This window comes from Puccinia triticina, chromosome 1A (genome assembly GCF_026914185.1).
Source record: "Puccinia triticina chromosome 1A, complete sequence".
In the NCBI taxonomy this organism is placed as follows: Eukaryota; Fungi; Basidiomycota; class Pucciniomycetes; order Pucciniales; family Pucciniaceae; genus Puccinia; species Puccinia triticina.
Genome location: NC_070558.1, coordinates 5,080,642 through 5,146,608, shown reverse-complemented (window position 1 = coordinate 5,146,608; position 65,967 = coordinate 5,080,642). Strand labels below are relative to the sequence as shown.

Sequence of the window (65,967 nt, the reverse complement as noted above, 5' to 3'; positions counted from 1 at the left end):
TGGTGAGCCAGCATACCGGATTTCCAAGAAACTTGATGAAGTATCCCGAGATCGATTTGCAAGACGGAATGATATTGGCGTAATCAGCATCCGCCCATCCTACCAGGTGAGACATATGTTCCGACGATGGTTTGGTTCTCCAAATGTGCAGCCCAAGACTTTGAGTACCCTGAAGATAACGTAGTAAATGCTTTACCAGATACCAGTGTGTTCGAGTTGGCTTAGACGTGTACCGAGCAAGTTGATTTACCGTGAATTGAATATCTGGCCGTGTATGAAGGGCAATATGATTCAAGCTTCCAACTACTCGTTGCATAATTGTGACATCAAACGGTTCATCTTCTTTGTCAAGTAGTTCATGAATGTTTGTTGGAGCCGGTGTTTTAACACTTTTTGAGTTTTTCATTCCAAAATCTTCAAGGATCTGAGAAATCATATTCGAATGATGCAATATTAGTTCACCGTTGTCTAGCCACTTGAGAGTATATCCGAGGTGCTGAGTAGGCCGATGTTCGATCTTCAACTTGTACGTCTTCTGTAAATTGTCCAAAAACGTCTTCACCAACAAATCCGATTCACCCACTAGCAAACCATCATCGACATGCATGTGTAAAAACAAAGTCTTATTTTTGTTTGTAAACACAGCATCATCAGCATTTAATGGAAACATGCCAATTGATTGAAGGGTCTTTACCAAATGTGCCTTCCAGCATTGAGGCGCCTGTTTGGTTCCATACAGAGACTTTTGCAGTTTCCACACCCAGTTTTCCTTCCCCGGTTCTTCAAATCCCTTAACCTGACAAACATACACGGGAGCATCAATCTCACCGTATAAGAACGCTGTTTCAACATCGAATTGACATACGCTCATTTGTTTGTTGATTGCCAACGAGAGGAGAATTTTGAGTGATTCATTTCGTCCAACCAACGTGTAGGTGTCCCAGTAGTGTTTTTGATATTCCTGATGGTTGCCGAAAGTTACCCACTGGGCTTTATGCTTGTACACTTCGTTGTACTCATTGCGCTTGCGTGACAGCAACCACATCCCGCCGATAATTTTTTCATTGGCTGGCGGAGGAGTAAGAATCCCGGTGTTGTGAAAAGATAATGAACCAAACTCCTTGCACATAGCATCTTCCCATACCGGTTGCTCCTTCTTGTCAGTCAACGCCTTTTCAACTGAGACTTGATCCACTAACGCAATAAAGTGAACTCGCTCATCATCTTCTTGTTCATCATCAGCATCAGATTCATCGTTAGCAACCCTACTCCTTGAACCCGAGGGGATGATGTTATCAGTAGAGATTTTACTGCTGATATCTTTAGGTGCTTTATCGTTCGGGTTTTTAACAACATAATCCCAGTTAGGTCTGCGGTTCCGAGGAGGCACACTGAATAGATCTTTGAGAGTAGGATTTTTCTCTGCTGGATGAGCGACTTGAGAGGACGGAGGTGGACCTGTTGTCGTGGAAGTAGCCTGAGCAGTTGATTTGAGATTACTGTCTTTCGAAGTTGATGCCTTGGCAGGGAACGAGCCTGGAAATTGAGGTGTGTTGTTCACGGATGAAGCTGGATTATGTGAGATACTCCTTGATTCAGCAGCCGGTGTTGTAGGTATTGCTCTTTGAGGAAGCGCGACCAATTTCCGTTGAGAACGAGGTTCATTGACTGTGTTCTGTGAATCATCCTCTTCACTCGATCGAGAACTTGATTCAGCTGGCAATTTAGGTAGATTGACCCACTCGGATGTATTGTATGAATCTAGAATCGCACTAGGTAATTTGCTTGACTTCTTCTTGGATGAATATAAATCGGAGACTTTCGCCGGCGCAGCTTGAGTGTAATCACGACTTAAAACAATGCGACCCGATGATCAATCGAGAAAACGCATGGCATCTGAGAATGGTTCAAAACCAAGGCATGTCATTCGTACTCCAGCAGGTTGAATTTTGGAGTCTGCCTTCCGATGTACAAAGGTAATAGCGCCAAATGGAATCAGATCCGTAAGTTGTCTTTGCGGTTCAAGAGTCGAATTCGAGTCCATCAGTATTTCAGAGGGAGATGACCAGTTCAGTGTCTTATGAGGAGCATTATTTATCAAGACAGTTGAGTACAATGCTGCCTTGTGCCAATAACAGAGAGGTACATTCAATTGAGCAAGGAGGCAGCGCATTTTAACGAGTAGCAACTGATTGAATCGTTCCGCTACACCATTAGTCTGAGGGGAATACGGTGCCCCACGCTCCAGAGTCATTCCCAGTGATTGAACTTGATTAATGAAAGACTTCGAACTGAACTCGGATCCGTGATCACTGTGCAAGTATGCCGGATACCTGTTAAGCTTGTTGTGAATCTCTTCAAAGTATCCCAGGAGTTTCCCTTCAACTTCGGTTTTAGACTTGACAATGAAGATCCGTACATATCGACTGAAATCATCGACAACGCCGAGTATGTATTTGTGACCATATTTAGCAGGAGTATTGATTTCCATCGTGTCGAAATGCAGCTTCTGAAAGGGCATAGAAGCAGATGGAATGTGATTAACGTGAGGGGATCGCTTTAATTTTACCGCACGACATACATCACAGTGTTTTTGCGCATTGAGAATATCGGAAGTGGGTTTAATGCCGAGTTTGTCAAGAGTGATTTTCAGATATTGATCGGAGGGATGTCCCAATAGCACGCGCCAGTCATGACGGATACTTGACGAATTTGAGCGGGATTGAATCGCATTAACCGACATGTCATCACTTTGACCAATATAGAGCCGACCACGACGTCTGAAGGATTTCACTATTGAGTTGCCTCGCTTCAACAGAAACAAGCCCTCCTTATGGACCACTCGAAGGCCATGATCCTCCGCTTGAGCACACGATAGTACATTGACACTTGCGCCGGGTACGAATAAGACAGGGGATAAGCGCATATCTCCGAGCTTGAGCGTTCCAGAATGGGTAGCGAATAGCGGTGAGGAGAACGTTGCAATCTTCTTGTGTGGAATTTGCTTGACGTCGGACAGCATGCTTAAGTTGCACACTGCTGATCCGGTTGCGACCGTATCAAAGATAAGTTCTGTGTCTTTAACCACACCTGATGTCATGATTGTCTCGGGATCGATGTCTATGTGGAACCACGAGTCACCAGCATCATATTCGGTCGAACAAGAAGTTGATGCATGTTGTTGCTGATCATCCATGACGCGTACAGAGGGGTTTGATGACAGCTGAGTTGAACCAAGAGTTCTCTCAATGTTGGCCAATCTCTGTTCTAGCGAAGGGGTTTGATTTGAGTGCGTGTGAAAGGTCGGAGCCACTCCTCGGAATCCTCCACGTCCACGGGAAGCTCCACGTCCGCCTCGTGATGATCCGGAATTCAAAGACCGTCCCTTTCCTTTAGACCCTGCCGTCAAAACACTATCCTTTTCACCTCCACGGCGTATATGTTCTATACCAATCTGGTCCGTGACAGTTTGCAAGTCGAATGGTTTGACATCATACAGTGTTTGAACGAGAGAAGAAAGCTTTTCGTCTTGATTAATACTGCGAAGAAAAAATGCTGCTGAGAGTCCGGATGAGATTTCCATAAGCTCTTTGTTTGAGGCCGTGAGCACGAGGAGTTCAGTATTTAAATTCTTGAAAGCAGAGATGTGGGCTTGTAGGGACGATGATGGGTCGTATTCCAAGGAGAGAAGTTCAAAGAGTTTCTCGCAAATCACTACAATAGAGCAATAGAGTCTTTTCCGCAAGCTCGAGCAAGGGCATTCCAGGCATCCAAGAAGGTTTTGTGTGTGCGTATTTCAGGATGAAGTTCGTCACACACCGTGCTTAACAGGAGTGAGATCGCTGCTGAATTCTTCTTCTTGTATTTCTTTGAGTGTGGTTTCTGGTAGAAACTCTCTTCGAACAACTCATCATCGCCTCGTCCGTATAGGTATTGTTCCAAGTGATAACACCAAGCCGCAAAGTTCTTTCGGTTGAGTTTTTTTATGCGTATTTTGCTTGGAGCAATCGACTCATCGGAATCGGACGACATTGTTCTCGTTTAGTCTGTGCTTGTTTTCTATCTCTGGCGGTTCTGCAAATTATTAGACTCTCGCTACCATGTAGTTCAGAGAGATCTTTTATAATTGCGAACACTTTAAAACCAGTAGTAGTAAAACTTAACAACAAAACAAGAGTTAATAAATGAAGAAAACAATTTTAATGTAGTGAGTTGTTGAATGTTTTACCTAATAAGTTTTTGTTTTTGTGATTGATCAGACTAATGAGAAGGCGACGATATTGAGAGACAAACACTAAAAATAGGAAAAACATTGAGTTGACAATCTGAGTGATAAGAGAAATAGCGTTTGACCAAGTACCTCTCCTCCTCCTGAGCAAGTATCCTCTGACGGTTATGTGATTCCCTCACGGACTTGACCGGTGTACACTATTGAGTGAGAAATGCTGATGAGTGATAGTTTTCGATATCTAGACAGTGTCGACGTTACCTTGATCACTGCCGGTGTTGAGTCTTGCTTGAAGAGTTTGATCTTGATGGTTCCGAGTTGGTTTGCTGAGAAAGCTGACTCGGGAATATTCTGGAAGTTGATTTGAACTCGCGGCTGAGCATGTGACATGTGATGGATATTTCACCCAACAAACGTCCCCAGGCCTAGTGCCTTGTCCCTCCGAACGGTGAAGGTCTCCCAACCCTTACACTTGAAGTGGTGGAAAATTGAGGGCATTGGTATTGAAGGATTGTAATTGGGCCTCAACTTCATTTAGGTGCCTCTTGGGTACCCTATTTTTCATGAAGTCAGCCAAGACATACTTGACACACCCAAGGAGGATTACGTGTAGTATCTCCATTGGCGTGTCATTACAGCCATCAAATGCTGCTAGTTCCAAATATGAATTGAATATTCTTGGTTGAAAATTTATTGCAAGTTCAGAAATTCTTATTCTTTCATGTACCTTCTGTGACTGGAGCTCGATTAATCTATGGGTTATTTGGTCTTTCAATCCATACTCTGCTGTTTTATTAATAAATTGATTCTTGGGTTTTGTATCATATATGTCCCAAAGTTCATGAGATCGACTCCTTGTTTCATGCCACTTTTGAGCAGGGGGTAAATCTGGGATTCCAAAGAATGATCTGAGAAATTCTAAGGTGCACCTCTGGTCTCTTGATTGGACACTGAGATGACACATCTGGCACGGATTATTGGCTTTCCCTGGATTGGGTGTGCTTGTTATTTCAGCTGCCATGGGTGAATCAACCAGGAATGCAAGAGGGATAACCATAAACATCACTTCCTCTTTAATACCCGAATCAAAGGCAAAGCCACCATCATTTGCCAATAAACTTTGTTGAAACAATAGAATGTCAGATTCTAGTATACTACATAGTCAATATGCTAATTCAACTTACTTTATCTCATTCACAATTGGCTCTCCAATCTCCAATGCAGATGCAACATTGGATGTTGCAATAAAATGACAGTTGTATTCCATGTTGGTCATTTCAGGTGGTAGACCTCCCAATGTGAAGTAGTATGATACATGTTTATTCCAACGTTTTGACTGGTTGCCTGACGTATCATCGGAATAGAGAGTGATAGGGACATGTCGGATGATCTTCTTGCCAGCCTGTTCTCTCCAGGGATTGGGAACAGGGATGGGTTCAGATTCTGGGGCCCCAAATTCTGTCAAGAATAAGTAATCCATCATGGTCAATTATGTTGATTTTAAAATATGTGGAACTAAATTTTATATTGAGAAGGCCTACCCCATATCTGATTGTCACACTTTTCCATCATTAAGGTTCCATCTTGATGGTATATTTCTTCATATGTCTTGTTGAAGAGTCTAACAGGAATCTCCATTAAATCTTGGGCATTATACTGAATATTTGAGCGTGTGTACAAAGCCATTTGACCCGATTCATCTGGATTGGTAAATTTTGCTTGAATACAACTGCCATATAATGTGTTCTCTTTCTGGTAAAAGAATATTGGAACCACAATGTACCTATCTGGTGATCCCTTCACTGTGATGGGTTCAAAGATATAGTAGTGTTTCCCTTCCATGGCAGCCATTTGGACACGGTGCTTTTGGGTAAGATGTTCACGCCATTTTGCACTTTGGTATAGACCTCTGATGTTCTTACCACCGGTATCATGTGGTGTGGAACTACTCAAAGGGGAGAATAGAGCTTGAAAGGGAAATGGATAGCAACACTAGTACTAATGTAAGCTATGCAAGGGTGCTGATGAGGCTGCCTTCCTGACTAATGCTGAGGGGATGAGGGTAACACTAAGAAAAAGAAGAAAAGGTGTGGCTGATTTCCACTTGATCTTAGGAGCTAGTACTATGAGCTGACTACTGTCTACTGAGGGTGAGAGGGTTGGAGCAATGGTTGAAGGGGGAAAGAAATTGGCAATGATTCAATGGCAATGGGTTGATGAGAATGGGCACTATAATTTCTGTATCTAAAATTCTCTATATATTCTCCATTAGGTACAAGTGTGGAGGGGAAGGACAGTTCTTATATGAAGGAAGGATGAGCACAGACAATGAAGAGTTCTGGCTATGGGAATGGAGGTTATACAAATGGGGAAAGGTTCTGGCTATGGGAATAAAAGCTTGTACAAATGGGGAAGGTGATGTGAACATAGTAACAACTTGTAATGATGAGCACTACTGAAAGGGATAAGCACAGATCCAATGATGTAATGTGTACAATAGGCATAGTACATAATGAGCAATGTATGTAAAGGGTTTAGCATGTGAGAAAATAGCTGTGAAAAGAATGTGATTTAATGATTCAACTAAGTTACTAATGGAATGAGTATTGTAACTAATGAAGACTGTAAGGTTTCTGTAAGTCTTATATCCTTTATAACTATTGAACCATAGAAGATAAGGGGGTACTATGTATGAGTGACTATAGGTGAAATTTGGCGTAAAATCTGAATATGCAATGATAATGAGTTATTTGTGAAGGGTTATGGGGAAATGGGTAATGTAATGATGAATATATGTAAAGGAATGCAATAAAATACTACTTATAGTTTGGAATGGAGCACCACAGTGGGTAGAATTTTAACTGTGGGTGGACTATTGGATTACCCAATTCCTGGAAAGTGGGATATGGAATTCAGCACACATTCAATTTGGTCACTGGTGAGAGTCATGATCAATGATTAAGAGTAATACTGGACGACTTCCCGTCAAGTCTGAGAACCTCCCAGATCTCAATTTACACACCCAAATTCTTGATTTTTGACAAAAAGAGAAGTGTTTTCCCAACCCTACAATTTATTGATTTCATGTGCACTGGTTGATTTTTTGATAGGTGTTTTAATTTAGGATTTAGAGGGGCATCTAGAGCTCTCTAAATGACGACGGGAAGTCATCCACTTACATGTTGAATCATATCTATCAGACTGAGGTAGTAAAATGTATTATCAAATAAAGACACATGCTTATGGATTTTAATATCTAAACCTTTTCTAATAAATTCCCGTTTTCTCTTTATGCTATCCCAATGTGGAAGTTCTATGCCCAACAAAGTGAGAATGACACGGAGCTGGTGATACATGGTCCGTGACAAACAATGTCCCAGCATGAGAGCAGAAACTAAATACTGGGGTTAAGTATTGGCATATCATCCAAAAAATCAGCCTCTGACCCCAAATAAACTATTCAGATGAAAGAGACAGCTAACCTCCAGCTTGGATCTGAAAGAAAACCAAGATGAATTATTGACTGCTTCCACAAATTGATGATTTGGCAGATCAGCATCACCAGGGAATAAAACTTCCTCATCCATCAATCCTGCAGCCAATGCGGTGTGAAGCCACTGAGCCATACCCTGTGGGCCACCCATAACATCACCAGTATAATCTGACCCAAAGCCAAATCCTTCAGGGTTGTTCACATCCACATCCACTGTTTGAGTTATGCCAGGACCACCAGTTGGCCAGTCTGTTTGGTGGGGAGAATCATCAGGATTTATTTGCACCTGGGGCTCTGAGGGATCATGGTTCCAATTGTGAGGTAGTGAGGAGGCCTGTGTTTGTGAATATTGGGATGATTGTGCTACCTGGTTTTGAAAAGCTTGTAGTTCATTCCACTTGTTTATATGTGTGCGGGTTTGAAGATGCAAAGGAATATTGTCCTCCTTTGCCCATTTGGATTTACACATAATGCATCTGTATCTGTATGTGCCATCAGCATACAAAAGGGGCTCAAAACCTGAAGCAGTTATAATAAACCCAACAAAAATCATGAAAAATCAGATCACAATGTGCAGACCACATCATTCATAATTGAACCCAAACCAAATAAACATATTCTTACCAGCATGAATGTTTGGGTCACCCGCTGGCGGTCCTTGGGGGGCTTGCAGGAATGGAAACATGGAAATGCAGAACTATGTGATTCAACAATATCTGGATCTTCAGAACATCCAGGTCAAGGTTTAAGAGTTATAAGAATTTGGACACCCAAAAAACTTATAGATGAGCAGAAATGTGTTTTTTTCCTTGTTTAATTTGAGGAATAAAATTTTGGGGGACTGCTTGATTTTTAGAAGGGAGAAGGGGGAAGATAGCTTGAATGAAACCAATCTAAAGATAAAACTACCGGCAAGGTGGCTGCAAATGTTTTTGCTTGTGATTTGTACAGGCCAGAAGGCATAAAAGGTCTCAAAAATATGTTACCATCTGGCTGTTGTTCAAAAGGCAGGAACAAGGACTCCCTTTTCAACCCGGTTCAAGTGGTGGGGAATCAGGATGTGTTGGCCCCCCCACTTTGCCACACAGTCTGCAGCACATTCCAGCACTTTCCTTTTTTATCCGACTTGATCGGAAACTTCATTGTCTGCCCTCTCCATCCGCTGTTTCCTGCCTCTTCAATCAGTCAAATCACCACCCCCTCCCTGATCAATTGTGCTGCCTTGTATCAACATGTAAGTTTTATCTCCAATGGATCATGTATTCTTGACAATCTACCTTTATGTTTATTCGTGCTGAAAACATCCCAAGCTCCTCCCAATCAGCTGAAACATTACCATCAGCTGGCCCGAGTTTGGAAACTTTGATATAACTCAAGGCAAGTAACATCCTATAAAGCTCCGTAATTTACCCCTGTTTCACTGATAGACCTTGCTTGCACACAACAACCCAAATAGATGTCGCAGCCTCATAGTGGTGAACAAGTTGGATGGGAGCAACTCGAGAGCAATTATGATCCCTTGGGGACCAATCAGGCATCACCTCCTTCCCCGCATGCAGGTCAAAACATCCAAAACAACCCCGCCCGCCTCGCAGGTGTCAATCCAAACGTTGGTCCGAATTGTGGAAACAACCCCGCTGTCTATCATGGCATTGGTCACCCCATCGGAGATAACCATGCCGGGCTTCCAGGTGAGAGTACAAACTTTGGTTGCAACCTTGGAAACAACACCTTGGGCTACAGCTTATCCGGATCCAGCCAAGTTGGAGATCCAGTCTCACTTGCACCAGCGGCTGGCCAATTGACCAGTGAGTTCATCAACCCCAACCAATCACTCAAAAACCCAGTCAATCCACCTTGTCCAAGCCACATTGGGCCAGTCCGTACTCCTTCTCTCTCACGGATTGCTCCCTCGCCCTCCCCTTATCCGATGTCGCCTTTGCCTGGAGGCAACCATCAGTTGTGGTCTCCAAGCCCAACCCGCTCTGATCCCCGCAATAGCAGCCAATCATCTCAATCGAGTACAACCGAGTCTCAGGTTCCCTCGCATGAAGACCTTCAAGTGATGCAGGATGCTCTGCAAGCAATTGAGGGCACTTTCTCTCTCAGCAACAAGCTGATTCGATGGTCTCAGCCCCTGTTTCAGGTGAATGCTACGCTCATGAGCCCCGTTCAGATAGACTGATTCCTTCTTTCCTTTTCCATATGACCCCAGAAGCCCGAAACATTGCCGTTCTCCTCTTGCCTCTCCACAATGGCTCCACTGCCCGTCAGCCCTCGCCGATTGCGCCAATCACCATATCTGACCCATCTCCGGTCGTGACATTCAACAATACCATGAAGAATTTCGTCCGTGAAACTGCACGCGAGGTCCTACTTGAAGAAAATATTCAATCTTATGGCAGCCGGGCAGCTACGCGGTTGCGTGTAGCTGACACACCCGTTAAAAGGGTCAGGGTAAGGATTTCTATCTATATACAAGTGCTTTTGGGCTTTTGACACCAAAACTGACAGGAAAATGGTTCCTCAGTCCACCATTGATAAACGGAGCGGATCTGAAGAGTTCCGCGCGGTCCATTTGCCGCCCAACTACGACCAAGGCAATGCACTTGACAAACTTGTTGCTGATACTGTCAAATTTGAGAAGGCCTCTCTCGCAATTCTACTCAAGACAGGTTTGACCGGGGAGGGACCACTGGCAAAGGTCCCCAACCTTTATGCACTGATTGCAAATGTATACTCAAGCTTCCATCCACTTTTCAAAAAGCTTGATGACCAACAAATCCACTCGCAAATCAGCAAAGGCGCCAAGATCCGTTTGTGTTACATGCGCTTCATGGCCAACTACAATCAAATCAAACAGAGCAACAAACAAATATCATTCTGGGACGATATGGACAAGGATCTTACAAGACTTAGGAAGAAGTCAACCGCATACGGTGTTGCTTATTCCCAACTCATATTCAACCTTGACAAACAGACATGGGATGGTGAGAAGGCAGTTCACGACATTCCGCCCAAGAAACAACAACCCCCGTCCGAAGAAGAGATTGAACAGCAAGTGGCAATCATCAATGCCCAGCGCAGCAAGCAGGTTAACATTGACTAGTCTGATGCCCTCCCCGATTGTCTCTCTTCCTTGCTCCCCCCCATCTCTCCACTTCTTTCACATACCAAACTATCTATACTGAGTGCCCCTTTGCTGAGTGCCCCTTTGAGTGGCACTGTTAGCCATTCTCTCTCTTCTCTTTCTACCGTTCTCTCCTCACAAACACTCTCTCTGATTCTAAACATCAAATACACGTATTAGCAAGCTATGAAATCTTATTTTATTACTGTTTGTTTGAACCTGAGGAATATATACATGAAATATTGAGATTCCAGTACGTGGGGGCAGCCCAATATGAGTCGGTTGGGATGGTTACGCAATACATGCGCGCCGGGTCGAGCAGCATTTGAGCCGGTCTATACTTCAAACGGGCCAGGCCGCGCAGCATTTGAGCCGGGTCTGATGGGTCCCCACTTAAATATTCTTTGAACAAAGGGCCCCTGTTTGAATATTATTAGAACCTCTTTTGAGTATTGTTCCAAGTCCGCACTCAAAGAACATCCAAAGTCTCATGTTCTTCAAATCTGCTTTGAATTATATTCAAATCTATCTCAAGGGGCCTTTTGGGGAAAACTTGAAGGAGGATTTTCCTCCGGAGAAACTCCAAATGGTGTTCGAAGGACTCCCAGGTCTCACTTTGAAGCTCCTTTGATTTTCAGTACAACCAGGGTCTGTGACGTCCCTGCCCGCTGGCGGGGAATTCGAAGATTTTCCGAGGTTGATTTGGATATCTTTCAAAATTTTGCGTCCGCCGTGTATTCAATATTTCTTTACCAAAGGCCTCCAGCACAGTTATGGAAAAAAGTTACGGTAAAGCACTCCCTGGGGAGTGGGAACATATCTCCCCTGGTGTGTGGATCTCAACTGAATCTTGCAAGCCCCCGGAAAAGTTGAGATCCTTGGGAGATCCAGAATTTCAAGGTCTGAGATTCAATCCAGATCCCAAAGACCCGTTTGGCTGGCAAAAAATCTCATAAAAATCTGATATCCAGGCTCTGGCACTCCAGCAAGCTGAGATTCACCTATTTTGGTGAATCTCACATGAGATTCTGGATCTCACCTGCCTTGGAATCAAAATAAAAGACACAAGTCCTTTCTTTTTGGTCACCTTGTCACATCACCACCTCTACCTGCACAAATACAACCCTCTCCAAGGATGCCACCACAACACACACACCCGTTTGATTACCAGTTCAACTGGTCATCAAGGCACCCTCTGGAAGACTGGAATATGTATACCCCTCTGGAAAACCGGTGAAACTGGTCATCCAGAGGTGTTGATGACCGGTTCAACCAGTCATCCAGAGGTATACATTTCCTCTGGATGAGATGACCGGTTGGACCGGCTGCCAAGAGTATGTGTATGTACCCCTCTGACTGGTTCAACTGGTCAGAACAATCATCCAGAGGAGGATACATCCTCTTGATGACCAGTTGAACAGTTCATCAAGAGATTGTATGCTCCTCCGGATAATCAGTCAAACAAGAGATGGATACATTCTCTCAATGATTGGTTTGCGCAGTCATCAAGAGGTAAACATCCTTTTCATGACCACTGGTGTGGAACTCCTAAAAGATCAGGAAAGAGCTATGAGGGGAAATAGTCAACTACACTATTAACAATGTAGAATAGGCTACAGGTGCTGGTGAGGCTTCCCTCTTGACTAATGCTGATGGAGAGAGGGTTACACTAAGAAAAAGAAAAAGGTGTGGCTGATGATTCTCTTTGACTTAGATGACTTTAACACTTTATGAGCTTGAGGTGTATCAATCCTACTGAGTGAGAGAGGAGAAGTGAGATGGGGAAAAGGCAGAAGCCTTTTGAGACACTAGGAGATGGGTCAAGGCTCTGAGGTAAAGGTAATAAGATGTATGCTGGGGGATATATTTCAGTGGGGGTGAAATGTAATCTAAGGTGAGGTGTAAAAGGTGCTACAAGGTGTATGTGGGGGAAGGTGCATAAATAGTGTAGTGGGTGAAAGTGCATGATGGGGATACAACATCTAGAGGGGTGTTTATATATGTGAGAAGTACTACAGGGGGGTAATACATGATGAGCACATACTAACAATATCTGAAGATGAGCAGTAATGATGAAGCTGCAATGACCAAGGAGTGTAAATGAAATGTAACTATGTAAAGGATGAAATAATGATGAGCAGAAGTAAGAATGTACATAATGAAGATGAGCATTTGGTAATAACTACAAGAGCTATGAAGGAATGTACTGCTGATTCATATGAAGGGAAGAATGTATAATGAAGTTATGTAAGATCTGCAGTCCTATGTAGCTATTATACTAATGAATGATGTATGTAATAAGGCTAAGGATATGTATGAAGAAAATACCTGCCAAAACTATGAATGCTAATAACTTCTGATCCATTTGAAAATGCTAGGTGAAATGAGTGGGTGACTAGGGGTAAAATGGGGTGTAGAATCTGAATATGAAATAATAATGAGGGGTTTTGGAAGGTTTTATGAGATATGGAAGTGGTGGTATGAACAGGAACAGGATTAGAGCCGGTTATTTTTCCGCTCTTAGGTACATACTCTTGTTTTCTTTCTCTAAGTCTCTGAGCTTGTCAGATAGACATTTATCTAACAAGGAATATTATTTTAATACGGACTTACTTCGCGCACTGCAGAAAACTCTTCGCGCACTGTGGGGGTCGTTGTCTCGACGTCCAGCCCCCAGTGCGCGCTTCTGCCACAGCTCTTCGCGCACTGCATTTTCCGCCAAAAAAACGGCTTGCATTTCTTGAGATATTTTTTGATGAATCAGTAGAATGGCTTTTTATGATCCCCCTAAAAAATAATCAAGTCATTTAGGGGTCTCCTTGAGCCTAGAGAAAATTGAAATGAAAAAATCATATTTTAACGCGGCAGGGACCTGTAATATCGCTTCCTGTGCCCCAGTAGCCCCAAAGATTTCACAGTATCATGGCACATGTGCAAATTCATGACCTGATAATTTTCAGAATTTTTCCCAGAGATATAAGGGGTGCGCGGCAGGCTTAGTAGGAATTACTGCTAACTGTATAGCTTTTTTGTTAAACACTCAAACAGTCCCAAAATTTCAGAAATGTTTTCATTTTGGATATTCTCCGCGCAATAAATTTCTTGGCAATAGTGTGTCATGATAACATGAGATGTAGTGCGGCGGGCTTAGTTGGAAAATGACTGCTAACTTATCTCATGTTTTAATGACACACTATTGCTAAGAGCTTTATGGCGCGGAGAATATGCAAAATTGAAACATTCCTGAAAATTTCAGACTGTTTCAGCGTGTAAAAAAAAATCTATACATGTAGCAGCCATTTTCCTACTAAGCCCTCCGCGCACCCCTTATATCTCATGTTATCATGACACACTATTGCCAAGAAATTTATGGCGCGGAGAATATCCACAATGAAAACATTTCTGAAATTTTGGGACTGTTTGGGTGTGTAACAAAAAAGCTATACAGTTAGCAGTAATTTTCCTACTAAGCCTGCTGCGCACCCCTTATATCTCATTTTATAATGACACACTATTGCTAGAAATTTCAGGGAATCAATTTGAAGCATATTTCCCTGTGATCTCAAAATTTTGTGCCTTTGGTGTGTGTAACAAAAAAGTTATACATATACGCAAAATAATAAACGCAAGACCTATTTGGGCTACAGGAAAGCTGGTGAAAATTCTGAAAATTATCAGGTCATGAATTTGCACATGTACCATGATAATGTGAAATTTTGGGGCTACTGGGGCACAGGAAGCGATATTACAGGTCCCTGCCGCGTTAAAATATGATTTTTTCATGTCAATTTTCTCTAGGCTCAAGGAGACCCCTAAATGACTTGATTATTTTTTAGGGGGATCATAAAAGCTCATTCTATTGATTCATCAAAAAATATCTCAAGAAATGCAAGCCGTTTTTTTGGGGGAATGCACAGTGCGCGAAGAGCCGTGGCAAAAGCGCGCACTGGGGGCGGGACGTCGAGACGACGACCCCCACAGTGCGCGAAGAGTTTCTCGCAGTGCGCGAAGTAAGTCCGTTTTAATATTGTGAAATATTTTAGTCACATCTCATTGCACAAACTTATTTTTGGACAACTGAATTCACATCAAGGCACATCAAATAATCATATTAGGATATTACAGGTAAACAAAACAGCTATCACCTGATTTTCCACATATATTGGAGTTACCACTCTCAAATGATAAGATATAAATTGGTAGGCTGGTTTCAAGTGAGACTTGAGTGGAGGTAATATTTTGCAATAAGTTAATCACAATATGAAAGTCAATGTTAACAATCCTGGAGCTGGATATTTACAAATTCAGGGTTGCAGAGAGAACCCTCAATGTTCAAAAAAAAGCTTTGATATGAGATGACCTGTTTGGATGAACCCATGTGCACTATAAAGGGGCAAATTTATAACACATGACCCAAATTTTGACCCCCATCCCACCAAATTTTAGAACCCCTGGGTGTCACATATCATCAATATGCCCATCAAACAATTTTTAATACAGGTGTAGCATGTTACCATCAAGTGGTTGATCTTGTTTTGAAACCTGTTAAAGCAATCTCACTGAGAGTGTGAAATTGAAATTTAATGATCGGCAGCTTGGACAAGAAAACAAGTCTGGCTAGCCTGCCAATGGGGGATAATACATTTTGGGTTTGCAGCGGCGGAGCCGCTTTGGTCTCTAGTCATTATAGGTGTCTGTCAGTCAAAGAGTCTTTTGATCGCGCTTCCGATTATAACCAAAATTTACATCAAATGTTTCGACTTGCGAAACGCGGGCTATAAGGCTTTCAATACGCCGGAAAATTAAGCGAATATTGGCTGAATCGATGTAGATTCAACTTAAGCCACAAGGCCATTGAGTTGTTCCTTGAAACGAGATAGTTTAGGAACAAAACAGGTTAGACATTTTTCGGACTCGTGTGGACTGAAGAAGTCACCCAACTTTCTTATGTATATGTTTGTATGAGATAAATCAGTTCGCAGGCTTCACATTCCTTGGCATGAGTATAGCATACAGAATGGATCACCCTATCTCCAGCCACAGTCTCTCTTGAGTAGTCTTCGTAACCAACCGGAGAGTCGTGAAGCACCAGGATCCTCCACCACCCATTTTGCCACTGATAAAATTCTCTTCTATCCGTAATCTTCGTCAATCATATCTGTGGTACTTGGTCGAAAAATGTTGCTCCTACAAATACTGGTTATAGTTGAGTTTGCTGACTTACTTTCCTCTACAGGTGTTGTACAAAAAATGAAGAAATTTCTAACTGAATTGGTTTGCATAGGCATGTGCTGTTATTGGCCCAAGTTCCTCTCTACCGATGCATCCAGAGCCGGCTCAAGCAGCAGCCCATTCAGGAAGTTTGCATCAGAATACGGGTGGACCGATGCATCCAGACGAATTCCGCATTAACATCGATGATCCCGCTGGTGCTCCCGCGGCAACGCAAGAAAGTCATAGACCTGAGCCTCACGACTTGGGACATTCACCCGCAAGCATCAACAATCAGGACGGTCGGCGTGGAGGTCATCAGTCTCATTTAGATTCCCAAATCGCCCAAATTCTGCATCGAAAACGATTGACAAACCGTCGGTTGCACCGTGCAGCACTCTTTCCTGCTTGGATAACTTTTTCGTGTTATATGTACATGACCACATTCGGGCCCCACGCCTGTACCGAGGCAGCGCGAAAAAGTGCCAATATTATTTTAGTAGAAGATGTTCTTTTGGCTCTTATTGCTTCCCTTTTAGTTTATCTCTCTAGTGCTCTTTTCTCCTCATATGCTGCAACAAGAACACTATCGATTTGACTTGAAAAATTGCGAAGTCCTATTTGAGCAAACTCAAAATGAAGAAAAAAAATGCCTTCTCTCTCAGTTTATACTAGAAATAAAAAGCAAAAAAAGCCAAATTTCCATTATTCCATTGGCTCATCCCATCACAGTCTTAAACATTTTTTGGTACTTGTTTGATAAATTTTGATGCTTATCTTTGCAGTCCTGGATCTTATAACCAATTTAAGATTCATGCCAGTTATCCAAATTAACTCCACCACTCAACTCTTACTCCTCCTATCTGTCAGCTGACTGCTAGCCCAGTAGGCGCAGCAACTGACAAACCCACGCTTGAGCGCGGGCGAGCCGGCTTCTACTCGAGCCGCGCAGCAACTGATAGTCCGCGAAAGATCGCTGGCGCTGTTATCAGCGGGCGGCCCGCTACGCTTTTCGCTGTTTTTGCGGGGAGAAAAAAGTGCTAGATTGTTAGCGAGCTTTTCTAGCTGCCCGTAGCGGCCTTTCGCTACGCTGACCGCTGAAACAGCGGGGAACCGCTTCTCTGATCGCTAAACAGAGTTGAGACCCGCTGAAATAGCGATTTTTGGTCGCTGAAGGCGCTGAGCGCTGATTTAGCGGAAATAGCGCTGCGCTGAGTAGAGATGACAAGCCAATCTCTGTTAGTATCTACAAGCAGGGGGAAGGGGGAGATAAAGAAGAGGAAGAGATGAAAGGAAACACGCCGGCTTACCTAGCTCAGCAGAGATGACAAGCCAATCTCTACTGAGCAAGGAGGGGCGAGGGAACAGAAGGACTAAATACGGGTTCGTTTGAGATCCTTTGATCCATCTTGTGACACCCCCAAGGTGGGGGGTTACAGCAGATTGGATGAGAAATTGGTGTTAATAGTAAGCCAAACAAGTTATAAATCATGGCCTACATTTTTCAGAAGAAGCAGCAGGGAAATAATTTTGGAACTGAATCAACCAGAAAAAACAATAAACCAATGAAGTTCAAAGGCTGTTCCACTTTGGTGCAAGGAGCCACAAGCGGCAGTGTTGTCAAGGAGTTAATGGCTGCATTGATTTTGGGAGGTCGTAAGCAGAAATATCTCTAGTTGCGCGTAAGTTCCTTTGAGCAATGTTTTGGGTATCCCTCAATTGAAAGAAATTTATAAGATGCTCAAGATGTATGACTTCTTTGTTGTAAAGCAATTCAGCGGTCCTGAACACCAATTGCTGGAGTAAAAGGAGATCAAAATAATATATAATGTGAAGGGACTGCAACATTGACAAAATTGCCCCCATTTTATGCAACAGATTATTCAATCTTTCAAGCCAATCCCATGTTACCATATTCATGACCACATGTAGAAGAAACCCATCAATTGTTTCTAGTTGAAGATCCGCATGCAAGAGATTTGTATTTATCTGGTCCGGCGTCCAGTTTTTTCCCTTTTGTCAATAATTCTTTGAGTGAATTTGTGAAGCTTGTGCCCTTGAGTTTGTCAAGCTTGGTTAATCTGGAAGGAGGTGACCATTGATTAGAGATCTCAATCTTCTGAATAACGGTTACATGAATCTGGATAGAACACTTGCCCCGTATCACCATATCAAGGGACAAGCCCCATCCGCTTCTCGGTGAGCTTAGGGCCTGTACCATAGGAAATTTGTTTTTTGCCCGCGCGAAAAACAAGTTCCTTTTTTTCAATATTGTGTTTTTCGGAACCGCAAAACAGCCTGTTGATAAACGCGTACCACAGACTCCCTCTATTGACCTGATCAAACATACAGACAAACTTGTCCACCCATCAAGACACCAACAGCCACCCGATCCCATCAAGGCACCGCACAAATCACCCCGGCCATCCAGCACTTCTGAAACAATGATCAATAACCAGATTGTTGCCGCCCTGGCTGCTGCCGGAGCAGCAATTATGGAAATGGATCGCATATTGATTACACTAGCCGCCGCCGGAGTAGCTTGCAAGTATCTCGGGAGTCTGTGGAATACCTACGAGGCGTATTATGGCGATGGAGGGCAAGCTTGATACACTTGATTCCTACTGGATGAGGTCAGGCCCGAGCTCTTCCGCGAAATCACCAGGATGGAACGCACAACCTTCGACAATCTAGTGGCAGAATTGACGATGAATGGCCTCCTGAAGAACGGCCGATCAGTCTCTGTTGAAGAACAGGTCCTAATTTTCTTGGATATTGTGTGTCACAATAACAACATGCGCCAGACAGCATCAGTTTGAAAAATTCTCTTTGAGGGTGTGTTTCAAGCAGCTTGGCCCAAAATTTTTCATTGGCAGTCACCGTTTGAAGCTCCTCATCCCACCCGAATACGCTTTGGTCTTGAAGAAACTTGAAGTCAAAGAAAAGTTTTTGGAGGGCGTTCTTTTGGTTCCTGCATTGATCACCGGTAAGATTTGTTCCAAGCTTTTTGTTGAGTTTTTTCACAACCACCGGCCAAGCTTCCTTCTTCAAACCGCCATTATTGGTTTGTTTTCCAGCAGCATATTGTGTTGCTATAAGCTCCAGCAGGGCCGACCGTTTGTTGTTTGTCCAGATGTGGGGTGGTGATTTGGATTCAACATCGTCATTGTTGTTGTTTTGGTCGTCCTTGGCTTTTTTTAGGTTTCTTGAGAGCAGCTTTTGTTGGTGGTGGTGGCTTTGTTGCAGGCATGCTGGATGGTACGGTGGGTGGTGGGGTGTCCATGAGGACTGCAGGATCAATATTTTGCATTTCCATGAGCTGACCGCCAGTGATGGGCAATGATGAGCGGCAAGACCGGAAATTGGGTGAAGAAACAGGGTCAGGCCTGTTTCTGGAAATCGATCGTTTTGAAAGAAAAACAACATTTGGTTCTCCTCAAAACCATGTGTTGTGGTACATGTTTTTTGGTGAAAACTGTTTTTCACAAAGAAACTTGTTTTCCGGGCGGAAAACAGTTTTCTGGACCGCTATGGTACAGGCCCTTAGCCTTGAACAACCAATGTCGCCTGCAAGCCTCAATTAACTGCAAAATATTGTCTAGTTCTTGGATTGTTTCCCGTAACTCCTCACTCCGGTATATCAAAGTCACTCCATTTTCCCGTGGGTTCTTTAGCTTCCTGCTGTCAACACACTTGCCGATGATCTGCATTTTTGACGCAACTTGTTGCTTGAACATTGAGAAATGTGTACCCAAAAGACTAAATTCATCTTCCACTGCTTTTTGTCCTGTTAATTATTCAAAGTGTTCCTCATCAATTCCCAAAATTGTTGAAGTGTTGAAAAGAAAGTGATGCGATGGAACATAGTAAGTACTTTGTATCCATTCCGGCAAGACGGTAACCCCGATATCTGACAGATTTTAATCACGAAAAGCCACTTCATTTTAGTTTAGTTTATTACGCGGTTAAGCAGGCAACTGACGTTTATGAGCAATTGGAAGCGCGGCTGGTCGGGGGACTGGAGATCCATTTATGAGCAACAAAATGATGTCGGAACTCAAGGGGTTTTGACTATTCACGGCAACTAGATACAGAAATAAAGTGGTTCCCGTATTTTGAGGGACATTTTCAGTGAATCACATGATTTGCGTATTTAGTATAAACCGTGGAGGAGAAGAGGAAACGGAGGAGAAAAAAACCTTCTAGTGCTGCTTGATTTGCTTCATGCCTGATTTGCATTGATGGGGTAGGCCGGGCTTTGTAGTGAGCCACCTGACTGCATATAATTAGAAAGGTAGTTGTTTGCGCTTCGCAAACATGCTCTGCGTGGACTGGGAGGCGTGGAGTAGCAGCAGCAAAAGTTGAGTGTCTATAGCCGGATGGGCGGAGCTAGGGCTTCGTGCTAAATTAACTGTAGCTGTGCCCGTGACACCCAAACACCGGCTCCAAGGTTTGGCTCTGACGTTTCCTGCCATACCCTCGCCCTCGCACCGGGCTTGGGTATCCTCTACCTGTACGGCCAGCGCCTCAGCCTCAAGACGACAAGGGCGCCTTAGGCCGCCTTCCATGTTTCCTTTCCCTGTTTCTGTGCATCCCGTGTTTGGGCCTAATTAGTGTGAGGGCCAGCCTACTAATCAGTTTGCTATGAGTCTATGAAACTACCCAAGAGGATAGTTCGCCGAGATGCTTGGTAGTAGATCTGGATTATATAAGGGGATGTTGAATTTTACATGCTATGTTTACATTGTATCAACCATGTAAAATTCAATAATTGGTGCAATTTCATAAATTTTACATTTGGTTACACAAACACACGGCAAGGGTGCTTTCTGGCCCGCTGGTTTGTGGAGACGACGGGATCACTGGATACGTGAAACTAAGGTTCCAATCCAGACCCCGCAGATCCGGAGGAATCCGCGGGTTTTGCGGACCGGATCAGGGTTCGGGATTGGCCTGTGGAAATCCGGTATCCGGCCGGATTCCTCAGTTTACCCCAATACAGATGGGGTGGCTGCGATAGGCTTCCAAAAGGCTTTATTTTGCACTATTATGACCGCATACTCAAGTAGAACGCAGGTGGTAGGGTCAAATTACATTATGATGATGACTCAATAAGACGGAAGCAGGAAAAAATAAGAATCCTGCATCAGAAGTAGGAAAACATAAAATAAAGAGAGCACTACTTGATATTGTTGGCATCGCAAATGCTGATCACTCCGTTGTTGATCCAGTTCTGCAAACAGATGATTGACTCAAGTGTTGTTGCTTTCATTCTGTTTTGGCTGTAATCTTGAATATGTCGACCAACCGAGAATGCTCGTTCGCAGGGAGTACTCAAAGCTGAGGCGGCCAGATATGTTTGAGCCATCGTGGTGAGGGTTGGAAACTTCTTTGAGTTGCATTTCCAGAGTCCAAGTATACCGTGATTTCCTTGTCAAGAGAGGAAATGTTGATTTTCTTCTTCTTGAACAATGCCGAACTTATTGATGAGTGACCAATGTTGTGTTGAGCTCCTTCTTTGTTTTTTGACGACTCCGTTTCTGTGTATGTTGAATCACTGCTGAAATGCTCAGCAGCCTTGTTGAACATTCAGATAACTTCATCCTTGCTCATATCAATGAAAACGAGGAGTAGATTGTTCAAGATACTGGTTTTGATTCAAGGATCGAGCAAAGTTGAGCAAAGATAAACAGGTTTTTTAGCCGCGATATTGAAGTATTGTTTGATTTTGGCAATCATGAGTTCTGATGCTGGAATCAATCCCTGAGCCTCATACTGCAAACGAGCCTGTATTTTGCAATGTGAGAGATACATGAGTGTAAGTTGGATGGGTTGAGGAATGAAAATGAAAGATGTGATTCACCTCATTCAACTTTTCCATGATCCAGGTGTAGACCAGAGCTGCTAGCATCATCGACAGAAATTTACTTGTGGACATCATGTGGCTTGCTTGGGAGAGAGGCTCCAGAAAGCTGACAATTTGTCAGACACCTTCCCATCCGGAGTCTGAAAGATCATACTTCTGAGATAATGCATTTCTCTCACAGAATAGTCAAATGGTTGCTTGAATGTGATATGCGCAGTCCAGCATGTCATATGTTGAATTCTACCAAGTTGAAACATCTGCTACCATCACTAGACCTTTGCCATTCAAAGCTTTGCTGATGTCTTTGAATGCAGCAGCTTTTTGTGATGATTTTTTCAAGAATTCTGTCAGCTTACTGATTTGAGAGATAAGACTAGAGTAATCTACTCGGGGAGGTGGATTGCTAAGAATGCCTGCAAGCATGCGAGGAGGACTGGATCCGCGTACTGGTTTGGAGAAGGACTTGATCCCAACTTTTGCTGCCAAGTTTATCACATGTGGCATACATCCAAGCAAGCAATTTTCCTCATCAAAACCAAAGAGGTCATGGAGTTCTTGACCCATTGTTCCATTATTTGATGCGTTATCTGCCGTGAGACAGAATTTTTTTTGCTTTATTCCATATGTTTCAAGGACTTCGGCAAGATGAGACGCTAGATTTTTTCCAGAGTGGGGGCCATCAATCAGCTTGGTTGACAATATCATTGATTTGAGGTTGTAGTTTTCAATCCAGTGTGCCGTGATTCCAAGGAGTTAGGTGAGGTCCAACCATTGCAAGTCAAACTGATTTTGGAGCAAAGATTTCAGAGCTTTCTGGCCGTTCATAAAGGTGGTGAGAATGAAGTTGCTCAAGGTATCGGCAGAGGGGAAAAGGCTTTTTGTCTCAGGGTTACACAACTCAAGCCTTCTCCAAAACTCTGGATGCTCAACATTTTGGTAAGAAATATGGCATCGGACAACATACCGACCAACAGCACACAGCAAGCTTTCTCGAGTAAGCTTTTCCATTGAGACCTCTTTATTCTTATTGAGGAACCAAACTAGAGATCCTACGTCACGTGCGCTGTCTTTCTTGATTCTGTGTTTATTAAGCAACTGGTTGCTCATACTTTTTGTGGATCCTTGTTTGTTGGGGGCAATTTTTGCATTGCAGTACAGTACCCCGAGGAACAAGAGATTCCTGGCAGACATGCCATTGTTTTCCTTCAATGGTCTTACGCTCAAAATATTTCCACACCCACGAGTGAGTCCGCTTTTCTCCGGTTGGCTGTGCTGTACTTGAAACATTAGTTGAAGGGCTTTTTTCAACCACGCAAATATCGTCGGACGAGTCGGAAGAACCATTGGAAGTCGTCGAGGGGGAACATTTCCGTCGTGACATGGTACTTGATGCTTTCCGGGTGTCCTAGAAGCTTCACAGGCTGATCGAAGTGCTATTTGGGAGCCTACGAGTGTTCCCACTCACCCTGGGAGCTTGGATTGTTCATTTTAGCAAAAAATCCGGTAAATTCCGGCCGGATACCGGATTCTGCCAGGGTCAGGGTGCGGGATAGGTTAAATCCGGCTCCGGAGCACCGGATCGGAACCTTACGTGAAACCCACATGGATTTCACTGCTCCCCCCGTCGTCTCCACCCTCCCGTGGAAAATGCGTGGAGACAACGGGAAAGCCCGTCGTGTCCACCTGCCCGGTATTTCCTCGTCATTCCAATGGGGAAAATGACAAGGATTCCACGGCTGCCTCTGGGATCCCGGTGTAAACTGTCCCTGTGAGTTCCTCGTCATTCTCAACGACAAGGAACCCATGGATGCCCTTGCATTGCTGGTGTTAGGGTTATTTTGGTGATATCGGCTAGCTCGTGTGCGTCTTGAGGACAATCAACGGCTCCCAAGAGAAGCGACGACTTTATCCCCGGCCCCGTCACCCCGCCCTTCCTCACGGCCCCTGGAGGTGGGCACAGCCGGGTGGCTCGCTTCAATGCATTTCATCCGGCGTCGGCGAGGCGCTCAAGAAGGCGCTGCCTGATAGCGACATGGGCGGCCGGACCCAAGGCTTCGTCACTAACGTGTGTTTCTCTCTCACTCTCTTTTCTCCTGCGCCCCCAAACCACTGATCCACCATCACCCCACCGCCGTGTAGCGGCGGCTCTTGTTGTCCGCCTCAGACGCCTTCGGACGGGTCATGTACTCGTACAAGGACGTCAGCGAGCTGGCCGGCTACACCGCCCGGGTCTCCGAGCTCTTCGACACCATGAAAAGCATCAAGCGTGGCCAGTACGAGAAACGCAAAGTTGGCTCCGCCAACACCGACGACTCCCAGCAAAGTCCGTCTTTCCACGACCCTTTCGGCTGACACACACTGACAACTATCCGGGGGGTTTGTCTTGTAGTGCTTCAGCAGCGCTGACAGGTGGTGGAGTCAGAGGACAAGATCATCTTCGATCGGGTGCCGATCATCTTGCCCAACGGAGACGTGCTGGTGAAAAGTCTGAGTTTCCATGTGAAGCCGGGGGTGAGAGAGTTTGTTTGCGGAAGAGTGAGGGATGGGGTAGAGAGAGAAGCTGACACTTGGAATGCTGCAGCAACACCTGTTGATAGTGGGCCCGAACGGGTGCGGGAAGTCGTCGCTGTTCCGTATCCTGGGCGGATTATGGCCGGTGTATGGGGGCGTGGTGACAAAGCCTGCAGCCTCGGAGTTCACCTACATCCCCCAGCGCCCGTACCTCTCCTGGACGGAGACCGGACCCGCAGGGGGAGGTCGCCCAGGTCCAAGCACGCGAGCGAGAGCGCCCTGTCTGGAGACTAGGGAGTCGAAGCTAGATTAAGATTTATTAGGTTTAGGACCGGGCTCATGCACCTGCCACGACAACCTTCATAATCTAGCTCCCCGCGACTCTCCTAGCCCTGCATCATCCCTAGCGCTCTCCGCCACCTCTCAACTGCTCATCGGATTGCGCATTTTCTCAGTTTCTTACGTTTTTTTTTTAGGTTTACGCATTTGCATAGTAACCTTACAACATCCATCGTACAACCTTGCATCCATCAGCTCTTTACTCAAAATAGCTCCCTACTTGCACGACTCAAATTTTCAGTTACTCGCACGACTCAATCCTCAGTCACTCGCAAGACTCAACCTCTAGTCACACGATCCCACGTTCGATATAAATTGGACATGGTTGAAGAAATGGCAAAGCGATCGACCAAGAGACTCAACAAGTCGGCAGATATTCCAAGTGCACCAGAGGCACCGGTCGAAGGGGCATTAGGACGTGGTATCCAACATCCAGGGGCGGGTGCGGCAGATCAAGACGCGGTTCGTGAGATAGGGACGGAGAACTTAAGTGGTTAGTTCTCCTTCGATGGGGTGAAGCAACCAAAGTAGCTGGTTAGCTGATTCAATTCATGCGGATTCTTTCTATAAAGGTGACGCTATGACGAAAGGCAAGGATGCGTCAAATGACACCGAAAGTGAAGATAGTTTCAAGGGTTAGTCATCACTATCTTATAGCTCCCAAAGTCGCTGGGTAGCATAGAGATCAATTATAATATCAATCGTATTTTGCTCGATATTGATTGTCGTCATTCTATATTTAAATATTGAATCGTATTTTGCTCGATGTCATTCAGAGATTCCGAATCCTTCAAAAGATAGTCAAAATCAAGATACGGCATCCCGTTACAAGGCCATCTTGTCTAACTTGCCGTTGATAGTTGAGCCGGACGTAGTGACTGTGACCGATCCCTCCCTAGTCAGCAAAACGAATGTGACCGATCCTTCCAATCTAGTGGGCAACACCGCCAGCACCATCGGAAACATGGCTGCTCAAGACAAGACGGATTGTCAAGAGATTTGGGAGCGAGCTAGAGAAGCCTTTGATAAAGGAGATAGAAAATCTACCGACTTCTTCTTGAGACTATACGGAAAGATGGATAACACTACCTCTCTGTCGGCCCCAGATAAACCAGATCTCTTAAGATCTTGTTCAAGCGACGCGGTCAACCCGGCAGTTAACGCGGTGAAGAGACCTGTCGACAAAACGACAATTGTGTTCATCAAGGGGTTGCTACCTAATCACTTTGATGTCGGATTTACTCCATATTTTGATCGCAACATCTGGGAGTTCCGCGGACCCATTCCTTTAACAATTTTTGATAAGAACTGGCAACGAGACGCTATTCACTATTACACTAATCGAAGATCGAGAGGGGATGAGAAGGATGGGAATTACATCGGTTACGAGTATCCAAACGAATGGACGCAGACGTTCAGTAAATGGACAACAAATCATCGTAATTTCTACATAACTTTCAGAGATATGTATGGTTATACGGAATTTGCGAAGTGGATCTTGGTTCATAAAGAAAATGTGGACAAGATTGTTGGGGAAGAAGGATTCATGACGGCCTTTCGATACGATATGATCGTGCGACAAAATGCCTTTTCCTATCAAGTAAAGACCGATTCAGGTGAAATATCAGCCGTGGATATTTCTATGTATCGGGACGATGTCAAGCGGGAGGCTTGGCGGATCACTTCGTCTCTCGGGGAGAATGACGAAACGGACAATCCCTATGCGATTGGTGCTAAGAAATTTGGTTTCGATCCGAATACGGGCAAACAACGCGTTAAAGCTCAGAAGGTAGGAGAAGATCAACCAAGGAACAAATCTGTCTCTGGACGCGGGAGGGGCGGCCATCGTGGTAGAGGGTTTGGCGAAAGGTGGGGTCAAGAAAGACGCAACTCAGATTACGGAGGATATCATGATTACCACCAAGAAGAAAATTTTTACAAGCGACCGAGAGATCATGGATATGGAGAAGGCCAAGGGGGTAGAGGAAACGATTATGGAGGTTATCATGGCGCCTATAATAGAGATCGCGGCGGCTATGGAAAGGATCAAGGAACCTCCAAGGGTTTTAAGAAGAAAGATAATTCCTCTTCTTCGGCTAAAGACAAAGAGAACTAGTGGGCCTTTTTCTCCCATCCTTTTTAAAGAATTTTTTGACTTCCTGTTGTTACCTTGTGGTTGAAATTGCACGGTTTGCGGGGCACCTCATTGTTAGCCTTCATTCCTGACGATTGGTTGCATTTTTCATCTCTGGTTATGTTTTTATTTTTTATTTTTTTTGTTCTAAAAAAATAGCTGGCAGGACAATGTAACATTGGTGGAAGATACATGTATGATCGACGGGATAGTCCCGAATTTACCTGTTGCGGTTAAGTGTGAGATGAACTTGTCCGAATGGGAGACCGCTCTCAAAGAGAGCAATCTGCTCCCGGAATACGAAGACGTTTTACATGGTTTCGAATTCGGATTCGACCAAGGAATCCCAGAACACAGATTAGGTGAACTTGATTGCTTTACTCCGGACAATCATGCATCATCGGAGAAAGCCAAACCTAAGATTGAAGAATCCATCGCAAAGGAATTAGCCGCTCAGCGGATGTTTGGTCCGTTCTCAAAACAACAGATGATAAACGCCTTCGGATTCTTCAGGTCGAACCCGTTGGGAGCCGTGGTTAACGGGGACGGGGCAATTCGTCCAATTAATGATTTGTCCTTTCCGAGGAATGATCCGTCCATCTCTTCCGTGAACTCTTTCGTGAATAAGGCGGACTTTGAAACAACGTGGGACGACTTCAATCGGGTTTCAAAAATTTTTGCGGAAGATTCTAGACCGCTTGAATTGGCACTGTTTGACTGGGAAAAAGCCTACCGGCAGATTCCAACACCCTTGTGCCAATGGAAGTATTTGACCGTTAAGGACTTCAACGGCAATTTCCTCGTCGACACGCGCATTACTTTTGGCGGGGTCGCAGGATGTGGATCCTTCGGCCGACCCGCAGATGCTTGGAAGCAGATTATGAAGAACCACTTCGATTTGGTAACGATTTTTAGATGGGTAGATGATAATTTGTTCATTAGAATTCAAGGAAGCGCCGTAACCATGGAAGAAGTGGTTGAAAAGTCCACGAAACTAGGAGTTCTGACGAACAAATCAAAGTATTCTCCTTTCAGTAACGAACAGAAGTTCATTGGGTTTGTGTGGAACGGTGTCGACAAAACGGTACGGCTCCCAGACGGGAAAATCCAAAAGCGCCTACGACAGATCCAACCGTATCTAGCTAAAGGCGCGCGGTTCGATCATGAAGATGTCGAGGTCCTAGTCGGACGGCTCAATCATGTCTCTTATATACTACCGCACTTGCGGTGCCATCTAAACTCACTGTATAGATGGCTGATGTCCTGGCAATACCGAAGGGCATTACGGGAAACGCCCCCTGATGTTTTGGCCGACCTCGAAGTGTGGAAGTCAACACTTGAGAACTTCGAACACACCAGAATAATCAATTACGGACCTCCTCTTGATATTGGTTGGGTAGGAGACGCTTCAACGTCATTCGGAATCGGTGTGCTGGTGGGGAAACACTGGGCTCAGTTTAAGCTTCACAACCCTGGAGACGGTAACACCCGAATCTCCTATCTGGAAACGGTTGCGATTCGCCTCGGCCTCCTTATGGTCCTCAAGCTACGAAGCCAGAGAGGGAAGTCGTTAGTAGTATGGACCGACAATACAACAACCAAAAATGGAATCAACAATAAGAAATCGCGCGATATACACTCAAACGGGGAGTGGATTGAGATTCAGAAACTCCTGATCAGGGAGGGTATAAACTTAATAGCTAAAAGAGTCACATCAAAAGATAATAAAGCAGACGCCCTGTCGCGAGGGATACGCTCGGGTCAGAATGTGAAACATCAATTGGTTGTTCCCATCCCATCGGATCTTGACCACATCTTGTCCCAAGTTGTCTTCTTAATCTGAATCCATTTCCTGTATTTTCCGGCTTGTTGTTGCAGCTACGTTACTTTTGATTCACTTTACTCGCTACAATCATGGGCAAATTGGCCTCTGTTAATTTGAAAGACTTCACGTCCACGGGCCATACCTTAAAAAAGCCTTCGGATTTGGGCCTCTTGGTATTACAAGGGTGGGACGCAGGCACACTGCGTAGCTACAATTCGGCGGTAAGGAAGTTCCTCCTCTTTAAGCGGGCGTCGGGCGACACTCGGTTCGAGCTCCCGGCCACGACTGAAGACATCTACCTGTTCTGCCTATGGGCAGGAAGAAAACCAGATACAATTGATTCACACGAAATCTCCTCCACTACGATAGAGAAATATTTGCACGGCCTGAAAGCCTGGCACCTTTTCCACGACGTGAAGTACCCACAAACGGCGGAGAAGAAAATCAAACTCATGTTAAAAGGCTTGGCTAAAAGAGACGCCTTGCGCCCAGCGACCGAAAGGAAGAAAGCCGTCATGATATACGACCTCATTGCGTTAGTCAAGGAACTATCGAGTGGCGACGCGTTCGATTCGGCGCTCATAGACCTATGCGTGGTGGCCTTTTGGGGCTTGGCGAGGTTAGGCGAAGTAACTTATACGTCAAAATCGGGAATTCCAAGTTTGGACGGAGGAATTCGAAAATCAGACGTGGTTTTTGCAGGCGACAGATCCATGGCAGCCATATCCTTACGGTTCGCTGAAACAGCCGACACGCGCGAAGTCCAACACTTGCGGCTGACGGCAACCGGCAACCTGCTCTGTCCGCTGAAAGCAATCAAGAGGAGGCTAGAAAACGGAAGCTCGCGCGATGAATCCTTATTCGGCTTCGACTCACCCGTTGGCCGGGTCAACCTGACCAAGAATATGGTACGAACACGTTTGACGCGGGCGTGGGTGGCAATAGGAAGAAGCGGAGTATCGGGTCACTCTTTTAGGGTAGGGGGGGCTTCGATTAGGAACGCACTGGGCGTGGACATCAAGACCATCTGCGATTTAGGCCGGTGGAAGTCTTGCAGTTACAAACTCTATATCAGATCCTACTCCGCTGCCGAGCTCTCCGCGACTATCGCCGCCCTGGAATTGTTGGATAAATGGTGTATGATATCGGATGGAATATTAGTAGTAATTTCGGGTCTCTGTAGCGTAAACTAGGTCGAAGTGTGGGGGTTCGTGAAGGCTCAGGCTTCTCCCTGAGTTAAGGGTATAGCCCAAACCCCCTCTCCACTCCGGCTAGGGTAGCCAATCCCATTCTTTCCTCTCTGCTTCAGGAGGAGAGGCTCCGAGTTGTTGGCGACCCTCCCTAGGGATCCGTCCTAGACAGGATGTGACACCCCGAAGGAAGCGAGGCCATAGCAAACTCGGGGCTCTCCGCCGAGACCCGAACACTGGCCCCGGTGAAAACCTACCGACAGGTAGGGACCACAAGGGCCTACGGGGTTACCTTAAACTACTGCGGCAGCAGTGAAGGTCATCCCGGAAACGTGTGCAGAAGATGAACGAGAGGAGACGGCTTGGACTGGGCACCCTGCGCGACCAGCTCATCTATCCTGACTCGCGCGCAGACATGGCCGCCCGCGGCGTATCCAACGACGACCTCCTCCGCATCCTTGCCATCGTCAACTTGGACACCATTGTCCAGCGCAAGGGCGGCTGGGACGTCGTCCGGGAATGGCGAGATGCGCTCGGCGGCGGCGATAAGCAGCGGCTCGCCATCTGCAGACTCTACTACCATTCCCACAAGGTACTCCTTCCCTCTATTCCCAATGGCATGGGTTGCTTACTCTGCCCCACTCACATGTTGTTGCTAGTATGCTATTTTCAACAAATGCACGTCCGCGGTCACGCTCGCTGTGGAGAAGATCATGTACGAACACGCCACCTCTCTTGGGATCACTCTGCTGGCGGTGTCGCACCGTCCGTTGCTGTGGAAGTACCACAAGTTGGCCCCCTCTTCCCCCTCCCCTCCACCCGCCTCTCCGCTCATCTGTTTTTGCTTGGTAGGTATATCTTGCAGTACGACGGCGAGGGCGGGCACTGCTTCACCCAGCTGGACGCGGAGAAGCGGCTGGCCCTGCAGGAAGGAAAACAGGTCGGTTCTGTCCCTACCCCGTTGCAAGTCTGGTTTTGTTGATGATGGGGGTGTGTGTGCTGTGGACAGGCGTTGGAGCAGAAGCTGTTGGAGGTGCCCAAGCTGGTGGCCCGGCTGGAGCAGCTCAAGGAGACCCGGCTCAAGAACCTCAAGGGCCCGGTGAGCATAAGAAAAACACACAATTTCCTGTCAATCAGGAATCAACATTGCTTATTGATCCTTTTTTCCTTCAACAAAACTTTCAGGTTCTTTCACCTGCTCAAGAAGATTCAATCAGGAGAGCCTTCAACGCGGTTCAAGATGGCAAAAACGTTATTATCCACATGTACAAAAAATTCCTAACCGGCTGTTTGTGTCCATAGGTCAAATATTTCTGTTGAAACATCACCCATCAAGAGCATTGTCACATCAGTCTCCACACCCACAACAACTATGTCTAAGGCTGACATTTCGCCAGATCTATTGCTCCACGGTTGTCGATGTTCACCATAATGTTTTTGAGCGTCGGGAGTGTTTGTGTTTCATCCCCTAGATTTGCAAACCACACCAAGTCTCTTCCAAGATCCGAAAGAGCCTTGTATTCCGCCTCAGTTGTTGAAAGTGAGACCGTAGGCTGTTTAGTTGACTTCCAGTTGATTAAATGCTTCCCGGTCAGTACCACAAAACCGGTTGTCAACCGTCTGGTGTCCGGACAATTGCTCCAATCAGCGTCAACATTTGCATGCACCCAAGATTCTTCTCCCTTCACGTATGTTAGGCCAATGTTCCAAGTCCCTTTTAGATAACAAAAGACTTGCACCGCCGCCTGATAGTGCTTGATGCCTGGCTTTTCAAGGTATTGAGATAGTGTGCTTACTCCATACGCGATGTCTGGCCTTGTCAGAATACTGAGGTAATTCAACGACCCCACTAGTGCCCTGTAGTTCACTTCTAGATCCTCAAACGCTTTCACTTCCGCCGCCGTCGCTTTCTTCAGGTATTCTCTTGGATTTAGTGGACACGACGCCGGATGGAGATCTTCAAATCCAAATCCAGCTAGCTTTCAGTCAATATATTGTTTTTGATTGACTTGAATTCCGCCGTTGAATCGCTCAATATTCATCACTAGAAGAAATTCCACTTGACCCATGTATTTTATGTTGAACTCTTTCTCCATTTCCACTTTGAAGATTTCTGGTTGCTTGCTTATTATGAATAGGTCATCAACGTGCGCGAAAATCCACGTGGCCGGCTTTCCCAGCGCTGCAGGTTGCCAAAAGACGCATGGATCCAAGAGAGCCGTGCTGAATCCAAGTGAGATGAGGTAGCTTGACAGGCGTTTATACCAGACAAGCGGAGCTTGCTTAAGGCTGTAAATAGCCTTTTTTAGTTCCAAGACAGAGTTTGGGGGCCATTCCAGACCTTGCGGTGGCAGTAGGGTTACCTCATCCTCTAATGGGCACTTTAGAAAGGCACTGCACACGTCTAGCTGGTGAATTAGCAGTCCATGGTTTACTGCAAAAGAAAGCAAGTAACAAAGTGAGGCTTGCTTCCCCGTTGGCGCATACATCGCCTCAAAGTTCAGACCGTGGACTTGCTTGAACCCCTGCGTACAGATGCACGCTTTAAACTCAATGACTTGATTTTCCAACCCAAGCTTCTTCCTGTAGGCCCAGGTTGCCAGAATTGGGTCATCACTTTCAACTCGCACTCAAACAATCCAGACATTGTGCTTCTTCATGTTATTGATCTCCTTCAACTCCGCCTCCTTACAGCTAAGATTTTCGGAACACATCATGGCCTGCTTGTGGTTTTTTAATTCTATTGAGACTGTAACTGTGTACACTTGTTTTCTTTCTTGCTTGCCTTCAACAATGTTTCTCTGATCAATATCACCAATTATTGGTCTTGCTGGTTGCTTGTCATTTTCGTCCTCCCATGAACTTGAGTTCTAAGCATCAGTGTTCTCCGGTTCTCTTTTACGCAGGCTTCCAACAATTGCTTCAAGTTCGGCCTGTTCCTCTCGTCCTTCAGCTTCTTCACACAGATCAAGCTCCTCCTTGTCAAACGGAAAATTGGCTTCAGATTTGAACACGGGTAGACAATCACCGTTTGAGAGATTAAAGCTTCTCCTTTGCGCTCCACATTCCAGAAACGTCGGCTTGTTGAAGTGAGCATGTTTAACTGTAAGGACTTGTTTGTCTTCAAGTCAACAGACCTTGTACAAAGAGTAATCATTTTTGTAGCCTAGAAGTACTCCTTCCCAGGAGATTGCGCTGAATTTTTCTAGACGATTCTGTTTCAGCTTTACTATCCAGACTCAACAGCCAAATGGCTTGAAGAAGTTCATGTTCAGCGGCGTTTTGAATAGCAGTTTGACCGGGGACTTTTTACTTCTTGACAAGGACGGCAGACAATTTTTTGTTGCCGTAGCAGTTTGCACCACCTCTGCCCACCACTTGGGCGCTAGGTTTGACTGCATGATCATGCACCTTGTCATATCAATGATTGTCCAATTTGCTCACTCCGCCAAGCCATTATTTTGTGGCGTGTATGGTGGTGCCACATTGTGCTGGATACCTGATTCAAGAATGAGGTCACTCAGCAGCTTGTTACAGAATTTGCCCCCTCCGTCTGTGAGAAGTTTCTTCATTCTGTATCCCGTTTGATTTTCAAACAGGGTCTTGAAGGAGGTAATTGCCTCAGTAGCTTGACTTTTCTCTTTTAGAATTATGGTGTGAATGTACCCTGTGTGCTGATTGACAAGAGTAAGAAAGTATCGTGCACCAGCGTTTGTTGCAGGTGAAATTGGGCCAACCAAATCTCCATGTACCACCTCCAATAGAGCACTCGTTGGCTTGAACTGGCTCTTAAAGGTTTGTTGAACTAGCTTTCCTTGCATACACGCATTGCATGTGCGTGTTTTAGTCAGATCTGGGGGAGTTGGAATTGCAGCTGAGATCCGAGCCAAGCAAGCATGACGGAGACGGTTGTGCCACTTGATGAAGTCAGAAGGCTGCGTCGCTGCCTTCGCCATTGTGCCTAATTCCAGATTGATTGGATCCAGCACTCCTTTGATTTTGAGGAGGTCATTGCTAATGTCTACCGCAATAGGCTGACCATCATCAATCTTCACCGCAAACCCATTGAGACCTTGCTGTATAAGCGCTCTCGTCCGCATCAGTTGTACAAGCAAGACCAGGTTACGCGTGAGATTTGGCACATATAGAGTGTCCAAGAGCATTAAGGTGCCACCGTTGGCTAAAGGCAAAGTAGCTTCCCCTCTGGCAGTAGCTATCAGTTCGGCAGAACCGCTTCTGTTGCAATACCAATGCATACCGGGCTAGTTTGTTTGAAGTACCCAAGGGATGTGAGCATGTGATTGCTTGCTCCAGAGTCGAGAATTGTCAATTGGGACTGTGGTTCATTTGTACTCAACAGGTAACTGAAGGATGGTCAAATATTACTTTCTGTTGAGCATTTCGCCCGCCTTGCTCATGGTGGTGTGATATCCAGAGCCCTTCTCTTTCCTCGCCTTTTGCTTCTCGAGATGTAAATTGTAAAGGCATGGATGAAGCGTCCAGCAGGCGTCTTCCGAATGATTGGAAGCTGGACTGTGCTTGTCACCGGTGCATGTGATTGGCACGTAGGGTTTCTTCTTCTTGTTTGGCACGTTCTTTGCAAGAGCTGTGGCCGTAGTGCCACTGGAGCTGGTTTCCGGAGCTTTCCGCTTATTGGTTTTAGAGATGGCAATCGGTACCCGGGTACCCGCCGCGTGTCCGGGTACCGCCTGCTTTTTTGGCCCAAAACAGATACCCGTACTCGTACTTGGCACCCGCGGCGGCGGTACCCGGGTATTTTTGGCGGGTACCGGCGGTACCCGCCAAGTTAATTTTTTGTATGTACATACCTGCTCACCAAGAGGAATCCCTCTTGGGCCTCGGCGAGCTGGTATCCGCATACCTGCCGCCGAGAGGGGATTCATCTTGGTGAGCAAGTATACGTACCAGCTCGCCAAGAGAGATTCCTCTTGGCGAGCACTGGTATACACAACACCAGTTCGCCGAGAGGGATTCCTCTCGGCGAGCACTGGTATACACACACCAGCTCGCCAAGAGGGATTCCTCTCGGCAAGCAGGTATACATATACCAATTCGCCGGTGCCCAAGAGGGATTGCTCTCGGCGAGCAGGTACATTCACTAGCTTGCCCAGAGGGATTCCTCTTGGGGGCCGCGAGCTGGTATATGTATACCAGCTCGCCGAGAGGGATCCCTCTTGGGCACCGGCGAGCTGGTATATGTATACCTGCTCGCCGAGAGGAATCCCTCTTGGCGAGCTGGTGTGTGTATACCTGCTCACCGAGAGGGATTCCTCCCGGCGAGCTGGTGTGTGAATACCTGCTCGCCGAGAGGCTGCTCGCCAAGAGGCTGCTCGCCCAGAGGCTGCTCGCCGAGAGGGATTCCTCTCGGCGAGCTGGTGTGGGCATACCAGTGTTCCCTCTTGGCAAGCATGTGTACATGTATTTACAAGCTCGCCAAGAGGCTGGGCTGATATACATGCATGCACCAGCTCTCCAAGAGGGATCTCTCCTGATCTCTCTCGGCCAGCTGGTGGAGCCGCAGCCGGGGATATCACACAGGACAGGGGGGCGGGGACATCCACAGCGGGAAAAAGGTAGCATTATTGGCGGGTATCAAACGGCGGTACCCGGGTACCCGCCTAAAAATTGCACAAAAACGGACACCCGTACCCGTACTTGGCACCCGCGGCGGCGGTACCCGCCACCCTGATGAGTACCCGCCGGCGGGTGCCGGGTACCGCCGCGCGGGTACCTGTTTGCCATCTCTAATTGGTTTGTTCAAAACGCCCCACTTCTCGAAGACAATTGATCACGAATTTGGGTTTGCCGAGAGAGTCAAGATCACCAAATAGGCTCTGCATGAGGAATGGCCGTTTTTTGGTTATTTGGCTTATGATACTGCAGCAAATCACAAAATCCGGTACTATCATCCCCAGAGAGTCAAACTTGGTGAGACACTCCTCAATCCCAATTATATACACTGCCATATTATCATTGAACTGGGTGTCTTCCCATTTTGCCCAAACCTTGTAGCTTGCCAGGATAGAGTCCAAGGCGTACACAGATTTGAACATCTGCCAAAGTTCGTAGGTATTCTTCAAATTGTCCTTCTTGACGATGGTATTGAAAACTCCATCCGTGAGATTTGCACAGAGTAGATTAGCGGCCTTTTGTGCTTTTGCCTTTGTTTTCTTTGTCATGTCCAGCAGGGGAGTGTCAATAAAATGCTCAAGGTTGAATTCAGCAAGCACCATTCAAATTTTCTTCTCCCAAATTTCAAAGTTTTTGCCTGTGAATTTTGGGACTTTCATCGTTGGTTTGCCAGCAATGTTTGAGTCGCTTGACTCATTAGTGAAACAAATGTGATACAATGCGATATTGCACATTTATCGGTATTGCATCGTTGGGGCAATGCACCATATTGCTAATCTGCTGTATTGCATTACAAAACCAATGCATCGCATTGGCATTGCATTGCTTGATTGATACAGCGGGTGAGAAAACCTTGCATTGCATTGTAGAGTTGATGTGATGCGATACAACCAATATAGGTGCAGATATACCAATAAATATTGGCATTGCATCAGTTAAACCGATGCACATCCAACAAAAAGCCTGTATTGCAACGCTCAAGCAATGCGCTTTGAATGATGCATATTGCATTGGCCTTCCAAGACGATGTGATTTGATGCACAGTATTGGGTGGTATTGTTGATGTGATATGGCCCGATATCGATGCGCGCATTGTATCTATTTCACTGTTGCTTGACTCGCCTTTGGAATCGGCCATTACTGCATCCCGCTCCTAGTCTTTTGGTCCTGAGGCTGCGTTTGTAGCACGAGACTGTGAATCTGAAAGAACTCAAAGGACTAACAGCTTGTGATTAGATAAACATGTGTATAATCTAATTACAAGTATAAGAGCAATGATAGCATATATGAGTTACCTAAAAGCGGAACAAATGACCGCTGTCAATGATGGGAAGTTACATACGTTACAATATCTAGAGGGATTTTCGTAACGTAACTTCCCACCGTTACCAGATAACGCGTTACCGTTATCTGGTAACATTGATCCTTGGGCTGGTGAGTAACATAACAGAGGGTGTTTTTACCCTCAATGCCCAGAAAAATAACGGAGATAATGCGTTAATTGCATTACCAGAGGTAAAAATGCCATAAAAGGGGGGAAAATCCCCTTTTTTGCGCAGTTTATCCTTCTATAATTGCAAGGGATAATGTAACAAGGCTAGGAAGAGAGGGAGAAAAATTAAAGAAAACGTAACGGAAGCTTAGCCGCCGTCATTGTAACGATAATGGCAAGGATTCCATTACGTTTTTGTTACGCTACCGTTACGGGTAGCGTAACCTCCCATTTTTGCCGCTGTCTACTTTTCTAAGATGAAAGCAAATTCGTTTAAGGAATAAGATTTGAGGATAGTCTTCCTGTTTGCTGGTAGCAAACTGTAAAGTCATACATACAGCGTTAGCCCTTGCTTTGCCAGGATTATAACGACCTCCTTGTCTTACTTGGATAGAAAGTTTTTGTTTCTTATTCTCTGGCCTAATTGGCTTCAGCAAAATGGCGTAGGAGTTGTGCAACGGCGTCTGGTTCAGATCAACGTAGATGCAGCTCCTTTAGCCTTTTGTTTCTTTTAAACGTAGTGTTACACTTGCTGACTCACCTTTTTCCGTTTCTTCTCTTTGAGAAGATTCAATGGTTTGTTCGGTCTTTTCCTGTGTGTCTTTGAGTACTACAGAAGGGAATGAAGCTTTCAGCTAATCATCTCTACCACCTAGTGATTGAACTCGCTACTCACCTTTGGTGTGAGCTGAGATTCTCTCTGCTAAAGGTATCTGACCGGGATTCTCCACGTGTTGGTTTTTGCGGCTCGCAGATGCAGAAACTGTATTCATCATTTTGATGTATCAGTATTTTCATTTTCCGCGGCACAGCTTTGGACTGCAGAATCTGGTTCGCTTAGCTTACCTTTTCCCGCAGCTTGTTGAGCTCCCAACACCCTCCTCAATTTATGAGGATGGTGTTGTTCACCTTGGCTAGTAATATCACATCCGCAACCCGCAGAAGATTAAACGCCCCCTTGAGATCAATCTTTGAAAGGAACCTACAACCCTGCAGGTTATTAAGGAGGTGAGCAATAAGCGGGAGAGGATAAGAATCCCGCACTGTCATATTATTTAAAATTTGATATCCCACAAACAGCTGATTAGCTTTATCGGCCACCTTGACATAGAATATACGCCAGTCCAACACTTCCAGCCGCCAGTCAAGCTTCCTGATGATGCCATGGATGTCGACGAGATGGCTTTGGCTATGAAAGAGGCAGACTTCTCGCACACCGACTTCCAACAAGAATGTGTTGATCAAAATATTTGCATTCAATGCGGCGGTGCTTTCGATGAAGCACACTATCAAGCTCGTGGTTGTACGCTCAGCAAGGAAATGAAAATGGACATGTCCGATATGTTGCAATTGTTGTGGAAGGAATGGGGGGGATTGGTTTGGAAGCGCAAAGGGGGTTCCAGGCAAAGTGATTCCAAATGGGCTCCAGAGAATTTATCGAAGAGAAGCGGCGGTTCCACTTGTGAAACTCCATAAAATATTATGTGTCCTATGGGAGTTGAACCCATGTCTCTTATATCCATGTCAAGTGTACTAACCACTGTACTAAGGACGTTTGGATATGAATGGCTGCAGGTGGGTGAATGAACATCCACTGGTGTCACATGAAGATCCCTAATTGAGGGTAAGACCTGTAAATGACAGGTCATGAATGAGTGACACCAGCAGGTATGATAAAGCTAAGAGTAGCAGAACCACAACCTGACACCACTCGGCCAAAACCTCCAGCAAAGCTGGTTCCAAGTTGTTCTCCTTCGCCGATGGGCAGGGTTGATAAAGGCAAGAAGCTTCAATCTTTGGCGGAAGTGGACGGCTTCCCTTTCAAGCGGCGTGTCGCGGATTCTGTGGAACAATCACAATCTCTTGTTGAGGATCCAGCCTTGTCTGCCAACGCTATCAACACCAAAGAAATGACGGCTGGTAAAATCTTTTTCAATGCCTGCATGGCGGATAAGATGAACACCAGTGATTGTAAGCAGGCCCATTTTGTTAAGAGATCCTTTCGGGCCAATGAAAACCCTGTCTTTAATGGTGCTTTGCTAATAGACAAGGATCACAAGGCTGATGTTTATGCTTTGGTTGATTCTGGCGCATCCGCCTCTTTTATTGACATTGATTTTGCCAGGAAGATTAAAATAGAAACATTTCCGATGGCTGTGGGCTTGCAATGCAAGTCCTTCAATGGGACATCGGCGGCCTCTGGAGATATAGTTTCTTATGTAAAAGGGGATATTTTGATCCCTACGACTTGCGGTTCAACTCTTTGTTCACATGTTACTCTCCATTTAACTAAATTAGCTTCTGCAGATTTAGTATTAGGGAATTTGTGGTTAAGGGATTCCGGCACATATGTCGGAGGACTTAACAGAGAGGTTGTAATGTATGATTGTGTACAGGAAAATTGTGAAATTTCCTGCAATGAAGCTTTGTTGCTTACAGATGAGTTTTCGGACGTGTTTGTCACAGAATCTTTGGTGTGCCTTCCCCCTCATAGAGGGCAGTTTGACTGTGAGGTTAACCTTAAGAGTGGAGTGGTTCCTCCATTCGGCAAGATGTACAATCTAAGCAAGTCTGAAAGGGACGAGTTGAAGACTTATATTGACAAAAGTCTTGCTAAAGGGTTTATTAGGTTATTGTCTTCTTCGGCGGCGGCGCCTATGCTTAGATTGTACATCTTGCCGAATGGAGGAACCGCTCCACTCTTAAGGTTAACCTCACAGTAGAACTGCCCTCTATGAGGGGGAAGGCACGCCAAAGATTCTGTGACAAACACGTCCGAAAACTCATCTGTAAGCGACAAAGCTTCATTGCAGGAAAGTTCACAATTTTCCTGTACACAATCATACATTACAACCTCTCGGTTAAGTCCTCCGACAAATGTGCCGGAATCCCTTATACCGGGTTGTTTTTTCACCAAAACCTTACACCCGGCACCCCCTGGCGGGTGCGTAGTGGATGCGAGGGGTGCCGGGTACCTGCCTGATTGCCATCTCTACGTCGAATAGCCAAGTTGGTCGCGCTCCCCTGTCCGGTCGGCTGCAGAAATGCTTCTGGAATTTGCCTGTTATTAATTTTTTATTTGTGCTAAATTTGGGTCTCAGTTTTCCAAAGTATCTATAACGAGTTATATTTGACAAATCTTTGCCAATAATATTGAGTCTTCCATGTTCCTCAAGTAAACCACTAGACAGGAAAAAAAAAAACCGTGAACACAACCAGAGAGCTTACTGCGACTGAGTGTGCTTTTCTAGCATTGAGGAAATCATCCCTCTGAAAAATAGTAGATTTTGGGTTTGGCTTAGGAGACTTTCAAGGCCCAAAGGGGTCAGGGGAAGAAGTTGAGTGAGAGACATGCTCTCGGGGAGTGAGAGTCCGACCGAGGCTGTTGATGCAATTCAAGACATTTCTTGAGTCCCTATATGCCACACGAAAGAATAATGCTTCCTCCGAGACCTGATCATCAATTGATTTGAATGCTTGGGGATGTGAGAGATTAGGAGGGTTGAAGTAAGTGTGGCAGAAGAATGAAGATAGGTTATAGCTGAAGTTTGTCCAGTCGTTGGAGCTGAGCTTTATGTTGAAAGGTCTATATAAATCAGTCGAAATTTTGACTTCTATCGAGATACCTGACCAAGAATACCTACTTTTTTTTTTATCAGACAGCCATCAGAATGATGCAGAGAATGGCCTTCTGGCGGCCGCAGCAGCTGTGGCAGGGCGCTCGCAGCAGAGCGCGGATCGTAGCCCCGCTGGGGATGCGCGTGACCCAGCGACATCGCTTCGCCAGCTCCGGCCGGGGGAATCTCTTCGACCCATTCCAACTGCTGGCATCTGAACTCAACCAAGTCAAAGAAGACGTTCATGCTCTCGTCGACTCGGCCGACCCCGCGCTAGCATCGATTGCGAAATACTACTTCGCCTCACCCCAACCCGGAAAACATCTCCGACCGCTCCTCATCTTGTTGGTCTCGCAAGCCACCGCCGCCCCTCTGTCGCCCGATCATTACGAAGCTCCTCGAATCAACACACCGATCTCGGCACCTGATATCCTCGATGATCCCAACCCTTTTGCGCCGCTCACGACGGCTTCGATCACCCCAGATGCGACCATCTTACCAGCCCAACAGAGGCTAGCCGCGATAGCCGAACTGCTCCATGTGGCCTCTCTTTTACATGACGATGTAATCGATTCTGCTGAGACTCGCAGGGGCCAGCTCTCGGCGCCCTTGAAGTTCGGCGGCAAGCTCTCAATCTTTGCCGGCGATTTCCTGGTTGCTCGGGCCTCAATGGCCCTTGCCCGTCTGGGAAACTCTGAAGTCAACAAATTGGTCTCGAGCATAAGCATGGAGATGATCGAAGGCGAGATCGTCCAACTCGCTACCATCCTCAACAAGTCACCCTCTTCCTATCCATCTGCTGCTCCTGATGTTCACCTGCAAGACCCTCCCATTCCTCACTCGTTTGATGAGACTCTGTTCGACGCATATCGCCGTAAAAACTACCTCAAAACTGCATCAATCATCTCTAAGTTTTGTCAGGCTGCTGTTCTCTTGTCTCCAATATCAAGCCAGGATGAATCGTTAGTTACAGCAAGCTATGAATACGGGAACCATTTAGGTCTAGCTTTCCAAGTTAAGTCAACCTCCCCCCCCCCCCCCCATTATATTCATCATTTGTTTTATTTACCATGATTTCCTGGGGAACAGATTGTGGATGACATTTTAAATTTTACGGGGTCCAATGAGTCCTACGGGAGGGCCGGAGACTGGTCGGATCTGAAATCAGGCTTGATCACTGCCCCAGCTCTATTTGCATGGAAAGAATGTGGGAGCAAGTTTGGCGAGCTAGTCAGTCGAGGGTTCAAGGATACTGGAGATCTTGATCTAGTTGAGTCTTTGCAAGTATCCCAGAGTTTTACATTTTTTGATGGAGATTAATGAGTTTGTCCGATTGTTGCTGTTGTTGGATAATGGTGCCAGGCTGGAAAAATGATTGATGATTCTGATGCAATCTCCAAATCTTACCAATTGGCTGCCCATCATGTCCAGATCAGCCAGGCTCAGTTAAATCATTTCCAAGACTCATCTGCTAAGCAAGTGTTAAATCAAATATCTAACTCAGTCTTGGACAGGAAACATTAGATTTTATGCTGCTCTCCAGCTCATTGTTGTTTGTAGAATGGCAGACCACACAATCAAAGCTTTGGTTAAATCATGTCAGGAGAGAATGTAAGGCCTTCTGGTGAATCTGAAGCCCCTGCAAATGTTGTTTTAGGCCCTGTTTGGCACTGATATAAATATAGGTGATATAATCACCAGTTAATTCAATAAAAAATACAAAATTCAACATAAAGCCTCCAGAATTTTTTTGTAGGCAACCTACAGTGCTGGTCTCTTCAACTGTGAGCCCAGAATCAACTTATCCAGCCATCTTCAGCACCATAATACCATTATGGTGTTGCAAGCCACTCACCAAAGTTTGGCCAAAAAAAGGCCAAGCGCGCATGGCCAACCCTAAAGCCCGCTTGGCTGATCCTCAAGCCCGCCTGGCACACTCCCAACCCCCGCTTGGCATATTGCAAAGTGGCGGGGTTTGGCACAAAGCCCCGCTGGGCTGATTTCAAGTGAGGGTGCCACGCACACCAAACACTGTGCCGGCCATCAAGGAGAGAAGTTTCCCTCCTTGATGGTCGGTCTACAAACCGGTCATTGAGAAGGGAAGACTCCCTTCTTGATGATCAATACAAGTATCACCCACCACAAAGGGAGTCTTTCCTCCCCAATGACCAGCCTACAGACCGGCCATTGAGAAGGAAAAGCTCCCTTGTCAATGTCCAATGAGTGACGTCAAGAAGCAAAAACATTTCCCCTCCTCAAGGGTACGTTGTTCTTGCCTTTTGAGGCAGAGAACAGGGCCGGCGTCTGATGACCGGTGTGTTGCATGCCAAGTCACAGATCCCACATTGGCCCAGAGCTTGATCTCGGCCAAGTGGGACTTGGCTGTGTGCCAAGCTCTGCCCCCCGCGCAACCTGCCCAATGAGGCCGCTGGGGACATACCCAACCCCCGGAGGCACTCGGCCAAGCAGGAGTTGGGTATGTGCCCAGACGGGCTTGCAACACCATATATCACTTCATATTGGTCAAAAGTGATATAATGGTATTATGGTGCTGAAGATGACTGAATCAGTTGAATCTGATTTCAAAGTTGAAGAGACCAGCACTTTAGGTTGCCTCCAAGAAAAATTTGGAGGCTTTATGTTGAATTTTCTATTTTTTATTGAATTAATCAGTGAATATATCACCTATAATTATATCGGTGCCAAATGGGGCCTTAGCTTCACAAAGATGTGATTTTTTGTGGGCCTAGGTGGTCTCACTGGAGGCACCAGATCTGCTTTTGCATGGTCTGTAGATCACAGAACTTGAGAACTGTTCTATGTCTCTTGCACCCTCCTCACTATGTATTGTTTCCATTTCAGAATGTGTTCTCAGTAATCTAAATAATATATCTAAAGGAATAGACGCTGGGGGCCAAACAAACCTATACATTGACTGTCATGCAATGTAACACTGGCATTGATCTGCAATGTAGGGCTGGCATGGAATTTGCTTTTGTATTAACCACCTCTGTTCCCTCTGAAGCAACTCTGCTTGGATGGACTTGGTAACAGCAACACCGCAAGTGCTGTGCTACACGCAGCAGAAGCGTAGCAAAAGCGCTGCGGGTTTGGGCCCACTACTTAGCGGCGCAGTGCGCTATCCACGCCACTTCAGCAAAAAGCCGCTAGAAGCGGTAAAAAGCTGCTCCAGCCGCTTATATACTGCTTTTGCTGCGCTATTTTGTAGCAAAAGCGGGAAAAAATTGCTGCGCTACACGGAGGTCATGTTTGGCATTCATTATTTTTGCTGCTCTGGCACTGAAGCGGTCCACCGCTACTACTATTGCTAATTGGCCCTGGAAATAGTGGGGAGCCACTATGCTGCGCTATTTTGCCGCTTTTTGTAGCCTAGCGCAGCGCTTGTGGTGTTGGTAACAGAGTCTTTTTGGTTCTTTTCAAACAGGTTCAGACTCTCCTCTTTGACCTTTCACACCCTGTGATGGTCAAGCCATTTTGAATTTCACACCCCTGGAAACCCAAATTTGGGGGCTATTCCCTTGTCAATCATATAAAGGCTGTAGGTATATGAGATGTGGAGAATGAAGTTGAGATAGAGCTGGTACTTTGCAGCCCATGTGAACTTAACCAAGTACCTCACTGCTGTGGGTATGACACAGCCTGTCTTGCAAAGCAAGCCTCCTACAGCCCTTGGTAGCAGGGACTTGCACCCTATTTCCCCTTTTTGTGGGGGCTATATTCTAGATTTTGGTGGGAGGGATTTTTCAAAGTGTATAATTCCCTGCTTCCAAAACTTTCTTGTGATTAAACTTGCTGAGGTTCAAGACTGGCTTGTGCCTGTCCAAACTGGAGAATTTTAGGTATCTCAGGCCCTGTTTGGAGCCAATATGATCCAGGTGATGTGTTAGTTTTTCTGCCTGGAATCTTATGTGACATCTGATCAGGCCCGCCAAAACTTGATCAAATGTCACAACAATCCATGTTATATCATGTGATTCTATTGGCTCCAAACAGGGCCTCAATCCATTCCTTTGACTCCAAAAACACCCATACTGTGGATGTTACACAGAAAACGTCTGGGATCAGCACCTCAGTTTCCACATTTCTCTCTACACTAAAACGTAGGGATGGCCTTGTGGTACCTGGTGGTACAGTAAACCACAGGAGCAGTCCAAAATTGGGTCATTGGACAACCTGGAGGTTAATCAAACATTGTGCTTTTGCATGCAGGGCAAGGTTGACACACCATTGGCGCATCCTTAACCAAAAATAGGTTTTGGTGGTTTTGGTGAGGAAGATGTTCATTTAACTTGTGTTGCGCATTGTTGATTCAACATTGCCAGCCATGTTGGCCAAGTCAAAAGTAATCACAACACTTGGAGTCAAACCTGCCTTACCACTGATCAACCTTGGAACCCCAGAGGGAATCTTACCCAACTATGCAAGAAATCTTCCTTGAGGATTGGTGCCAAGTTATCCACACTATCAAGTATCTCCTTATTATATTCCACTATGAATCTTCAACTTATTCAGTTGAGCTTTTGTCAAAGTTTTTTTTTTCAAAAAAAAAAAATGGAGACTTTGTGGGGCATCATCAAAAGCCTGAAAACAACCAGCAACAGTTTTTTTCATGCCATTAAATTAATTGTGGCAGAACATTAACTAGACACAAGGGTGTCATCAATGCTCTGCCAAATTATTGAGAGAACAGTGGCCCGGCTCCAGTTTGTTGTGACATGTAGATAGTACCCAACTACAACAACTGTCACAGACTTATTGTACATAATATTCAGCCTTATTCTATACTCTTTAATAGAATCATCCATTCTTACAAGATCTACTCTCAACAAGTTATGAGCCTATCTTGCTAGAGTAGCTTGTTTTTTTTACAAGACACCAACACCGGCCCAGGACAAGTCTTATTGTAGTCAATCAAAGTGACGAGCACCGTAGTCAATCATTAACAAGCCTAGTAGTCTGCCGGCATGATTGTTTCCAGAATGCCTACTTCTACACGCCAGGAGAAGATGAAGCAATTATCCCGTATCATGAGCGGATCGCACTCGGCATCATTCAATCCTCTGTGCACCCCAACTTGTCCTTTGACATACTCAATGTTGAAATTTCAGCTAAGGTCTATGCACACCTGGTCTCTAAATTCGGGATTGTTAACCGGGCACAGCAACTCCAGGCGTGGGAGAAGTTGAAAGCCATCTCACTTTCCTACTACACTAGCGCTGCAGAGGTGCTTGCGGATTTCAATCAGTGCGCAAGGACTTTCATGGAACAGGTCATTGAGTTGACTTGGGATGAAATCTGCAGCTTCATCCTGCAGGGCAACCTATGCGACCACCTTTGTTCATCTGTTGATCACAAAATTGACCTGTTTATGGAAACCCACCACTCAATTGCGCCTGGCCCAATTGAGATCCTGCAGTACTGGGACGCAGCTAGAGCTGAAGCCAATCTAGCGGAGTCAACTGGACAAGCGGAATCTTTGTTGATGAATGTCACTCTAGCTAGCCGTGCCATGCCTAGTGTTTCAGGAACTAATCCCGGTAACGTTTCAGGAGCTCATGAGAAGAGTGAAGTTGCCGCGATGGCGGTGAGCAAGCCAGCCCAATGCTTCATCTGTCAGCAAATAGGATATATGTTGTCCAAGTGTCCCAAGAGCCAAAAAATAATCCAACAAATTGCAACTCGGTTCCACGCACTCATGCCCCTCCCAACTTCCCACCCTGCTCTGTGACATATCACCAGGGGATATATGTTCCCACTCCCCAGGGAGTGCCAGAGCTGAATTTGATGTGAGTTTTGGTTGGATGTGAGCCTGATGTGCATCAGTAACTCATCCCTAAATGAATTGAAGTGGATTCAGAAGTGAGTCAAAAGTCAGTCAGAATTGATTTGGGAGTCAACACAATGTTGTGTAGAATTCTTTTGTTTTCTAGGTAGAACTAGAGGAAAAAACATGATGAAATGATATTTCACCCAAGTCCAACTCATCAATTGCTCCTGTTTGATGATGTCAAAGGATAGGAAAGCAAAATTGCCATTCTTGGATGTAATTCCTGTAAAAAAAATGAGCTTCTTGCAATTCACATTATATGCCTTCATGTACAAAATTAAAGTAAAAGTCAACTTGGTATTATTGGGAAAAATGAATAAATAGGCCTTTTATAAAGTTTTGGAAAATATGAGTTCATTTCAAATGCTTGATTGCAATAAGTGTAACAGCATGCTTAGCTATACACCCACTTAGACTACACCGGGTTATCCCACTTTTCAGCTTGGTTGTCCTCTTGAAGCTGCATGATATACACAAGGCTGAAAAAAGAGGCAATGCCTCCACATTGCCTGTGTTTTGGGCCCTGATTTTTTATTGGGTTGAGGGAAACCAATTGCTTGTTACCCAGAGCTGGGAGTTGCATTAGGTGTTCCACATAGATGTTCATCCTTGCTTCAGTGCTTCCCCTCATCTAAAATCACTATATTATCTACTCAATAGTTCTTTTATCCCACCATCTCAATTGAATTTTTCCAAAGTCTCAAGTGATATTTGATGAAAATTTCATTGTACCTAGATGGAAAGATCAATGCATTTATTTCTATTTCTTATCAATCTCCAGGTTGGTGTTTACAAATGATTGGGAGTGGTGGCATCATGAATGAGTCAAACTGCCAGATTTGTGGAAAAATGAGGCAAGCTGACACTTTGTTCCTGAGTGTGACATCAGCCAAACAAAGAAAAATCATCATGAGGAAGAAAGAAATATCACTTTTTTAGGTGCAAGGATCTGAATAAATCAAACAAATCTCAGGATAGACCTCAACAATGAAGAATGTGTTTTATGTTGGGTATAACCCAATCAGTCAATCATAAAAAGATATATTAAATCTGGTGCCCACTTCCTATGGCTGTTGTTATCAGAGGAAAACTAAGTGTTTCTTCCATTTTTTTTCAGCTCTTGCTATTTTAGACTTTCATGTGAAAGACCAGTTCTGCCACCGCGTCACTGCAGGATTTTGAATGAGCAGGGTCGTCGGGGAGAGAATTTATGGTGGTGAGAGTGAAGGTGAATCCTTGCGGGTTCAGAGTAGGGGAGCGCGTGGTCTCCTCTCGTCAAGGATGTAATCAGATGGATGGAGAGGGCGGGCGCGGACTGGAGGATAGGGCAGGGGATTGGTGGACGTAGAAAGCGTTGAAGATCTTGGTCATGACATCGAGGAGCATGATACTTCATGTGGGGCAGGCGAGGACCGGCGCCGAGTCAGGCGGAGCAATGAACAATGACAGGACCTTCACCGGCATCGACGGCCTGCTGGACGCCCCCAGGGTGGGTGGTGACTAAGGCGGCAAGAGAATTGATGTTGTGGGCGGCTTGCTATGACCGGCACAGACAGGTCATTTGTAGAGACAGTAAAATGAAGATGTGTCTGGTGAGAGTCAAACTCACGACCTCAGCTATGCTGAGACACATACTAGAGTGCTGTCTTTACCAACTAGGCTACAGACGCTTGTGGCTGCCTGTGGCTGCCAGCTGGGTGGTTGGTTGGTAGTGCTCATGGGTCAATCCAACAGCCCTCCATACTGTGGTGATACATCATTGTAGCAGACTAACAGACAACTCAACATCATTGCAAATCCAAGTCCCCCCAATGACTGGCACAGACCGGTCATTGGGGGGAGATCTGAGTCCCCTTGATGACCGGTGCAGACCGGTCATTGGGAGGAGATCTGAGTCCCATCAATGGCCAGTCAGACCGGTCAACCAGCCATTGAGAGGTGTGATTTCCCAGCTCAATGGCCAGTCAGACCAGTCATTGAGAGGTATGAGCCCCCTCAATGGCCGGTCTGACCGGTCATCCAGAGATGTGCAGACCACCAAAGAGTTCAAAGCCTCCTGGCAAGCAAGGGCAAATTCTAACTGCTTGAAGCCAACTTCCTTGGATTTGGAACAACCCTGGATGTCCCTGACTGGTCATCCAGAGGAGTAAACCTCTCAAGCTGACCTGTAAACACTCGGACGAGTGTGTGCAGGCCAGCATTTTGTCTGCCCAGGTGCAGGGCCCTGGCAACAGAGTTGTGTTCAGGTGGGTGCAAAGGATGTCAGGGCCCAGGGGCCTTGTGTCATGTGCGAGCTGGGATCAATACTTAAAGGGCTAGGGGGAAGCTGTTTGTCCCCCCAGGGGATCTGGGTTTTGTCCCACCCCCTCCCTGAAGGCCCCCTATTTAATCTGAGTAGGCTCCTTCTTGATTTCAAAAAACACAAATTTGAATCTTGAACAAACCTTTTTTTTCAAACTTCAAACTCACACAAAACAAAAAATATGACCACAATCAAAACATACAAAAAATAAAATAAACTCAAACAAAACCAAAAATTTACACTCAAACAAAACATAAAATCTAAATTCAAACAAAACATAAACTCTCAACTCAAGCAAAAAAACAAACTTTAACTTTTTAAACTTAAAAACACAAATTTGCAACTTTTAATTTCTTTTACCTGCAATTTCAATGAAATGCAGCATAAACCCATGAAGTCAGTTTCTGTGAAACTGTGGTTTTAATAAACTTGGATCAGAGGGAGGGCCCTTGAGAGGGTAATTGGAATCATACAGGGTGCACAAGAAGGTTTGGCAGCTTTGACATGTCTGCTCATATCATCAGCCTCATGCGACTTGTTTGGTTGTGATCTAATGTAGGGGTGTAAAGGGGCGCCATCCGCAGATCCTATCACTGTCATTAGAGAAAAGTTTGGTCTTGGGCAAGAGCAGACAGGAGAGGTTTGGCGGGGTGACCAAGCTGATCATTGGTTGTGCGACAGCACCAGGGAATTTTTGCACTTACGTTTTTCTTAGCCAAGGTGTGGGCTTCAACTTCTATCTGATGCTTCTCAAACTCAAGTCTGTTGACAGCTTATGGTTGACTGTCCCTTGGAAATTTCAAAGCAGAAGCTGCTTCATCAACCAAATCAATGGCAATCAATGGCCTGCTATGTATCAGTGGGACTTGGGAGAGAGCAGTTGCAGTGACAATGGCATGGTTGAGGATTCCAGCAGCTGGGCCCAAAGTGGGGGGATACTGTTGGTTGGCAGGGCTTGAAGTAGTTCCTGCTGCTGGGTCTGGAACTTTATGACCTGCTTGATCAAGACATGGTCGTGTACAACCTTGCCAAGATCAGCCTTGACAATGACAAGGTTGTCTTTCCTGACGGCATGGTCATTGGCCAGCTTGGCAAGATTGATTGAGGTAGCGGGATAGAAGAGGTTGGTATGGCTGGCCTTGAACCCTACAATGTAGAGTCTTTCCGTTCTGCAATTAACTGTTAGTATTCAACCATTCTGCACAATGAGCTTGGCAAAAAGCTGACCATTACGCAGTGTTTGCCATCATGGAGACCACCCTGCTGAACCATCCCCCCAATGTGGGGGGATGGTGCAAGCCTGCAGTGGCATGGCAGTGGCGGTGGTGGTGTTGGTGGTTTTCCTGGATGGTTGGTGAGGGTAGGGTGGAATGGATTGTTTGCTGCGCTTGAGGTATGGACAACTCGAAATGGGAGTAACTGGTTCAGCAATGTCGGTAGTTATGTATACCTGGGGACCACATATTGATGGCGGTGGTGATGTTGCCTTGGTCATCTTGGTGGGGTTGTTGTTGTGAACCTGGAGGTAAGTCCAAATCAAATCCAGAGGCCCGTGAGCCGCGGGGGCTAGGCTATATAAGACTGCGAGCTGGCCAGTCAGGTTCTCCCCCCAGGCGCATCTGTTTTGTCTGTAATTCCAGCAGGCTGTGCGTCTAAGGCTCCCCCGCTGCTGCATATGCATTTGCACAGTCTGGGGTGTTAAAGAGATGGCCCCCACTTAGCAGATTGCCACCGCGCTGCTGAGGGCCTTCCTGACATAATGTTTGACCCATCCGGTGAGTTGGGCGGCAGTATGGGCCTGCAGGGTGCAGCAGCTTTGGCTGGTGTTGGGCTAGGTTGTGTTTTTTGTGGAGGCTCTCCTCAGATGAGGAAGGCCTTTTTTGCTTTTTTGTGATTAAAAGATAGGGAGAACCCTTTCTTTGTTGTTGTGTGGATAAAAAATAGGGGAAACCCTTCATTTTTTTTCCACAAAACTCTGGTTAATATCGGAAACGTTACACTCGGGCGGCGAGAGATTCCACATACCCACGTCCGGCTGCAACGCATGACAAATGGACCTGAGTGTGTCCGTAACGGCGCTTATCGCCCTGCGCTGGGGACCGCCCACTCGCAACTCAGAATTCTTCGAAAATGTTTGCCTCACTCTCTCTCCTGCAAGTGGGGTGGCTCATAATTGGTTCCAAGGCTCTGGCCAGGCCGCTCCTGGAAGGTTTACCAGACCATGATGCCACCATCCCCCTTAACCTCGACTCAAACAGTCAGGCCCGAGGCTCTGAAGGGAACAGTTTTTCGCTTGGTCCAGACGCACCTCCGAGTCCCAACTTTCAAGAGAAACTGTCGAATCGAAAGCGACTGTTGGGCCAGGATCAGCAACACGCGGGCCAAACATCGCCACACCTCTCGACTATGGAACGCGATAAGGGATCTGATGGCAAACAGAATAGTGTGCTGATATTTCAATCCAGGCTGACAAATGCTGCGGGGTGGTTAAACTCAAACTGACATCTTGACGCCAGATATTCTTCAAGAAGAAAAACTGGGATCGAATGCAGGAAAACGAAAAAAAAATCAAGAAGGCACCATGGATCATTTGAATCCTACCGTTCGTCTAGGAGGCTCATCGCCAACTGAACTTGAGCAGTGGTTCTTGACCGCGTGGCAAAGTAAGCATGCCGCATCCTTCACTGTGCCCATGGATCCTACCCTCCAAATGTCCGCTGTATTTATCCAAGCCTCTTGGGCGCGGGTTCCAGGTTTAGGAGGGCTCGATAGCCAGGCGGAAGCCTATCAACAGCCTTCAATCAAACCACTAACTTTCGACCAGTCATCACACTCTTTCTCACCTGCTCGGACCAACACCCCATACTTCCCAGGCGTCAAGGAGGGGCATCACTCAACTTTGCCATCAGGATCAGAATCTCATCTTCCTTCTCCGTCCAATTTTCAGTTGGGCTCAAGCAGCGGGGATTCGGCTGCGTCTTCGGCCTCGTGGCCATCTGACTCTGAAGACTATCATGTCCCACAAGGCTCTCAAGCCTTAGAACAACGGCTGGCAAGACCTGTTAAGGTACTGGGATCTTCTGTGAACCACAACAGTGGTAAGTCAAAATCTTCATGTACATATATCTGTATCTCTTGTGATCGGGGTTAAAAACATGCTTGTTCAGCTCCGATGGATGATTTTACTTGGCCATCTTTCCTGCCGAGCCGCGCCCACGGGCACCATGTTGATCAGGCCCATTTAATGCCTCAGCTACTGGATCTCAATGTGGAGTACCACGAGGAGAGGCATTGTAAGTCAGGATCATGTATCTTGTCAAGCTTTGCTTACTGAACATGTTTATTTACATCGCGTGTGATTCATTTTCAGCTCCGATTATTGAACTCGATTCAGAAGCTCCAACCCCGAGAGACGCCGAAAGCGAAGATTTTCATGAGTACGGCTCAAATAACGACAATTTGAGATTGTCTGTTGATTATGAAAACGTCACCGAGGAAATACAGAACAATGGACATCATCCTAGATCCAAATCCGTGGCACCTGTTCTTCGACCTGCTGAACACACCGAGGAAGCTCACCGTGAGTAAGAAATCGAGTAGCACTACTCTGGCTGAGATTTGAGCCTAATTTCTTTCTTGTGCGGCTTGAATCCAGCCCAAATGCTGCATTTAACCTCCGAATCTTCAAATCCCAGCCGCAGCGAGAAGGTTTTTGAGCACGTCCCCGATCCACATGTCCTAGTGGTTGATAATATTCGCCATAGCGAAAACGAGATGAACGCCGCAACCGGCCAGGCTGAACGGCCAGTCACACAAGCCAAGCAAAATGAAAACTACACAATGGAACATTCGGGTTTTTCAATGGGTTTTCTCAAAGAGCTCAAAGAGCAACTCGAACTCACGTCTTATCCTAAGAACAGCATGAGCCCCCCATTCTTGCAACAGTTCACAGAAAAATTTGGTACTGAGATCCGAAAACAATTTGACGACCACAAGGTCACAATTTACGATCGCGTTCAAGTCAACGGTTTTCCGGCTGTTATCTTTTCACCTTTCCATAAGAACTCATCTCGACCCTCGATTATTCGGGTCATCAACCAGACTTTTCGAAGTGGATCAAGAACCAAAGTGCCACGTGGATTGTGTAATATGTTCAACCAATTAATAGCCTGGATCATCTTCATCAATACGGCCATGTTGAGAATGGAAAACATTGCAGGGGCCAACTTGGAAGCCGAGAAGACTTCTCACGTCCGACTGACTAATTGGCTTTGGGAAGAGGTTTTCCATCCGCCCGGCGGCGGTTATCCAGTAATGGGAGTAGTTACAGAGTCAATGCTACCAGGAGAAGGCCAGGCATCAGATGGCAAGGTGTTTGGGCACCTCCAGGCGTCGCTTTTGGACTATCTTAGCCAGAAGCCATCAACAGAAAACTGCCTCAGGACTTCCATTTCCATTTTCCAGGCTTGGCACAAACACCTCAACAATAATTCACAGGCACAGCTTTTGGAGGATGGACCACAGTTGTTTCAAACTATACAATCACTTGTATTGGAGGCGACTTTCTCTCTATGGCAAGCTGACAATCTTATGCGACCATATCTTGACAAATCATCAAAAGATCACAAACCAAGCTTCCACATAGAAAACTTCACAGTTCCCAGCTTGAGTGATCTGCCACATCTACTTTTACCAGCCAAATTTTTATCTAAACCAGTCAGTTTGGGAGAACATGAAACCCTGATCATGACAGCTTTCAAGGAACAAAAGCCTTGGCTGCCTTTCAAACCATGCAAAAGCTGGTCAATGTACAACCTTCCAGTATTGCTTGAAGAAGAAATGGTCAATATCCTAGCAAGAAAATTCACCATCAGAATTGTGCACAAAAATCAAAAGGAAATTTATATGAATGACTTGGTGTCAAAGATAGAATATTTGCTCTTCCATTTGCAACTGTGCCACCACCACTTACTAGATTATCTCACCTCATTTCAAATCCAGCAAATTGAAAATGCACATGAGGCCTTTTCCAAATGGCTCTATAACATCATACTTCAGCCAGGACTCAGAAATTATCCTCTTGTTGGAACAATCATGACAATGGATAAAACTAAAACACAGATATCTTTGGCATCAAATTTTGATACAATTCAAAAAGAATTGATTGACTACATTTCCACACAGCATTCAAGTTACATGGTTTTTTGGATATCACTTGCTCTCATTGGTCATTGGTATAAAAATCACAATCATGCCAATGGTTATTGGACTCATTGCTTCAAGAATGATGAACAATACTGGAAGATCATGATGACCCTTCTGTGCAAAACATTAAAACTAAGAAAAAAACTGTGAGAGTATGATTGGCCTCCTGTGCAACATCATAGAGATCTTTGTTTAGGGATTAATTTATTTTTAGTCAAGAATACCACCTGTTTGGGTGGAGTCATTTGAGTAGCATAACTATTGTTGTTACCTGCTGCTACTATTATGCTAGTATTCCATCTGCTGGAAGATAATTACTAGAAATCTTGATGGGCCATGGATGATTGCCCATATTTTGTATTCTACTCTTTCATCAAAAAATATATGAATTATTTGGACTTGTTCTAACTAGTGTGGCCCAAGAGTTATTCCTATAGCTCCGCCTGGTTCACGTCACTATCTGAGGTCACCAGGGAAATAATAATCATCCCAAAACCCTCAGTGGCTTCTGAATCATATTTCTCTACAGTTGGGTGGGTTCTTGAAAACTATCAAATGCACCTGAACAAAGAATTGGTTTAGGCCCCGTTTGGCTGCCGCGTTATACATGATAAATGGGCTTATTTATCACGTGCAACGCCCGGGAGGTCAAAGTTTTTGGTGGAGACGGGGGGTGAACTTTGGGTTGCGCGTGATAAATTTGCACATTTATCATGTATAACACGGCAGCCAAATGGGGCCTTAGGTATTAATATGTCCTCAAGAAGAATTGGTTTAGGTATTAATATGTCTTTGAGATTGGATCAAGGCCAACAAGCCATCTGAAAAGCAAGAGACCTAAAATTAGTCCTACATTTCATATTTCTTCCAGTGTATGTTGCCTTCATGGATATAGACTTAGTGTAGAAACTACTCCAGAGTCTCAAAAAACCCTTACCTCTCCTTGAGTTTTTTTTTTCTAGGTTAATGCTTTACACACTACCAAAAATTACCATGTGCACTACTTTTTGGTAGTGCACTCCAATAAATATTGGTTTTTGGAGTGCAAAGCTAGCCACTCCAATTTATTTGGAGTGGGACCCTGTGAACTCCAAAGATTAATGGTGTACACACTACCATTTCTCTTGATGACTGGGACTGACCGGCCATTGAGAGCAGAAAACTTCTTGATGGCTGGTCCATGCCATTCATTGAGAGAACCAAACCCTCTTGATTGCCGGTACAGACCAGCAATTTGTAAGGACTCTGAATAGGAGTCCTTCACTGATCTAGGGGAGAATGGCTCGAAGGTGGCACAAGGCTCAAGGCAGCTCTAGTTCACGGGGCTGGTATTTCAAGTGAGAGGAAAGAAATAGCCGGGAGAGATGTGGGAGCAGGGATCTCTCAGTACATGATGGGTTTTGAAGGAGGAATAGAGAGGGAAAAGGAAACAACGAGATAAAGAGGAATGTGCTCGCTTACCTAGCCGGGAGAGATGTGGGAGCAGGGATCTCTGCCGGCTAGGACGTGGAGGGAGGCACGGGTTGATGTAGCCTAGGTGCTGTGACATCTCCTTGTGAAACCCCGCAATGTGTGGGGGCTTCGCAGTCTCCCCCCCTATAAGAAACAAGGGGGGTTCAGGTCGAAAACCGTTGTTGATGGTCTGGGGGCTCCTGGGGTAGTCGAGTGTCGGCGGGTCGGGGAAAAAGGAGGAAGGAAGAAGGAAACACGGGGAAGGGGTGTGAAGGAGAATGGGGATTGGGGTTGGGGGGGCTGGGGGAGGTGGCCGTGGGGGCCGACTTTAAAAGGTTGGACTTGAAGGGCGTCGAGGGGGGCATTTAAGGGTCCGGAGAGCTGTCAAAGGCGGATCGCGTAAGCATCTCCCTGCATGCAATCGATGAAAGCTGCGGGGAGGGACAGGGACATACCTGTCCCCAGCTGGGTCCTCAGAGAGGAGGTCCCCAAGGAGGGACCCGCAGCAGAAGGTAATCTGATTGTCCGGAATGAGCTTGTCGTCGCTGAGGGGGCGGGAGCCTTCGGTGATGGTTGCCGCGTCCGGGTCGCCCGCCAATGCCGCTAATTCGTGTTTGGTGTGGATTTCTTCAAGAGGGTTATCATAGCCGAGGAGGGAGGCCTCCGCTTGGCCGTCGATCTGGGCTACACAGGAGGCCGAGAGCTCGTCCAGGTCAGGGGCCGCCTCGGATAACGCCGCCACTCCAGCTGGGCGACCAGTGGGTTTTCCTGCACCGCCTCGGTTGGCCGCTTGTCCCTTGGTCCACGCATTGGGCCCGATGTAGTTGTTTGGCCTGGGAGGGGTGACAAAAGAGGGAGGGACTTCTACTCGGGTTCAATTGATTGGGCCGGGGCACGCCCCTACGGGGCTGCCGCAGTGTTTCTTGCAGAAATGGCATTTCCCAATGCTGTCGAGGTAGGAATTGATTCGCCAAAGGTGATCCTCGTTGATCCCACGACCCCCTCCTGTTCGATTGTGGGCGGTTGGAGTGGGGCGCAGTCAAAGGGCGGATTCCTTGATAAGGCTGATGTAAAACCCGCTGGTGCGGCTTTTGAATTCCCCGTACTTGAAGCCAGTGCTCACGATGGCTCGATGGTCGCTAATCTTTACTTGAAGGAGGTCAGGCAGCCCAAAGGTGACTGCCTCGGCAAGGTTGAAGTCGTCAAGAGTGTGTTTGTCAAAGTTGAGAAGAGATTGGATCGTTCTGGCGCGGGTGCTGAATTCAAGGAATGTCTCGGTCTCCGCCATCTTGAGTTGGTTGACCCTGCGTTTGAGTTTGGTGCGCCACTCAGTTGGGAGCGCAAATTCGAAGAGACGAGCTCTAAACTCGTCCCATGTCTTGCCAGCGTATTTTGATGACTCGTTGGCATAGAAGGAGAGCAGGTTGGTTTCGGCAATGAGCCCGCCAAGAATTAGGCGTTTGTCGTCCGCGTGAGTGACGTCTTTCATGGCGTAGAAAATTTGGACCCCTCGGATCCATCAAAGGAAAGGTTCCACGTCTTGGAACGGTCCTTTAAAGGCGGGGCCGTCGGAGACCCTAAACTTTTGGAGGTCAATGCGACCTGAGGCCAGTCGAGGGGTCGACTCGTCCTTGAAGATGCTCGTAGCGTTGTGTGACTCAAGAGCTTGGAAGCGGGCGGTGCTCGCTTCTTGGTTGGCTCTAGCTTGCTCATGGGCGGCCTTGACATCCGCCCGGGCTTGCTTCTGGACAGCTTGTAGGTCGGCACGGGCTTGCGCAATGGCCTCTTGAGCGATCCGCTGAGCTTCGGAGACTTGGGTCTGGGTGGCCAGAAGTTGTTTTGCTGTGTTCTGTTGGATGATCATGATCGCATTCAGCAGCTCGGTCGATGACATGGCCCCGGGGTCATCTGCCGGGGGCTGGTTGGAAGAGCTGGACGGGAAGTTCATTGAGGTCGTGACTGATAGGAGATGATCCAAAGGCAAGGACGTGTCTTCGGGGCCTGGGGTGGGTTCCGAGTTCGAGGGAGGTAAGGATGGTTGGGCAGCTTCTAGTCGGGACCGCTTGCGGATTTCCCAAGCGAGCTTCTCAGGGTCGGTGATTGGGATGAGGGGTTCGGTATTCGATTGCCGGGTGCTCATAAAAGAAAGGTGGCGATGGAGTCAAAGACTAAGATGTGGATCCTTTGATGGTTCAGAAGGGAAGTAAGGAAGAGAAGAGGTCTTTGGTGGCAGGGAAGGGAAAAAAAAGGGAGCCTAAAGAAGGCGTAAGAGGAAGGCGATCGACGAGGTGAAGACTCGGAAGGCTGGTCTTTTTCTTTGAGAAAAAAAAAAAATCGTTTTCGTTCTTTTGCTTTGCTGGGAGTGAATCGAGAGGAGTCGATTCAAGGTGAACTAGAAAAAAAAAGTGTAAGGACTCTGAATAGGAGTCCTTCACTGATCTAGGGGAGAGTGGCTCAAAGGTGGCACGAGGCTCGAGGCAGCTCTAGTTCACGGGGCTGGTATTTCAAGTGAGAGGAAAGAACTAGCCGGGAGAGATGTGGGAGCAGGGATCTCTCAGTACATGATGGGTTTTGAAGGAGGAATATAGAGGGAAAAGGAAACAACGAGATAAAGAGGAATGTGCTCGCTTACCTAGCCGGGAGAGATGTGGGAGCAGGGATCTCTGCCGGCTAGGACATGGAGGGAGGCACGGGTTGATGTAGCCTAGGTGCTGTGACATCTCCTTGTGAAACCCCGCGATGTGCGGGGGCTTCACACAATTGAGAGCATACAACCCTCTTGATTGCTGGCATAGAATAGCCATCAAGAGTATACAACCCACTCAATAACAGGTCTGCACCGGTCATTGAGGGGATACAACCCTCTTGATGACCGGTGTGGTAACCCTGTTCCTGTTCATACTATCACCCTCATATCACCTAAACCCTTCATAAATACCTCATTATTACTTCATATTCAGATTCTAAACCCCATTTTACCCCTAGTCACCCACTCATTCTACCTAGGATTTCCAAATGGATCAGCAGTTATTGGCATGTATAGTTTTGACAGGTATTTTCTTCATACATATCCTTAGCATTATTACATACATCATTCATTAGTATCATAGCTACATAGGACTGCAGATCTTACATAACTTCATTACTCATTTTCCCCTTCATATGAATCAGCAGTACATTCCTTCATAGCTCTTGTAGTTATTACCAAATGCTCATCATTATTTCATATTCTACATAGTTACCTTTCATGTACACTCCTTGGTCATTGCACCTTCATCATTACTGCTCATCTTCAGATATTGTTACTATGTGCTCATCATGTATCACCCCCCTGTAGTACCTCTCACATATATAAACACCCCTCTAGATGTTGTATCCCCATCATGCACTTTCACCCACTACACTTTGTATGCACCTTCCCCCACATACACTCAGTAGTACCTTCACACACCTCACTTAGATAACATTTCACCCCTCAGAAATATATCCCCCAGCATATATCTCATTACACATCTCAGAGTGACTCCCCAAGAGCTTCTGCTTTTCTCTCCATCTCACTTCTCCTCTCTCACTCAGTAGGATTGATACACCTCAAACCCATTAGTGTTAAAGCCATCTAAGTCAAAGAGAATCTTCAGCCACACCCTTTTCTTTTTCTTAGGCCCCATTTGGCTGCCGTGTTATACGTCATAAATGGTCAAATTTATGACGCGCAACCCCCGGGGGTTTCAAAGTTTTGGTGGCAATGGGGGGCGAACTTTGGGTCGCGGCGTCATAAATTACACAATTTATGAAGTATAACGCAGCAGCCAAACGGGGCCTTAGTGTAACCCTCTCTCCATCAGCATTAGTCAAGAGGGCAGCCTCACCAGCACCTGTAGCCTCTTCTACATGATTAGTAGTGTAGTTGACTATTTCCCCTCACAGCTCTTTCCTGATCTTTTAGGATTTCCACACCGGTCTGTGTCGCTCATCAAGGGGACTCAACACCCTCAATAACCGGTCTGCACAGGTCATTGAGGGGATACTCTACCATTCATTGAGAGGGTTTTATCCTCTCAAAGAACAGCACATACTGGTTGTTGAGAGTGTTGAGTCCCCTCAATAACCAGTCTGTACCGGTCATCAAGAGTGTTGAGTCCCCTCAATGACCGGCACAGACTGGTCATCAAGAGGGTTGTATCCTCTTGATGACCGGTGCAGACCGGTTATCAAGAGGGTTGTATGCTCTTGATGGCCGGTCTTTGCCAGCAATTGAGAGGGTTGAGTTCTCTTGATGAATGGTCTGGACCAGCCGTTGAGAAGTTGTATGCTCTTGATGGCCTGTATATCCCAGTCATCAAGAGCAATGGAAATAGTGTGTAGTTGAACTCCATTAATTTTTGGAGTGCACAGGGTCAACACCGCAAAAGCTACGCTGCGCATAGCAATTTAATTTGACCTCACTTTGCTACACTTTTAGTAGTGGGCTAGGTGCTACCCTTTTTGCTATTTTTCTAATGGGAAAAAAACTCAGAAAAATAGCAAGCTATTTTCAGTGGTAAGTGGCCGCATTCCGCTACCCTTCCTGCTACAGTAGCGGAAAAATTACTACTTTATTGATTTGGCTGTGCTACTGTAGCATCATTCAAAGTTCTTCAACATCATAAAATGATGGAGGATTGATGATTAATTGGATTTGTGGCACTTTCCACAGAAAAGCGGACTCACCCGCTATGCTTTTGGCAAAAAAGTGACCCCATTTGCTATGCTTCTTGCGCTACATAGCGCTTAGAGGGCTAACAAGCGCCAAAAGTGCAAATTTGGCCACTACACTAAACTTTAGCAAAATTGGTAAAAAATACTGCTTTGCTACACGCAGTTCAAATTCACGGTGCTGGTGCTTTGCTACCGCTCTAAATAGCGGTTTTCCGCTAGGGCTAACGCTACTCTGGATCTAGATTAGCGGGGTTTTGTTTTGCTATGCAAAAGCACCGCTTTTTGTAGCAAAGCGTAGCTCTTGCGGTGTTGACAGGGTTCCACTCTAAAGAAATTGGAGTGGCTAGCTGAGCACTCCAAAAAAGCGTTATTTTGGAGTGATCAGCCGGCCACTCCAATTTCTTTTGAGTGGAGCACTTTGCACCCCCAAATAAAACTTCTTTATCTGCTAAAAAATGGCCTGAGAACCTACACATTGCTGATCTTGCAATGATTGTCCCACCCAGCCTTACTCTTTCAAAGAAGCTTGCAAAAGGTGTTTGAAGTCCACATTTTGCTTGCCCGGCACAAGAATGCCTCTTCGGGTTTCAGGAACCCCTCTCAATGGCCGCCAATTTAAGCGGTCATGAAGTGGAGAAGGGAGTATGTACTCCATTTGATGGCCAGTTTCCTCTGCAGGCATGTACAAGCATCGAGAATTCTGCCCGGTGGGAAGGGATCTTGGCAAGCATGTAGCAGGTGGTTGCTGGGAAGCAACCTCGGCAAGCATGGAGACTAGAAGGTGACTTCCAAGGAGCAATATTTCCCCCGGGCCCGGCGAGCCAAGACACCTTCTGTTGTCCGGCCAGCCAATACACTTCCCTGCCGTCTGCCAAAAGCAGCCTTTCTTGGCTAGCTGGTACGGACTTCAAGTTTATTGAAGACACAGTTTTGCCAAAATTAAAAAAAATCAAGATCAAGGGTTTCCCCTTACAATTACACAAAATGAAGAAAAAAAAACATGGGTTTCCCCATTAACAAAATCTCAAAATAAAGGGGGGGGGTTCCTCATCACAATAAAAACACAAGCAACTTCTCAACCCAGCCTTCCAATAGCGGCAAAGCCATGCCCACAGGCTCAACACCAAGCCCGTGTCAAGCGCACGGGTCAAAGTTGAAAAATTTGGAAGAACTAGAAGTTGTTATTCCATTAGAGCTAAGTTCGATATGTACAATTTAGTGAGATTGAGAGATGTGAATTTACCTAGAAACAGGCTTCTGGCCGCTGACTAGGAGTTTTAAGAGAAAGGAAAGAAAAATCTCCGGCTGTTGCGTCTGTTTACGTTGCAGCCTCTTATCAGCGCCTTTCTCTTGTCTCATTTCTCCTGTTGGGTAAGGCCAGCTTACTTGGTCTGGACTCAGTCCTTCTGTTGACCTGGCCGTCGACGTGCCGGTAGGGTGGCGCAACTGGGTTCTTCTGTGAAACGCAGTTGCCTCAGTTAGCCCTTCTTTACTTTTGGTCATGGCTTGGGGATCCCGCTTCTCACCTCCTGCAATTCCTTTTTGGTATGCGGCTGGTTTGGCTTGGATCTGACTTTTAGGCAATTCACCTGTTTAAGCGGGGACAAGCAGTTAGCTACTTCCTTGTCTGTTGACCGGTCCAGAACACGATTACTCACCTGAGGTGTTTATCGAGATCCTTTCCAGTAACAACAATTGATTTTCGATCTTGCTGTTTGTGTCGTTGGTACCTGTGTTCGTCAAGAAGATGTACTCAGTTTTCCCGAGTTCACTAGCAGCTTGGGCTGTGGAGAGGGGTTTGCTTTGCTTACCAAACTCCGCAGCTGTTGTGGTTCGCGGCTCCCTTCTCATCTGGTGATTGTGGAGCCGGTCCCCTAGGCGTATATTCTTAAAAAAGTGATGGACATGAAGGCCCCCAGACTGCAGCAAAGTCTGCAGACCCTTGGGGGACCCACTCTTTGCCCCTCAGACTGCACACGTGCAACAGCGGAGGGGTTGAGGGCAACGGATAGCTGGAAGTGCAGCTTCTCCAATTACCTGGGGAAACAACTACATCTTTGAGCTATCCGCCTTTTAAGCTCTCCCTGGAATCAATACTGGCTCTCCCCATGCAAACACCACGCCATGGCCAATGTAACTGTAATTGATTCCATGGCAACTGCACCAGCCATTTGGAATTCCAAGATGCCTGTATACTCTATTTCCCATATTTGGCGTTGCCCAGACCCAAAGCCCCCCCCCCCTCCCGCAGCCCTTGCAACCGGTATCCCGAGCTACATCAGATTTCCTCTTCCCACCTGAAACCACTCAATTTTTTTCAAGCCATTTCCAGACAGTAGTGCTTGCAGCCCTGAAGATCCCCAAGACAAATCCAAATAACCTCTCAATACATGCAAAGAAATCATCAAAATTCTGGAGAGCAAGTAGAAGAAGGAAATTGAAAGATAGGTCAGGATTAATTTTCACATTTCCGCTTCACTATGTATTAGTATATGAATTCAAAATGTTCATGTGCCTCTTCTGCCCCTTGATGCTCAGTTCAGTCATCAAACATTACAAACCAATTCTTCCCTCCCCAATAGTATGTGCGGAACAGAACGGCTTGTCATGTCTTGTCGGCTCAGGCAATGGCCCACCAATTGCATCCAATATTCCGGCCACTTGCTCTCCAAACACAGCCACCGCTCCTAGCCCACCCATCCTGTCCCACAACAACAGCAGACAATCCAGAAGCCAATCTGGACCAGCAAGCGCGCCCAGCCCAATTACTACCAACAATTCTCCAACCTGGATGTGCAATGCCATTCACAACAGCACAAGAGAGCGCTAAAGGAGAATCTGTGGAATTTTATTTTGCCTTGATCTACTGGTGAGTAATAATGAGTTACTGGCTGGATGCCTGTTCGAGATCGGGCGGTACCTTCTGGTGGAAAAGAATGACCATGCTGGTCTACTGATTTCTCTGTCTCCTTGTCGCCATCGGCGGCTTAAACTCCTACCGCGTCTGCAAACGCCGCTTGCTCAGGAACGGCAACAACACCTGGCTGGAGACAAGGAGAATGGCCAGCTGACGCTTGTCGTGGACCAAGGCCCTCGCTGACCCGCACCCACTCCGGCTTCCCTGCTGCTGCTTGCCCCTTGGACTGTCAACTCAGGTCCATTGACCACGACCCTTGCAAGCTTGCTCAGATACATTTCCAACAATTTCTGCTACCCCCTGCCCAGACCTCCATCCAACCCCTCCCGCCCGGCCAATCTGGCCCCAAAATGCAGTCACCGCAAGCGTCTTTCAATGTTGATCCTGTTAGCTAGATGCTGAGATCATCAGGGAAGATTACAGATTCCAATCCTTGGCTGTTGCCATCTCCAATCTGACCATGTTGATTCACTTCCCGGTGGTGTTAACATCGTAATGGGCCCAAAGGTTTGTACGCCACAAATTTCTGTAGGAAACCAGAACCAGACCCAAACCCGCAGCAACCTCCAAGGAAGCTCGCGCGGCTAGACCAAGGCGCAAGCCCAGCTGCCATAAAAGGTTAGACCCCTCTTGCAGTTCAGACCAAAACCTACACAGCGGTTGCACGATTTTGGGTTTTGCACGTCAAATTGACGCGGGGTGGAAGCCACCGGCAAATTGACCCCCGCGCTGTCAAATTGCCGCCAATCTGACCGCGCCCCCGCCAACACTCAAGCTCATGCAAAGTTGACTTGACTTCAGGCGTTAACTTGCCTGGTCAATTTGACAGTAAACATGCCTTGACCAATCAAACACCGGCGGGCATAGCGGCAATTTGCCGTCAAGAACCTTTGACGGCCAGCAAGCCGGCAACCACCAGAGCTCACCAGCGGCCATCAGGAGAGGGGGCCTACGCAGATTTCAGAATATTCTAAAAGTCTGTGCGTTGGAGGGACATGTCACCCTCAACACCCCTTCACCTCACTCTTCAGAGGCACATCCAAACGTTGAGCAAGTCCCTTTGTCACCCTCCACATCCCCAGCAATAACTCCAACCAATTCCCTCATCACCCCTCCAGAGGGACATGTCACCTTCAATCAAGCTCCTTGTCATTCTCCCGAGCACCCCGTCCAGATCACCAGCCCCCATCATCATGATGTCTCCAAGAGGTCAGTGCAGTGGCTCGGCAAACAAACCTTGCACATTCATCTCATTCAATTCCAAATCCAACTCGACTCTCCAAAAGGCCTGATTCAACAATCAATACTGCGACTACACCGCCGTCTTTGGATGCCTCTTAATTTCATCATCTCCAACTGTCTGATCTTCCGATACATAAACACAAATAGGAATAAGCATTTAGTCGCACATTGAGCTGTTCCCAAAAACAAAGTCATCATGGTTACTGTCCCAGTGAGTCTTGCCTCATTTCTCGCTAATGACCCATCTCGAATCCTTGTGCCCTCTCGACAAAAGTAACTGATTAACAGCAAAATACGCTCATGCCAGGTCACACAATCTGAAATGTCTACAACAAAGTGCAAGCCGTTCTTGATGGATGAGCTGGTGATGTTTGGTGACAGCATCACTCAATTTGCTTGGCAAGCAGGCGGCACAGGCGCAGAACTAGCGCAGATTTTATGTATTGCCAACCATCCTCCTCAAGATTTATTTTGGCTGGATACCACAAGCACAGAGAACTAACGTTGGAAAACCGTTTTTAAACAAACAGTACAAGAGCGTATAGAACCGTGCAGACAAGAGAAGACAAAGTTACTCCAGTAACTCGGCTAACACCCGTAAGTGGGAAGAAACCAAGCAAACAGACCTACCAGAGAAAGAGACTGATGTTGGTTGCACGGCCGACCGGAGTGCAGGACTAAACAGAACATCCCGTAATACACAAAGGTGGCGCTAGCGTGCATCCAACCCCTTCCACTCCCATCAAACCAGACTCAGTCCCCGGGCATCTCCTGTCCCGCTTTTAGGTACATGCCCGGACCAATCTTCTCACTCAGATTACTTTCAAGCTTCATTATTATGATTGTAAATACAAAGCTCTAACTGTCAATAAAAAATTCATTTTAGTTGCTCTAAATCTTTTAATTTCCAGGGGTGGCAGTTCAGGTCTGAGAGGGTGACCTCTCACAGAAAAGGGATCCATCCCATTGACACAAATATTCACATGGTTGATCATCCACATCTTCCTCCTAGGCTTGCCAAGGAGCCTGTCTGCTGTGTCCACCACAGCCCATTTTCATCATCACAAAACTGCTTCAACTGACCAGCCAACAGCTGGTCTGTATTGTGTGATGAGACAAAAATATTCAAGACTGGGGTAGTATTGGCAATTTCTGCAAACATCCAGCAGGAATTTTTCAAAGCAGGCTGGTGGTTATTCATCATGCTTCACTTGGTACTGTGAGGATAATGAGTAGGTATTCTATAGGCTAATCCTTTCAATTGAAAATGATCAAATCTGATCCAATTGTCACAGATTTTCTCACTTTGAACCAGGCACCTGATGACAAAGGCTGTTCCCAATCATTTTGTCTTGAGAGTGAGATCTTTCATAGTGACTTCTGTTCTATCATTGTCACATAGCAGATTCCAAGAGCTGGGCGTGCTTTACTCCTCCTGTGAGTACAGCGGCGCAGCAGCCTTGGCCTCTGGTTGTATAAATATAAAAGGGCATAAAATCCTAATTTGTAAACATCTTTCGTCATTGTAATATATGATCATCATCTGTAATATATCATCATCATCTGTAATATATCATCATCATCTGTAATATATCATCATCATCTGTAATATATC

The 65,967-nt window shown here is 46.0% G+C and overlaps 7 protein-coding genes across 7 annotated transcripts; 6 read left to right on the top strand and 1 right to left on the bottom strand.

Annotated features, from left to right (window-relative positions):
* Positions 1-16,029: 16,029 nt before the first annotated feature.
* Positions 16,030-16,660, top strand: PtA15_1A572 (uncharacterized protein; the record flags this gene model as incomplete). The annotated part of the gene is made up of 2 exons (XM_053165613.1): positions 16,030-16,056; positions 16,136-16,660. The coding sequence occupies 2 exons, from the start codon at positions 16,030-16,032 to the stop codon at positions 16,658-16,660; spliced, it is 552 nt and encodes a 183-aa protein (XP_053016787.1).
* A 7,300-nt stretch (positions 16,661-23,960) lies between these two features.
* On the top strand, positions 23,961-24,334 carry PtA15_1A571 (uncharacterized protein; the record flags this gene model as incomplete). Its single annotated transcript, XM_053165612.1, has 3 exons — positions 23,961-23,993; positions 24,068-24,251; positions 24,318-24,334. The coding sequence occupies 3 exons, from the start codon at positions 23,961-23,963 to the stop codon at positions 24,332-24,334; spliced, it is 234 nt and encodes a 77-aa protein (XP_053016786.1).
* Positions 24,335-30,342: 6,008 nt separating this feature from the next.
* Positions 30,343-31,229, top strand: PtA15_1A570 (uncharacterized protein; the record flags this gene model as incomplete). The annotated part of the gene is made up of 3 exons (XM_053165611.1): positions 30,343-30,519; positions 30,937-31,026; positions 31,113-31,229. 3 exons carry the CDS (start codon positions 30,343-30,345, stop codon positions 31,227-31,229), a joined length of 384 nt encoding a protein of 127 aa, XP_053016785.1.
* A 9,513-nt stretch (positions 31,230-40,742) lies between these two features.
* On the top strand, positions 40,743-42,212 carry PtA15_1A569 (uncharacterized protein; the record flags this gene model as incomplete). The annotated part of the gene is made up of 3 exons (XM_053165609.1): positions 40,743-41,702; positions 41,778-41,957; positions 42,051-42,212. The coding sequence occupies 3 exons, from the start codon at positions 40,743-40,745 to the stop codon at positions 42,210-42,212; spliced, it is 1,302 nt and encodes a 433-aa protein (XP_053016784.1).
* A 7,482-nt stretch (positions 42,213-49,694) lies between these two features.
* PtA15_1A568 (uncharacterized protein) lies at positions 49,695-50,150 on the bottom strand (the record flags this gene model as incomplete). Its single annotated transcript, XM_053165608.1, has 2 exons — positions 49,695-49,984; positions 50,108-50,150. 2 exons carry the CDS (start codon positions 50,148-50,150, stop codon positions 49,695-49,697), a joined length of 333 nt encoding a protein of 110 aa, XP_053016783.1.
* Positions 50,151-50,968: 818 nt separating this feature from the next.
* PtA15_1A567 (uncharacterized protein) lies at positions 50,969-53,328 on the top strand (the record flags this gene model as incomplete). The annotated part of the gene is made up of 6 exons (XM_053165607.1): positions 50,969-51,281; positions 51,355-51,936; positions 52,006-52,131; positions 52,209-52,418; positions 52,494-53,149; positions 53,251-53,328. The coding sequence occupies 6 exons, from the start codon at positions 50,969-50,971 to the stop codon at positions 53,326-53,328; spliced, it is 1,965 nt and encodes a 654-aa protein (XP_053016782.1).
* Positions 53,329-62,820: 9,492 nt separating this feature from the next.
* On the top strand, positions 62,821-63,505 carry PtA15_1A566 (uncharacterized protein; the record flags this gene model as incomplete). The annotated part of the gene is made up of 2 exons (XM_053165606.1): positions 62,821-63,062; positions 63,283-63,505. The coding sequence occupies 2 exons, from the start codon at positions 62,821-62,823 to the stop codon at positions 63,503-63,505; spliced, it is 465 nt and encodes a 154-aa protein (XP_053016781.1).
* Between the last annotated feature and the right edge of the window lie 2,462 nt (positions 63,506-65,967).